General features: G+C 42.7%; 2 protein-coding genes across 2 annotated transcripts; both read left to right on the top strand.

Moving 5' to 3' along the window:
• The first annotated feature begins 9,255 nt into the window (after positions 1 to 9,255).
• Positions 9,256 to 9,606, top strand: LOC119140841 (transmembrane protein 272-like). Its single transcript, XM_037372477.1, is given in 1 exon segment — positions 9,256 to 9,606. A coding segment is annotated over 1 exon segment (327 nt). The 5' UTR covers positions 9,256 to 9,279.
• Positions 9,607 to 21,974: 12,368 nt separating this feature from the next.
• Positions 21,975 to 60,623, top strand: LOC119140837 (dehydrogenase/reductase SDR family member 12-like). Its single transcript, XM_037372472.1, is given in 8 exon segments — positions 21,975 to 22,036; positions 22,454 to 22,587; positions 54,755 to 54,816; positions 55,592 to 55,696; positions 56,250 to 56,301; positions 56,304 to 56,339; positions 57,695 to 57,829; positions 60,391 to 60,623. Coding segments are annotated over 8 exon segments (708 nt in total). The 5' UTR covers positions 21,975 to 21,980; the 3' UTR covers positions 60,519 to 60,623.
• The last annotated feature ends 7,977 nt before the right edge of the window (positions 60,624 to 68,600 follow it).

A 68,600-nucleotide genomic window follows, 5' to 3' on the forward strand; every position in this document is an offset into this window, starting at 1 on the left:
GTAATGTGTGAACAAGCTGCAGAGGTGTTAAGTGTGTGGTTAAATGGTATGTATGTGTCTGAAGGCAGGGGTTATCTTACCGCCTGGTCAAACATGAGCCTGGAAATCACCATGTTGCATTTAGGAGTTTTGTATAGCACTGTCAGGTTCTTATTGCTGTTTCTGGGGCCTCCACCGTGACTGCAGCCGAGGAACAGAGAAGGCAGCTGTGATCCGTGCACTGTGAAATGCCTCAAAAAACCCAGGGTCAGCCCTCTGAGAGCCATCTTTCTGCTGTCAGATAGGCCACCCCTGGAGGTGTGCAGGGCTTTCATGCAGTGACATTAATCACATTTGGTGCCTGATTATCAACATTTAAAGCTCTGGACCTTAGTCCGGACCTAAGGTTTATAGTGTGATTGCAGTCCTACCCCTGACACCCAGACCCATCTGTATCTCTAGTGTCTGCCTCAGTTTCCTTTCCATGTAGACCAGGGCACTGGGCAAGGATGCTGGTGTGCCCTGGGCTTCTAGTATGGCATTAGGATGCACATAGACCACGTGTGCTGGTAGCACAGGCCCTGTCCCTGCATTTCCAGCCCATTACACTAACACAATAATGTGTATGTGTACCATAGTAGGTGTCCTGACCACACAGAAGATCTGTACGATAAACCCACTGGAAGATGTCAGATGTTCACTAGTAGAAAGGTTCTTGTGATGGGAACTGAATCACAAATGTTTTCTAGAGGGGCAATGCAGAGAGCAGCCCATGGGCATATGCATGCAGAGGTATTGTAGTTACACCCTTGCCTGCAGTCCAGCAGCCAAATGTGTTTGCCCCTCTACAAGGTAGCTTCTGTTTGGAGTAGGCTATAAATGCTGTTCTGTGAGATTCTTGAGTCAGATGCTAAAAATAGCAGGTGATTATAAAGGCTCATTTCTGGCATTAAAATCTGGGGTCAGTCCATCCCATCTATTTATATGGAGCCATGACCATGCTGTGACTCTTGGGGACAGGTCTGACTCAACTGGTGTCTGCCCATGTGAGATCTGTGCCAGTGGCAGTGTGTGCTACCCATGGATGGGGTCCTACACATCCCCCAATGAGTGCACCAGGGCTGTGTACCTGTACTTGTCAGAGATGCTGACTTCCCTTGCATGGTGACACGTATTGCACCTAAGGCTGGGCTTCATACAGGGATGATAAGGTTTAATTAATTATGGGATTGGAAGCTGGTGGTTGTGTAGAGACTTGTGATCCTGAGTTGACCGTACTTAACATAGGCAAATGTAGGGCATTTCCAGCTAGTATAGAGCTGGGGGCAGATTCAGTGCAAGGGCTGAGGTCTTGAAATTACAATTAAGGTCACTTGGAAGACAACATGTAAGGTGGGTAGTAAATTCCTTGTATGTTCTGTGGGGCCAGTAAGGTGTGGGGACCTGAGACAAAGCACCAGGAGCTGCTCCCTGCCAGCCCCAAATTCACCTAGCCAAGGATTCACATGAAACCCATGGTCCTCTCCAGAGCTGGGGCTGCAGGAGAAAAGTGTCTTTACTCCCTCGGGATCAAGAGAGCCGTGCTCTGGAAAGCAGGGCTCTCCGGAGGACGCCTAAGGGAAAGCCATGGACCATGACTGCAGTGCAGGCTGCAGTCAGCTATCACCCTTGGAGTGGCAAGAGAAAACTCCACATGTTGAAAAATAGATTCAGTCCCATGAAAAAGCTAGATCTTGAATCAGTGTCTAGAAACTGGCCTTTTTAAATGGAAAATAAGGATATACCATAATTAATGGTCTAAACATGAGACTAAGGAGGTGGAACATACTTGCCTGTGATATACCGTAAGCTCCCAATTGATAAATGTCTGCTAACAGGATGGGTCAAAAGTAAAAAGCACCAGATTTTTATCTGTCACAGAGATATGTATACCAGGAGTGGTGAGAGACAGTGGTACGGATTAAGATGCCCAGTTGTCACCATGCTTTTTGAAAGCTATTATCTGTGGGTGTTTTAAGTGCTGCTGGCAGACTGGTGTCGTGGATGGGGTGAGGATCTGGAAGGAGGGAGCTGTATTTCCTGGATTTGCCACAAAATCCTTTTTCAGCCTTAACCTCTCAGCTCCAATTTGTGTCCTCTTCTTTAAAATGCCAGTAACATCCTCTGCACAGCTCTTGAGAGAACCACGGGGTAAATGCACTGATGGTGTGGCATGCTATAAGACCTCTGAACGGGACGTACCATATACCATATAAGTACCATAAGTGCAAAGTACCCTGCTGCTGCTTTTCAGCAGGCTGGTGCAGGGCTGATGGCTCCCTGCAGAGGGATCCTTGCAGGCTTTGTTATTTATGCCTTCATTAGGAAAGAAGATCAGTTTACACAAATCCCCTCTCCCCATCCTTGGGAAGGATGGGTGCTTCAAATAATATCTGCCCTGTTAATCAGTTCCACCTCTATCAGCTCTTGATTGCATCTGCTCTCAGGGAAGCACCACTCCCCAGCTGATCAGTGGGAAAGGTCAGGTCACACAATCGTTTCTTCATCTCTCAATTATTTCACAGTATTAATGGCTTTCTATCAGGCTGCTGCTTGGGCTGGCTTTTTAATTAAACACAGCTGCTGATTGCATAGATGCAAATCTGAGTGCCACTGAAAAGAATAAAATGTCGTGTGTCTCGGTATGATGTAAAGTCAATGTAGGTCACTTGAAAAATGAAGTGTGTATATGACAGGTATGAAGCAACCAGAGGATGTATAGCTTTCTCTTCAGTGGGGCTGCATGTGTTTGGGCTGCAGCTCGGAATCACGATGGAGTCTGCAGGGAGAGCTGCTTTTTTTTGTGTGAGTCAGTAGAGAGAATGCATGTTCACAAAAGAGGCACTCGCTGTGATTCCAGTGAGAATTCACTTTGGTTCACACTTCCCTCCCGCCTGCAGCGTGGCAGTCAAGCCACAGATGCACAGGGTGATCTTGAAGAAAGTGGAAGAAAACCTGTACATGAATTGGGAATTGACTGGCAGGGTGAGCAGCCAAGTGACGTGCGGAATTAGACTCTATAACTCGAAAGTTATAAAGTAGGTATGTTTATTGCGCGCAGATGCACGGGGGATCGCTCCTCCACAAGCGTGCATACCCGAAGTGACCAACCATCTCACATTTATACAATGAACAAATGAATATTCAATTAACGCCTATACATATTCGTTACCTAAACCCCGCTTCGTATGTTAATTAGCTTATCAGTCCGTTTCCTGGAATGTGGTGGTCTTGCAGGTTTGTGGGTGATTCATGTCCTTGTGACCATCCGATCTTCTCCAGCAAGGAGACTTAGCACTCCCTCCCTCTAGATAGCATTGGAATATCTCTCATCCTTTTCTCATTCTCTTTTAAATAGCCCCTTTGTTAGAGGAGGAGGGGCAGGCGTCTCTTCAAAACTGTAGTTGTGTCCTCAGAGCTGTGTGCCTATGTGACCAGACACCGCACCCATGACCAGTCACCACACCCACATTCCTTGAGCAGACATATACAATCACAATCGATGTCCATTGTCGCCATTTCACACTATTTCTCCATATTACTGTTACCTCTTGATTTTTTATTTTAATTTCTAATTGCAATTCAACAATTAAATCTCGTCCTAACAGATTAAATTCTGCTTCAGGGACGAGCAAGAGTTCACCCATTCCAAATTTATTTTCAGTTTTGAATACCACATTTTTGATTTTGCTTACTTTAAAGGGTTCTCCTTTTGCCCCAATTACTTGTACTTTTTCAGGGGAAACTTTACATCCCTCAGGTATTTGCTTAATAGTTGATTTTTCAGCCCCAGTGTCTACTAAAAAGGTGAACTCTTGTTTATGGGGACCTATTTTTAATTTTATCAAGGGCTCATGATGACTCCGGTCCCCTAAGATATAGAGCCCCTGACTCTCCTATTTGCCACAAACTGAGTTTTTAGGAGCGCTTGCCCTAAAGGGTCGTCTGGATTTACCCCAGAGTACAGCTGAAGGGCTTTCCTCAGTCGTTCCAGCCACTCAGTAGGGCTTTCATCTTTCTTTTGCATTTCATTAAATGCTTTATTGATATTCTGGCCACGGGGTACTGCTTCCCTAATCCCCTGAATTACTATAGTTCTCAGGTCCTGCATATGAGTTCTATGCACTGGATCCTGATTATCCCAATTAGGTCTTTGGAGTGGCCATTTAATATCTGCTTGGGGTCCCTGGGCATGCTGAGCATCCCACAGTCTCATTCCTGCTCGTCATCATATCACTTTCCTCGGTAGTAAATAATTGACCAAGGATAGATTACATCTCATCCCAAGTATAAAGGTTTGGTCCCAAAAAATTGATTTAATCTTTCTGCCACTCCGAGTGGGTCCTCAATTAAGTTTCCCATCTTGGTTCTTTTAAAATCTCGTAGGTCAGCCGAGTTTAGGGGTACGGAAATATATCCGATCACAGGTTGAGGTCCCCCCATGGGTATTTCCCTTAGGGGGTACATCTGAGCTGCCCCTTTCTGACTTCTAGTTATGCGTCTAGGAAGAGGGGGAGACCCTTGTTCCGACTCTGGTGGGGGAGTGGGCGCTCTGGGGACCTCTGCGGGAGCAGGAGGAGGAATGTAAGGAGGGGGGGTTAGAAGGGTTTCGTCCAACTCTTCCTGCTTTTTCTTTTGTTTAGTTTTCATTTCATTCAGTGGGTAAAGTCTAGCTCCCGGTCTTTCTAGCCACACTTCCGCATATCGACTCTCCTCCGGGTTAAGGGGTTTTTTATTATTAACCCAGAGGTTTAATTGCTGTCTTACCCAATCTTCTTCTGACCCATAGACTGGCCAAAAGACATTTTTAGAAATCTTCTTCCCTCCCCATATCTTAGTACAATATTCTATCATCTTCTGCTTATCTTTCCCTAGAGTTCCAGGGAAATATCTCCAATTGTCTAAGATATATGCCAGAGGGGTATTCTTAGGTACAGTGGGTACCCTTCCCATGGGAGTCGAAGGCTTGCTGCCCTTCGCCCCCATCTTCTGGAATATCCACAAACATACACTCACTCGTTATATTCCAGGAAACCCAATCCCGCCCGAACGGCAAACCCGCGAACAACTTCGCAATATACTTACGCGTCCTGCGTCTTCGTCCGGACTCCCGTGCACAGAATTTTTATGGGATTTTACCGGTTTCTCCTTTGCTCATTATTCTAGAATTTAGGTTCGTCGGTAAGGTTGGAGTAAGCTGTTGGTCGCGGGGCCGCGAAATGTCGCGGGGCGCCTCCCCGGAGGACCAAAGCCCACCGTTCCTTATCCGTGTCACGGCACCAGAATTGTTATAAATTGAGACCACAATAGATCATAATCCAATTAAAATTTTTATTAATTATAGCAAGTAGAATATGAGCAAAACCAGCGCTGGACGACAGGGGAGTCTGCGCTCTGCCAACTGCCGTCCTGAGCAGTTCAAACAGTCCCTTTTTATACCTTTTTTTTTACTTTCGTGTTCATGAAGTAGTGGAGGTGTTGACCCTTCATTCATATGCACAAGCGGCATCCTGGACACCTGGCGGTTATCTTATCTTTTGTTGCCTAATCTTTACATTGGGCTTAACATAAATCTTAATAAACAATACCGTATTCCATAGTTTCTTACATCCGTGTCACACCCTCATCACTATAAAGCTATAACTCTGCATTTACTCTAGGGTAAAGGATTGTCTTTTTCTGACAGTCCCTTTGCAGATGGTGTTAACTGTCTGCTAGAGGCTTGTCACAACAGACTGCAGAGCTACTTTAGGGCTTCTCAGCAGGATTAAGCAAAACTTTTTTTTTTGCTGTCCCAGTGATGTTCCTGTGAAAGGAAGGGAAAGGGACAGAGCTGAAGGAAAAACTTTGGAACTGGCACTGGTAGGGCATGAAGGGATAAGAACAGCAAGTGCTGCTGCTGGAGGAAACATCTGTACTGGTAGCAGTGGCTGTTCTGGATAGCTAACGGGGGCAGCAGCAAGCTGGTACCCAGCCTACCTTCCTGGTGCACAGCATTGGCAGAGCAGGCAGGGTAGACCTGATGGGTTGTGGCCTAATGTTTCAGTGCAGGCAGCCTGTCCCTTGAAAGGGAATCTGCCAGTCTCCCATTTGACAGCACTGCATATTGCAGCCAGGAGGTAGCTATGTTTCCCTTTCATTATGTTTCTAGCCCAAAAAAATTGATCTAGGATTGAAAGGTGGGAAAGAATATTCCTCTGCAGGTCTTTGCATCCCCTACACTCTTTCACAGTGGTAAACAAACCACAGTACATCACTGGGACATGGATCCTCCTCCTGAGGACCTTTGGTCAGTAAATAAGTAAATGGAGAATAAAAGAAAGTGCTTAATCTTGTTATGAGGAATTTGCTATGTTAAGAGTTCTACTGAGAAATGCTTAGCCATTCAATCATACCAGTGGACTTATCTGTATAATCAAAGGTTCATTTAATAATAGTTTAGAAAAGATTAGAGCAGAATCAAAAGGAAATTTTAATGCTAGTGAGTTGAAGCCTACATAAAAAATGTTGACTGTTTCTTAGCAATTTCTGGTTTAAAGTCAGTTTTTCTCACCCTAAATAAGATGGTAAGTGGGTCAGTTAATATTCATGCTGATGTCAAATAATGGCTTGAATTTGGCTTCAGTTGACAGCAGGACTGCCTATTCTACTGTTTGGCAATACATTTAGTCAGAATTTGATTGGCTTAACTCATGTGTCATCTCCCAGTGTAGTCAAATTCGACCTGTCTCAGCTCTGCCCTCTGTTGTGTTCATCAGACTTCACTGACCTTGAAGTTTTGGGTTTTTTTGCTTGACCTCTGAAAGTTAAAAAGTCAGAGAATGTGTATAGGATGAAGTTTGAATGAACACTGTCCAGTGATGGACATCATGTAATAGCAAGTCATTCTGGCCCACATCTGCATAGATCTGTAGGCTCCTCATCTGTTTCTTTATCACCTTCGGTCTTTTAAAAGGCAATGGTAACCTACAGACATTCACCAAAGCAACCGAACCATTCTACAACATCCAGAAAGGCCTGCTGAATTCATGTCATGCTCCTCCATAAATGTATATTCAGCAGTAATTAACAATGTGAGCAAGTGCCAGAATTTGTTTCAATCACAGCTTGGCAAGGCAGTATCCATAAGAATTAAATGCACTTTTCATGAACTGGTAAGATGTAGCTGAGATGCATAAATCACCTGGGAGGTTCCTCTGACTTCCTCAAAACCAGTGCTCACCATTCCCACTGCTAGGCTTGGTGAAGCTTGAGTACAGACAGCTGCCTATGTGTTAAGCCCACCCTAGCGAGCTGCACAGAGCTTCAGTCCAGCCACAGGTCCCTATGTGGAAAACTCAGACCCACTGGCCAGATATGTTTATCTCTCCTGTGTGTCATGAGCCTGCCTAAAATAAACGTTCACCTGAAAAGAAGATGCCCTGCTCATTTGAACAAGCCTACCAGTCTGAGTGCTCAGCTGGATGTGAGACATCCAGTGGAAACACCATTTTTTTTGGCCTATGTTGGTGCTGGGACTTTAATCTGTTTCTCACAAACTGGTACCAACACCTGGGCTAGAAAAATAGCTGGTTTTCTGAACAAGTATGTAATTGTTTACATATAATTGAATAGTTTTACAGGGAAGAACAAGAGAATCCTCTTCCCGAGATGTCCTGGATCCTCTTGCTAAGCCTTGCCTGTAGAAAATTTGGCACCCAGACTAATATCTGAACTAAGCCAAACATATACCCAAATGGCTTTTCCTTAGCTGGTGTTCTCACCATTAATCACTGACAAATGGAGAAGGAAGAGTGTAAAACAAGGGGTGCTATTCTACCTCATTTCAAAGAGAAGAATGAGCACAATATAACTTGGAGAGAACACAGCTGAGAACCCCTGCTTGGACAGTATGTCACTCCCCATAGCCACTCAAAAATCCACATTTTTTACCTCTCCATCTGAATTTTATTCCTGGTTGGCCAGGGCAGTTTCTTGCTCAGTTGGTTTCTGAGAGTCCCTTTCCTAAAGACACAGCTCACTGCAGGAAGGCTTACACAGGAACCTAAAAATGGGAATTGTGATAACAATAGCTAGTGTCTTGAGGACTGGGCCAAGTGTTTCAGGTGTAGCAAGAACACAGGTTTCACAATGTTTGGCTCAAATCCTTGTTGGACCCTTTATATATCTCACCTATAAATCTACCAAAATTAAGAAACTCATTTAGGGACAGAAATTTGAAAGCTTCTACACACCTACATACAACCTACTTACCTACCTGTAGAGGAATGAAGCTGGGTTAATTATCATTGATAATATCCAGCTGTGGGCTGGCTTCAGGGGTAGTGGGTTGGCTGATGTAGATAAGGTGCAGCTGTGGCTGGTTCTGTTAAGGAGTTGGGCAGCCAAGGAAAGGAGAGCAGCTGAGGAAGAAACAGAGAGAAGAGCAGGTTCTGGATGAGGGTAGACTAGGAGAAGGCAACAGAGGGACTGGCATGAAGAGTATGTTGGTATGAGAAGGTAAAAGACCTTGTTGCAGTTTGATAGTTTGGAGAGTGCTGTGATACCTACCTACCTACATATTTTGTATTGCCCAAAATAAACTAGAAAACTTCTAAGCGTTGCTGATGAATCCTACTGCATTTCCCTGTAGACCAGACCTTCCCAACCTCACAGTATCATGGTATTCCACCTATTTCTCTGCTTGTTCTGACTGAAGGCAGGAACGGAGCAATCTGAAAAAATTACATTTAATTGAAGAAAACTTGACAGAATCATTCTGAGTAGCTGAAGCAATTTATTTGGGGTTTAGGTCAAAGTCTAAATACTTCATAGTTTTATTTAAGCTGATTCACCTACATAGCCATGGAAAACAGGAGAGATAAATCCACCTGCTACACAGCAGGAACCACTCTACTTAAGTCATGTAGCAGTTCCTTTAATCTGTTCTTAAGTCTTCAGCGTGGGAGCTGCTGTTGTCTCCCTACACAATTTGTTCTCATGCCTTTCCATTCTTACCATTGGCAAGTTTTTTTTTTTTCCCCAATGTCTGGCCTAAATCTCACTGGTGTAGGGGAAAACTGCATTATTTTCCAGCAGGATCTGCCTCATTTGTGGGTCCTCAGCTTTCTCTCATGTGATTATTTTTTTTCCCACACCCATTTTAATTCGGCCCAAAGGCTGGCCATGGCCAGGTTTTCAGACTTTCCGCAGCCCATTACTTACTGCCTTTTTCTCCTCCAATGCCTCCAGGTGACTCTCCTGCTGTATGACTCAACCGGGATGAGGCAGTTGCTTTCCAAGTCTGTTGTGATTGATGATGATGACTAATATCCCTGGAGGCAGAATGCTCACAAGTACTACATCCATCTAACTCTCAGCCTTTTCCTCTTTCTCTGGTTCATTCTTGGGAACTACTGGTTTTTTTCTGTGTACCTGCCAAATTTCATCCCACCTTTCCATCAGCCTCAGGATTACTGTGACAAAACCCTGTACATTTTTGCCTTTGGTGTTCTCATTATTAGCCATACTGTTCTCTTTCTCCTCATCTTTTGTAGCTGCTGCATATATTGTTTTTCCAGGCAAAGATACTCTTTCAAGGAAGACTAAATGTCACATAAATAAAACCCCAGATGTTTGGGAAAGCATGTACAACAAAGAACAGGCAATAATTCATCCTTGTGTACATCTTTGTTGTACTATATATGTATGATAGTCAACTGCAAGAGAAAATTGTAAAATACAGTGCCATCTGGAAATTGCTAAGCTGAAATACAGCAAAGTCAATGTAAAATTGCTGCTATGGGTGCCAGGGTGCACTCTTGCTAACTTGTACATCCCCTTTTTTAACTCTTGGATATTCTATCTGAAGTAAGCTCTTGCAGATGGCAAACTCCTCTAAACCCAGGTCCCCTTATGTTGTTTCAGCATAGTATACCTTTGCCTATAAAAGTAGCCATGTTGTCTTCACTGGATCCGAAAATCTCCGTAGCCTTGCTGAGGTGTACTGTTGTCCCTGTGTTACAGGTGAGGGAGCTGAGACAAAGAGGTAAAGGGCTGTATTCAGACCACCTTGCATGGTGCATGGACTTTGACAGTAACTTAGACGCTCACTGGAGAGCTATTCAGGCCACTGTTGGACCAGCCTGTAAATAGCTATGATTGCAATGCAAGCGTGTATAAAAGGCAGCCTGAATACGGCCCCCAGGTACTTAGACTAGAAAGCATCTATATGTAACTTTGGTGCTAAACCAGATAGTCTGAATATATCCGTGTTTTTCTGATACATCCAAACTGAGCCAAGGCTGCTTTGCAAGTCATCAGCAGAATAAGGAACTGAGCTACAGAGTACTGAATTGGTGCTTTACCCAGGGCTCAGCATTCCTCGGTCTGGGGAGACCCTTCAACTTTTTGTAGAGTGGTAATTTCACAGCACCACAGCAACACAAAGATGGTTTTCAAACCATTGTGATCAAGTTCATAGAAAAATGATGTTGGTATTTTACATATGAATTTTAAATATAATATAGATTTAAAATATAAAACACGATAATAAGGCATGGGCAGGGATGTGAGAATTTCAGGTGGATGTGTTTGCTGTGGCAGTTCTCTGGTTGCGGTGTGAGTGTACGTTTGATTTGTTCACCTTGGTGCTGTACATATGAAAATTTATACTTGATGCACAGATGTAATGCAAACAGCTTTTGAGTCAACAGCAGTGTCAGCTTTAAAAGCACCAGCATGCACAGAGGCAATTGTTTTGTGACATGATGGAAGAAGCCTGTAACTGGTCCTGGTAGGCTGTTTTTCATGTGTTGATGAATGCAGTGTAAAAGTGCTCTTTCTGCTTTCACTTTTATGCGCTTCTGTTAATATGGTCAAAATGGAGGGGCTCCCCTTTATAAAAGCATGAGAGTGGCCCCAGACACAGGAAGAGGATGTGTGTTTTGGGTATTTTTTCTGTCAAAACCCACACAGCTGAAACCTCTGTTTTAGAGAAACCTAAAAGAATTATACAATGCCTGTGGAAGGGTGAGATCTGTAAAAGAACCTCAACAATATGCCACAGCTAAACAGGCTCTGCTCAACCATCCTTCCCGGGACTGAGGCTGAACACACTGTGACATCTGTGGAAACCACCTGTCTTCAACCACAAACATTTTTCTCAGGGGCTATTGTATTGTTAACTAAGGGTGCATTTGGTTCATAAGGACTTTAATTCAGGTCCTGGCTTTAAAAATTGTTTATTTCCAGTAAACTAATCTTAGAAAGAAGGTAGGATAAAGGGTGAAATAATCCGATAAGAGGGCCGCATTAGTGTAGCATTCTCCTGCTCGGCAGCAGCCACTCAGGAGAAGTCACAGTCAGGCTGTCCCTGCTCAGAAATCCATGGAATGGGAATTAGTAACACTGCTGGCTGACTTAGGCCATGCATCATTTTATGTAGGGAGATATGACCAGTGGAAATCTTTCCTTTTGTTTGTGGGCTTCAGATTGTGTCTGGGAGAAATCACAGGCTGTGTTTTGCCAAAAGCTGCTCCTCCCCGTGTTCTCCACTGCCTTTCTAAAGGTACTGTGCATTTCTGAAACGTAATTGCACTGCTTCCATCAGTGGAATGTTAGAATTCCTCCTTCCCACCCCAAATACTCCACTGGCTCAGCACTTGGGCTCCTGGATTTCAGTGTTCAGTTCTAAACTGATCTACGCGATCTTACCCTCAGTGGAAAGCGTCTTTCATTCATTAAGATGCCAAAGCATTTAAGAAACTGCCTATCAGCAGGCATAACTCCATCACTTACTTGAATGCAACAAAGCAGCTGTTTATCGTTACTCATGAACTTTACCCAAAAGCTTAGAACAGGCATAAAAAAGAAAATTATACTCAGCTGATAATGTAAAAGATATTTAACAAGAAAATAGATACACAGGACTCCAGTACAAACTTCCCTTTCTTATAAAACACTGCTAGAATAATTCTTGATCACAAAGAATTAAGGGCTCATACTCCTGATTAACTCTGAATTGATTCCCACGCCACTGCACATTCAGTAACCTTGCAGCAAGTGATGATGTATGCACTCCTATCTGAGCAAATAGGAGGTGATTCTAGTTCAGCCCGGAGGAGATGTAAGCAAAGTCACATTGCCTTGCATTTTGTGTGCCTCTGTGAACACAGTTACAGCAGCTCAGCAGATGTGCAATGATTTATCAAACTTCAGCCGCACAACAGTAAGCCTGAGGCCTATGTCTCATTCATGGGAGGCTAAGGCTAACTGCTTCTTTACAGTCTACCACGCAAGCTTAATTCTTTAGGTATAAGAACCCAGTGCCTTCATTGATATCGCAGGAAACTTCTGTCAAAACAAAGTGCTGGTGTTTAGTACCTTGTTGGCATAAACCCAGTATGATGGAGAAAGTATTAACAAAGCAAAAGGCATTTGTGAAATATTTTGAAGTTATACAAAGTAAACAAAAAAGCTTTGTTAGGAGAGGAAAATTCCAAATCAATAGTATTTACCTTTACTTATGTAAATAAGCTATGGCACATCTAAGTGTGAACATCAACACCTCCAAAACTGTTGGAGCCATCAGCTCTGTATCCAGAGAGACTTGATGTGCCTTCTGCACTTTCACTGCTACTGTGTCCTTCAGCAGGCAAAAATCATGCAGGTGTGGAGCAGGAACACCTGGTTTTGGGCATATCATTAAGTACAACTGAGTTACAGTGACTTACTAAGTTACCACTCTTCTCCTGACCCACCATCAGCAGTGTAATTTCTCTTGGGTTGCTCCAATGGCTAAATAAAGCACTCTGCTTAAATCCAGAGTAGCTTAATTGAAGGCACTTTATCTCACTTTGGGATAAGCTAGGAACATATGCATGGGCCACAGCACCTTAACTTGGCAAGCAGCAATGTTTTAAATTGCCACAAACTGATGGTGTCCCAGACATATATGCTCAGTCCCTAGAGAAGTAGGCACATTTACATTTCCTCAGAAACAGCTGTGGGGGAATTAAGTCATTACAGCCCAAAGGTCAAATGGCTGAAAATACAATCTACACCTTGGTATGAAAACATTTAATATTTTGCCAGTGGACCAAAATTACAAATTGAAATGTTCTTTTTTCTTTCTTTTTTTTTTTTTTCCCCCACGGTAATGTAAATGTGTTCTGGAAATGGAAAAAAATACACCCTTAAGCTAATTATTATGAACTCAGAAATATGTTGACTACAATGCAGGAAACCAGCTGTAACTGTTCCAGTTAAATCCTCTTGCCTTCTTGAGAAACAAAGGTCTATTTCTAGCTTTTAAAGCAAAAAAATATACATTATTTCAAGCCTGCTTACTTCTAGTTATGGGTACTACAAAAATCTAATAATATAAAGACACAAAGGCACTTTTGCATGCACACACAGACTCTAGACATATGTATATCATAAATGCAGTGGTAACAACCATGAAATAAATCACCTTATTACAGTTTATTGCCTACAGTATATTTCTCCTCCCATTACTCCACCTTCTTCAGCAATGGGCATAATACTCCAAAGCTCTAGGGAGCATCTTCCCACAGCTATTTTAAAAACTGCAGCCAGACAGGCAAATGCTTTGTTCCTTCATTCCAAATGCTGAACACAGACAGTTCCTACCTGCTGACCCAGAGAGGAAAGATGAACATCAGACATATCACATCTCTTCAGGAGCAGAAACAGGAACGTTGTGCTGTGGGATAAAAGAAGCAGATCTCTCACACAGCACTTGCTCTGAGCTTTATGAGGTCCCAGGACATTAGTTTTTAAAACTACAAGGTGACTGCAGAAAAAAATAGAGAAGCAGGAGCTATTCTAGGTTATGTCAAAAGCTGTTCTGAACGTGTCAGATCCTGAAATGTGAACAGCTGGTGTAAATGAGCCTAAATGCTTTGACAGGCACAGGGCTATGAAGATTAAACTGGTGATAACTTGTATACATTGTAAAACATTCTAAACCAGATCAGTTATTTTGAATCTTATCTCTGATTATTCATCTTCCCCAGATTCTAATTGATAGAGATCTTGCATCATGATGAAGACCTATGTATATTCTACATATGATATGGAAAGGATTGTTACATCAGGACTGCCATTTGAAATTGTTGCTTCTTGGCTTATGTTTCTTGAGGTTACTGTTCACTGCTGCAATACATGAAAGTTCCACAGGTGGTAGCCATACCAGGGAAAAGAAAATGTTTTGAAAGGGTATAATATTAGAGGGAAAATAAAAAAGGCTGACAAGTGCCATGTGATGGTGCATAGTACAAGAAAACTGCTAAAAGGAACAAGGTTATATTGCAAGAACAGGTTTTCAAAGAAATTGTATGAAGTTCTGAGAAATCACATATACATGTTTGTAACAGTAAATTTCTACCAGATGTCTCATCTGAATAAAAATGCAGGGAGCAAGATATTGACCAGTGTAAGTGCATGAGCCTATGTGACTGGAGTTTAAAGATTAAGGTACTTTACATTTAGCAGTCATGCTAATTATAATCAACCCTGCTGCAATTTCACTGAGATAAATAGTTATATCAGAGATTGATTTCACCCACAGATTTGAATCTAAGCCATACTGGCTCTTCTGCATGATCATTAGTACTCAAGCAAAGGGGGAATCTGTGATACCTTTCCCTCTGCTGCAGTACAGCAGCTCAAATGTGAGAGATGCTCAGAGATACAAACTGTGGGCCTGTAGGCCAACATACATGAAAGCTTTTTTTAACAAGGTCCTCTTGATGTCCATGTGAGTTACGTACCTGCATATCTTAAGGATTTGATTCTCAGACCTTTGCAAAAAACTTATTTAGCCTTTCAGTACCAATATGAAATGAGTACCCAGAGCGCAAATAGTGGGGAAAAAAAAAATCCACTGAGCACATTTGTTCACAAGTTGCTATAGACAACACCTTTTTATTATTGTTGCTTATTTTTGCTCTTTGTATTGCTATTCTACTGCTGCATGGATTTCACATTACTAGTTCATAAATTCTATTTCTTTTCAGAATCTATCAGAAAGAGTTGCTTCATTATTTTTAATGGACTTTTGAAAAAATCTGTCCAAAGACAGGTGGAATAAAACTTTTAATAAACAAGTCTGGTGGTTACTTGCAGGGGAGGGTTTGGCTCCATAGCTTTATATGGGTAAGTTTTACGCATCTCTGTGGGTTCTGTTACCACAGCATGTGGACTGCTCGCAGACACAAAACTTCAGTCCATTCCTTTGGCATTTGAAGACGACATACAGCAACCATATAAGCTGAGGTGTCTCTGTTGCCCTACTTGTAGATATTTCTTGGTAGATACATACTACTAGAAGTTATCTGCAATTTGGTAACAACTGTGCTAGAATAATCAATGCTAATAAGGTGTAAGATTTGCAGAAGAATAAGAAAAATAAGAGAAAAGAGTGGAGTATAGCAGAACTCACCTGAGTCAGCCAGCCCATGGGCATCCCTGTCCAACATCTGGTAGTAAGAACAGGGTAGAAGAACAATAAGAAGAGAAACAGCTAGCTGAAGAAAATATTAGTACTGCATTACCGTCACAGCCTAGCAACAAATGTGTCCATTCAAGTATGTTGCCTACTGTAAGGATATAAAGATATTTTTTCACTCACGGAAATCATAAAATTGACCTTTTATTGACTAAAAATTTTCAAAGATGAATGTCAACTATAAGGCTGCTAGTATTTTTAAAACAGTTGTATACTAAAGTATGCATAAATTATCTCCTATACATAGATTAATTAGGTTAGCAGCAGGTTTAGCTGCTGCTCCCAGTGAATTCTTTTCACTTTGGGAAGACACTTGGTGGTCCCTCTCCTTGCCAGGACATGCCTTCCCCTGGGAGGCTCCACAGGCTCACAGAGACCAGGGCCCTCAGCAGCTGATGGAGCAAACCTATACTTCTGCAAGGCAAAGTATGAGATGTCTTTTACTGGCCCCTGAGTAAAAAGGAGTGATTCAGCTGAGCTGATGACATACTGCCACATTTGTTTCTCAAGAACAAAAGGCTGTTTGGTCTTGGGAAAGCCTGACACTTCATTGGAAACAACACTGCTGATGACAGCAGCTGGCAAACTTAACGATGACTTGGGTATATGAGCACACAACAAAGAAAATACCCTACCATTCATAAAGACACCACACATGCCAGAACCTTAACCCATCCCTGCATTCAGGATGAGCAGCTTTTGCTTCTCTCACCCTGCTGCTAGCATAAGCACTACAGACATGTCCCTGAGACCTCAAGGCCTGGATGTTCCTCTTCAACCACTTGCCAAACTCTCCTCCTTTTGCCTGGATGAAGCAGAGTGCCAACTGCCTCCCCCCCAGGCTGCTGACAGCTCTTAATTGCTATTACAGTCACTGGGGCAGAGCTAGCGTCTAAAGCTGGAGCTTTCAAGTGTTCTGCACCCAGAGCTGAGGCCAGCATGGCAAATGCAGGGTTGGAAGTGGCTCCCACAGCAACAGTGGCTTGCACGTGGTTGCTACTTCCTTTGACAACCTGATCCCAATTATAGATGCCCAGCTTTTCTGCAAATCTGGCCCTAAAAGCCTGCTCCTGTTCCCATTGCAATCAGTGGCAATGTCTGATTGATTTAATGGGAGCAGGCACAGAGATTTTCTAATTAAGATTAGAAAATTGGTAACTGCAAAGAAAGCAGAGAATGCACAACAGCCTGCCAGATCTCTGATAGGAAGCAAGAAATGAGCCAGTTGTCTGTAAGACAGAGATTTTGGTCTTTCTCTCTCAAAAAAACCCCAACCAACAAAGAAATAACCAAACCCCAAAACAGATTGGCAAGATGGCCTTGAAGCTGCTCTTAAACATTTTATATAACCTGGTCTAGTGTAAGGTGTCCCTGGTCATGGCAGGGGGATTGGAACCATGATTTCTAAGGTCCCTTCCAACCCAACCCATTCCATGTAATAGACAATTGTTTTTCAGCTCTTGAGTACTCTGTCTTCCCTTGGAAAGAAAACATGAAACATGCTGAATCACACAGGCCTTAACAGAAATTGGTATTTTTAACTTTTCTTTTATGTGGGGAGGCAATTAAAACTTTGTTTAAAACTACTTGCTTTTTGACAGGTACAAAGATGGATTGAGTTTAAGGTGTGTTTTTCACTTTAGTCCAGCTGGGGGCCAGAGAGGCATTTTTTACTAGCTCTTATGTTTTAAGAAAATACTGAGATTCTCAATTTATTACTGTATGAGAAATCCTAGTATCTGGAGGCTCAGTCACAACATTTCAGAATTTTTGTTTGCTTTGAGGGTTATGTGCATTCATGGAGGGCCTGCATAACAGACTCATAGGCTATTTCTACACTGGTAAATGCATCTACCTGAATGCAGGATCACCAGTGCCAAGCCAAGCTGTGCAGTGCTAAACCTGGTGCTGTCTCATTTATAGCACTTGGGAACTAATTACCCCTTGAGCAAACTATCCCCCTGATGGTGTTTGAGCTTGTTTTGGATAGAAATATCTGTTTAATACCTAAAAAGAGCCTGGGCATCAACAATTGTTTGCCTAGTATGGACAATAAAATGATCAGGACCTGGGAATATGCTATGAGTTATTTGATCGTGTAGATATACCTGCTGTGTTGTGGTGGTTCTCAAGGGGAACAGTTACCTTGGGTATGTTTCATCAGGGTTAAACAGTGGGTTGTGTTTAGCCAGGGTGAAGCCATTTATTCTGTGCTCAAATGAGGGAAATGTCAGGAGCTCAACAGACTTGTGGTTCTCTTGATTGCCCCCTTTCCAGTGGGGGAGCAGGCTACACACACACACACATATATATATATACACATATCAGTTGCTGGCTGTGATAAAGATCTAAGATGCTGGCAGCCATTCCATTGATATGGAGAAATAATGTGAAATGGGGATAATGGACATGGATTGTGATTGTATGTGTCTGCTTAAGGAATGTGGGTATGGTGACTAGTCATGGGTGCGGTGACAACTACAGTTTTGAGGAGACGCCTGCCCCTCTTCCTCTAACAAAGGGGAGATGGGGAGACGCCTGCCCCTCTTCCTCTAACAAAGGGGAGACGGGGAGATGCCTGCCCCTCTTCCTCTAACAAAGGGGCTATTTAAAAGAGAATAAGAAAAGATGAGAGACATTCAAATGCTATCTAGAGGGAGGGAGTGCTAAGTCTCCTTGCTGGAAAAGATTGGGTGGTCACAATCACCTGAAGAAGATGGGATGGTCACAAGAACATGAATCACCTACAAACCTGCAAGACCACCACATTCCAGGAAACGGACTGATAAGCTAATTAACATACAAAGCGGGGTTTAGGTAACGAATATGTATAGGCGTTAATTGAATATTCATTTGTTCATTGTATAAATGTGAGATGGTTCATCATTTCGGGTATGCACGATTGTGGAGGAGCGATCCCCCGTGCATCTGCGCGCAATAAACATACCTACTTTATAACTTTCGAGTTATAGAGTCTAATTCCGCATGTCACCATGAGGAGAATTCCTTGTCTAAAAAATTCCTCATATTCAGAGCAGTGTCCTACTGGAGTCTAATGCTAAGCTAGTAGCACCCATGAAAGAAATCTAAAGCTGTAACTCCAAATTTCCAAGTTCCAGAATGGATTCTAAATCAGCTAACAAGGTATATCAATCTAGAATTCAGTACAAAAGGCAAAATGCAGCCAAAAGTCTTGATGTGGGCATAAATTTTGCCTGTACAATTATTATTTTTTTTTTTTGGCAAGGCAGGCCCTTCATTAGCACCAGCCAACTCTGGGCAAAACTACGTCTTACCTTTCTTCTGCGCACAACCCATAGTGCCTCATCAATGAAATGGCTGGGTTAGCCAGAGACCATTCATCCATTCATAGGGTCTCTGCAGTCTCCTGCCTCTGGAACAACAATACAAAAGTGAAATATCACAGGGGGTAAAATGAGGTAGCAGAAACATCTAGGTGTTAGGACAGCATGCAATGGCTTGCTTCTGATGTGAAGTTGTTCAGACAGAGTGATGTGCCAAATCCTTTCCGGGTGCAAGCTTAGGCACTCACTATGGAAAAAGCAAGTGTGTCTAAGCAGAAGAGTGTGCTCAGGGTTTGTTGCGCTCTGGCAAAGGCATCGTGTCTCAGCAGTTAGGAAATCTGCTGAAAATGGCATTTGCTAGAAGGATATGGCTAACATCACAGTAGTGGTGATGCAGTATTTATATAATATCCTCAGAGAATTTTGTGTGTGTACCAGGGTGACACTGGTTCCCAACCCTACATTCAAATGTTCTCCTAACAATCTTATCCTCTCTAATATTTTTAAGAGTAATATGCTGTAATTGCCCATTACTGCTTAAACCCCCAAATATTATGAGCTGTTCACATCATCTGGCTGATGTAACATATTTTTGTGTTTGACTCATGGACAGCTTCTGCTGTGCATACTCACTTTGGTTAGTACCTCAGAGCTACACCACACAGCATCTTGTTGTTTACAGTCCAAATGGTTTAGCCTACAATGAATTCTGCATATGTGCATACACCCCATTTCCTTTCAGAGGTCAGCAGACCCACAAACCCCCCAGTCTGTGAGAACATAGACTGAAACTACAAACAAAACACATCAGAGCCATCATCCAGTTTTGTCTGTGCTAAGCCATAGTCTCAGTGCTTAAGAAATAAACAGAGTAAACACAGAAGTGACAAGGGAATAAAGCACAACCTGGCTTATTGCATTTATTCACAGGAACTTCCACAGGGTGGTGTTTTGGGTTTTTTTTTGTTTGGGGTTTGCTTATGTTTTTCAGACTGAAACCATATTTCCTCTAAAGAATGCAGCTAATTCTGTGGCATAAGCAACCGTGGAACATTACTGTTCTCCTGACAGCACGCTGAGATGCACCAAGGGTTACAAAGCCTAAGGTGAGACATTCTCTAACTAGCATAAAAACATGGGACAACACTTCAGTTTTCTGCCTTGATATTCATAACAGCAGGCATGCCCACATAATTCTCTGGTTTTCCTCTGCTGTGTATTCTCTCTGAGCCAGGGTCTGAGAATAACCAGACAGATTTGTACAGGGTGTGGGGGATAGGGAGAAGCTTAAGGGCACGGAGGGCAAGGGATTGAAAGTAGGAAGAGAGGACATTATCTCAGCCTGTAAGCAGGACTTGCACAAGCCTAACATCCACTCAGTTCACAGTAAGTGTGATTATCTAACATCATTATAGCAGTCTAGGCTGTACAGTTTTGGTTCCTAATTGCATGTTGTAGGTGATGATCACAAAACTATTTCCATATAGCTCACAATTATATACTTAGAGGCATCATAGTATGCATCTGTAGTTCAGGCTGCCATTCATCTGCCATTATAGGAAATAATATTCTGCCACTCACACTCTTGCCAAGCTGTTCCTTTCTGGGCCAGAAGTCTCAATTTCAAGCATCAGAATCAGGATGAATTGTTTAGGAACACTTCAGTCAAAATGTCCCAGCCATTTCCAAGAACAAAGTCAGTTAAAACTGACTGAGGTTTTGAATAAATACTTTCAACTGTTTTAACATGAACAAGCATTTTGAGATTTCATGCACTGGTATGACATTTAGCTGGATGGTCTCTGAATGGAAGAAAACATCACTGTCTCTTTTTTTCCCTCTGAAAACTCTTATTTCACCCACGATACCTAGTACAAACAGATAGTGCTGGGTTCAAAAGTTTTAAATTCACTGTGGGAAGTACCTTTTGTGCAAGCCTAATACACAAGGTGCTGAAAAAATTGAACGCTTTAGTACAAGGCCTTTGCCAGAGCAAAGAGATTTAGAAAGAGAAGCATCAGGCTATCATACAGGGTCAAAAAAAGAAAGAATATTCCCATTCCTCCACGATCTCTCCTATTGAAACCCGGTAACTTAAGCTCTTGAAAACTTAAGAGGGGTTCCCCAAAGTAGCTTCTCTGAGTGTGGCCCTGCACACCACATAAAATACGTGAATTTCTCTAATTCACACACGGAATTTTGTGAGTGCATAGTCCTTTAATGTATTTAAAGACATAACTACAATGACAATTTCCTTATGGCTAACATGGGTCATCCAGATGTGCAATTCCAAGTGATTCTCTTAGGCTTCATAGCTCCAATGCACATACCAGAGGAACTGAAAACACATTTTAAGTTTCACTACCCCTACTGCAATGGCCGCTTGTGTACAGGCATCCCATAACCCATCAGCAGGAGCCGGGAATTTCACAGGCTTCTTTCTTACATAAACTGCTACTTGGTGTGGCACAACACAGCTGTTGCTGTTTCTGCAGGAGCATCCCTGGGACAGCTTTCCAGAGCAGGGGATGCAGGCCCAGGTCCTGCAGAGCGCTCCCCATTCCCAAAATGACACCCCATTTCCAGCCTCGGCTCGGCTAGCACTGTCGCTGTGGCTGGCACTGGCGCCTGTGGCCGGCAGGTGCCCAGGGAAACTCTCCTCCCCTCTGCCACCGCCGCCACCGGGCGCCGCGGCCGGAGACTGCGGCACCCGCCGAAGCACCCCAGGGCTGGCTGGAGGCACCCAGGCCGGCGGCTGGAAGCGGCCCCCTTCCCTCACCGCCTGACGAGGGAGGGGGGGAACGGAAAGAATAAGAAAAAAACAACCCGCAAACTGCTGCGGGGGAGGAAGAGAGGCACAACTCCCCGCCACAGACATGCACTACCCGCCCTAGCCCTCGCACCCTCAGGCGGGCGGGCAGCCCGTAACGGCGGCGGCCACCGCGGGCAGGGTCGCCCCGGGCCGTTACCTAACGGCAGGCAGGTAGACGGGCAGGCAGGTAGGCGGGCGGGCGGGCCAGGCCACCCCGGGCCGTTACCTAACGGCGGACGGGCAGAGCAGGGCAGGGCTGGGCCGGGCCGGGCCGGGCCGGGCGCCTTATGTAAGGGCAGGGGCGGGGCAGCGTTGCTGTGGCGGCAGCGGCGCCATGTCCTGGTGCCGCAGTGCCGTGTGGTTCGTGAAGGGGCTGCGGGAATACACGAGGTACAGGCGGCGGGGCGGGCGCTGTGGACAGGCTGGGGCCGTTTCTGGGCGTTCGGTTTCTGTGTATTTTTAATGGCAGCCTCCCCCGCTCCGCCTGAGCGGACCGATGTCAGCGTCTTCCCTGTGGGAGCTGCCCGCGCAGGCACCTGCCCCGGGGCTACAGCCGGGCCGGCTCCCGCCTCTCAGGGCTTGGCCCGTGTGGCCTGTGGCGAGCAAAGGCCTTCAGCTGTCGCTATGTCACTCGCTGCAGTGTCACTGGTGCTATACCTGGCCTCTCCCTCGAGCACGGGGGATAACGGGGAGGAGGGGGTGTTTAGCCCACGCGGAGCTGTGAGGGAAGAACGCTTCTCAACTGCCCCCTGTGTTTTTTGGAAGTACTCTCTTCTAGTTTCTCACAGGTGTCTCTGATTTATTCAGGACCAGCTATGAGTCTGCTTCCAAGCACTTCAATCCAGCTGATGTGGAGGTGGACGTGGCTGGGAGATCCTTTCTGGTCACTGGTGCCAACAGTGGCATTGGCAAGGCCACAGCCAAAGAGATAGCAAGGAGAGGTGAGCCGGGCAGGCGTGAGGAGCCATGAGGGGTCCATACGGAGAAGATGGAAGGGATCAGGTCTGCCCTTCCAGCACAAGCGCAAAGATGCAGCTCCCGGGGATGAGTGGTCAGGCGTGTTATTTTTCAAGTTTAAGTATGATCAGTGCTGTGAAAACTGGAGTAATGAAACCACATTAGTGGAGACAATCTGCAAAGTGTTTCTCAAGTGCAGGTTTACTGAAACTATCTGGCCCTTGTGGTGGTGCTGGTGGATAGAGGTCTACTTATGGCTGATGTGGTACAAGTAGCAGCCTGGCTAAATTTGAACAGTTTTGAAGAAGTTACGATTGTATCATATGATGAAAGAAAACAATTGGCTTTGCTAAGCTGAGATGGACGGGTATAAAAGAAGCTACACTTGATCCAAGTGATAATAACCTGGAGCTTGTGCCCTTTAACTGGTTAAAAGCAACCATTTTTTTTCTGTTGCTTTCTGTAAGCAAGGAGATGGTATGAACTGGAACTAGCTGCTGGTGAAGGATAAACCTAATCACTTTCAGAGTTGGCACAATAATACTTCTTGTGATAGGAGTTTTGGCATGTAGGATGGAAGGGAGGAGCTTGCAGCTCTTTGCTCTCTTTGCCTGCCTAGGTTTCATAACTATCTTATGAGGTAAAGTGGTGACTCAGTTAAACTGATTCAAAATTATTAGCATGAAAGAGCCTTTGAGTTAAAGATCCCCATCAGTGCTAGTAGCCAGTATAAGATTGATTTCAGGTTCCCACCACTGCCATTATGTATAATAGCCTTATCTAAGTATTGCTTTGTCTGGAGACTATTTTGCTCATAAACAGATATGACTGCCAGGTTTTGAAAGCTGTCAAGATGACTGGATCTGCATAGGATTTGGTCACCATGTCTGGTATTTGGAGCCCAAAGAACAACCTTGGGTTCAGACTGCTTGGCTAAACCTTGTGTTTGTGTTGCTGTGTATATGAAGTTAAAATGACCTAAAAGAGTCATCCTGATCCTGTCCTTGAACTTGTCGCTCTGAAACACAATGTCAGTTGTTGGGGCCCTAGTTTCTAGTTGAGTCTCTTCAAGTACACTATGACAAGAAATAAGGAATTCAGACTTGGCAAAAGAATAACAAAGCTATGTTGGCTTTACCTTTAAGTACTTCATATTTTTGTAAATAATGATGATAACTTCTTTAGCCTGACTTCAGCTTTTCTCTGAATTGGTGTCTTATGGGTATTACAGATTTGGGCTTTCCCATATGTCTTCTGAACTGCATTTCCAGTTTGACACAGTCTTCTCCCAGCCACTCTGACAATTCCCACGTGTTGTTTAAGTTCAAATAACACCAATCTTTACTACGGAAAATATATTCAAATCCCTTTCCTAGCCTATAGGTCACACCAAAATTTCCCCCTCTCCTTAACATCAAGAAAAATGTTCATATTCAAAGCCCTTAGAACCCAAATATTTCCACTGAAGATTTTTCAGTGTAGACTATGAGAATGTTCCTGATCAGCTTGAAGGCCAGCTGCTTCTTCCATGTGTCTAATTTGTACACATTACTTGTGCTGTACCCTGTGTCTTGGGAAGAGCTCCTTAAACATCTGCAAGTGTACATCCTTAACTGCCTTAAGATCTGTAACTAAAGCCCTCCTTTGCAGTGAAGCCTGCAGTCACTGTGAGAATGGCCAAAGAAGCAAGCATTGGATGCTGCCCCTTCTGATTGCCTTTTGTCTTGCTTATGAAATCTGTTCTCCCTGGGTCAAAGACTTTCATTCTGATCTGGAAATACTCAGTGGCTGGCTGTGCATGGTTCCTTCCATGTATAGTATATGTGTAACACAAAATGAAGACAAAACTGTATTAAATGTTGGCTAGTGTAATTTGTATGATTATCCCAGATTCAGGAGTTTCCCCCTGCTGCCTGCAGTTATGCACTTCGTAAAAGTAACTCAGTCAACTCTGGCAGTGCAGTGGAGGAGTCAGACCCTGTTAGAAAATTTCAAAAGAACCTTGAAACTTGTTGGCTGCATTAGCTGCATGCCAAATATACTTGCAATGGTGGTCCTCAGTGGAAAAACCTCTCTTGTAGACAGAAAATTTCATTATCAGACCCCACTCTGGGCTGTGCAGTGTGACTGCTCTATTCCGAAGGTAGACTTAGTGTCTTGCATTTGGGTTCCAGGTGTTAGAAGAGTGACCCAGCACCATTGTTTCTATTATCAATCCTTTGGGATTATATTGCTTGAGCCTTCTAGTGATGCACTGCTAGCAACCCCTAAAACACCCTTAAAAATGGGTATAAGTAGAGTGCGGGTATTCCTGTGACCGAGAGTAACACATTGCTTGTGATGATCAGAGAATACAAAGCATAAAAATTAAAAAGAATTATGCCTACCTGTACGTTGGTCCCCTTCTTGAAGGGTGTCTTTAAGGTAGCTAAGTTATAAGGTCATGATAAGTATCCAGGCCTTTGAGAGGAGCCTTGCCCGGCATGTTCCTTTCATAGAAAAGATGGCTGGAAGGGACCTCTAGAGGTCATCTTGTCCAGCATCTCACCGGAAGCAAGACTGTTGCCAACACTAGATCAAACCAGCCATTGCTTTGCCTTGCTGGATCTTGAAACCTGCAAGGATGGAAATTCTGCATCTTTTTTTCTTGATACCTGACCTGAACCTCCTAAGCTGCAATTTTTGGCCATTTCCTGAAAACTGGTATGCAATCACAAGAGGTTTTTTGTTTCATTTGGATTGTATCGGAAACTAACCCCAAACAAGAACTGCAAATTGCACATTGCTTCCCGGCCTTCCTTCTTTGTTGATGCCTTCCCCCAAACATAGTAATTATAAAATGCGTTTCTTGTCGAAATCCACCAGGTGGCACGGTTCATCTGGTTTGCCGAAATAAGGAACGGGCAGAGGTTGCCATAGGAGAAATAGTGACAGAAACCGGCAATCACGTGAGGTTTTTTTCAGTCTTTTGTTTACTCTTAGGAAGATTAATATTAAAGACCTCAGAGGCCTTGAGATACTTAGTCTGTTTTGTCATTTTGCTGTTGTGTTTTCAATAGTAGTTTCATACGGACATGGAAACGTCTAGTAGCTTATCACCCACTTGGTTTGAAGTGATTTAATTTCACTAGGTGATGTTTTCTATGATTAATAACATCACCAGCAGCACGCTGTTTTACTTAATGTTTGTTGCTGATATGTTTTGTGATGTCCTACTTACTATTCCTAACTATGTGGCCGAGGCTTTGAAAAGTTAATGCACTGCAACACTCTTACAACAACATTTATGAGTCTCAGAGTCTCAGCACTGGAGTTGAAGGTTTTATGTGTTTGAATAACACACTCTTGATTTGCTAAGGTTGGCTGCTCTGTGAAGTTCTGTGTGTGGTCCTAGTTCCATGCTTTACATACTTTCCCATCTTTTTTTTTTTTTTTTTTTAATTTCTCTTCCCTTCTGTTACATATTCTTTTTGCTTCTGCATATATCACTGTACAGTATCCCCCTGTAGCTGTCACTTTTGCTTTTACTAATTGTTCAGGAGGGTATGCTTATGGAGAAGTGCAGTCATTGTCTTTCTATCTTTGTGTTTTGGCTAGGATAGAGTTAATTTTTTTCATAGCAGCTCCTATAGTGGTATGTTTTGGATTTGTGACCAAAACCTGTGTTTTAGTTGCTGAACAGTGCTCGCACAGCATCAATACCTTTTCTGGTTCTCATGCTGCCCCACCAGCGAGTAGCTGGGGATGCACAAAAAGTTGGGAAGGGACATACTGGGACAACTGACCCCAACTGCCCAAAGGGATATCCTATACCATATGATGTCATGCTCAGCAATAAAAGCTGGAGGAAGGGGGGGACATTCGCTGTTACGCTGTTTGACTTTCCAAATCACTGTTGCATGTCATGAAGGCCTGCTTTCCTGGGGATTGCTAAACACTTGCCTGACAATGAAGTCAGGCAAACAAAACTAAGGATTTTTCTTTTTTATTTTGCTTTGTTTGCACACACAGCTGTACTTCACTTATTAGCCTGTCTTTATTTAACCCACAAATTTTGACAGTTTTATCCTTTCAATTCTCTCCCCCCATCTCATTGGGAGGGAAGTGAGCGAGCAGTTGTATGGGGCTTAGCTGCCTACTGAGGTTAACTCACAACGCTTGGATGGAGACCTATCTTAATTTTAAATAGTGACTTGGCTCTTGAACACAGTGGTTTGATTCCAGTAATAGTTTTTAACGTGAATCAAAATTTCTGAAGACTTAATGGTTAGAGATACCATATTGACTAAATTTCTGCTCTTTGGTTTCAGCTCCCTAGTGTGACATAACCAGCATTACACTTCAGTTCTTTAATGGAGGTGAGTTAGATCAGTCCTTATGTAGAAAATAATACTTTCTAGCTGTCTGTAACTGTGTAATCCCATGGCTATAGTAAGATTATCTGTGTTACTGTCTTTTCTAACTGCAGTCAGACAGCCTGGGAAGAAGGGTAAGTTTGATGACCTCTGAAGGTCCCTTCATGTTCTATTTTTTGTCATTTGGTGAAACTTGAGGCAAATAATGTTCTTCCTCTAAAAGCAGCACAATTACTGCATTCCCACTCTTGGTATGCTGCAAATCTGTAGTTTCTCTAGTCCTGGAAGAGTTTGGGAGCACTGCAGAACTTGTGTGAGACCCTGGGGACAGGGTACTTGTACAAAAAGCAGCGTTTGGTGAAGTGTTAGACAAGTTGAAAAGAGACCCTGTGGGACATGTGACTGTATTGGGAAGAGTCATTTTAATAAGGAGTCCACTAGAACATCCCTCTTTATAAGTACTCGTTCAGAAGCAATCCAGGGAGATAATAAAGTACCATATCTGCAACTTGACAAGCTCTATCCAGGCTTAACTTGCTCTTCCTTGAGCTGTTAACTTGATCATCTGGACAGAGATCCTGTTGTAGCATATACCAAAGATTTTTTCCATCTTCCACAGCAACACCAGCTGGAGTTTGGTGCTGAAATGGAGTTGTTATTTGGCAGGCAGGTGCACCTAGACCTAGGAACCGGGAAGTTGCCCTAATCTGTTAAAGTAGACCTAATCACAGAGATTAGGTCTCACTTTGAAAATGGCTTTGCTACCTTAAGGATTTTCATAGGGAACAGGCCTGTGCATCCTTTTTCTGAGCCAATGTGACAGTCTTCAGCAGACAATTATTGATTTAGGTGTTTTTCAGTCTCTGAAATCATTTGTAATATTGAACATCTGTCCCAAAAAGTTCAGTTCTTCTGTACTACTACATAGTGGTAGTAGCTTTAAAAGTAGAAAGCTTTTAGAGAGGTATCCAGTTAGAAACAGTAGAGCAATGTTAGGTTTTTGGTCAGAAATTAACATTACCATGAGAAAATTCTGACATAACTCAACTTAAGAAGCTGAAATCCAACAGTTAGAGAGGAAGAGTCATGCGTTTCTTATCTTCAGGGAAGCAGAATTATAGGCAGGGAATAATGTCTTATAATTTTCTCAGCTTCTTTGCTCATCTTATTTGCTTGTATGATGAGTATTTAAAGAAACAACTTGGAAAGAGTGGAGGCCCTTTAATGATTATTTGTTGTTTTGCATGAGAACACTTCCTCTGCATAATTATTTTAAAATTGCCTTTTCCTGGGTTACTTCATAAGACTGTCTGTGGTATGTGTTTGAGACTAAGTGCTATCTAGGAGAAGAGTAGGAGTTGACATGCCTTTTGTATGCCTATGATAAATGCCACTGTGCTTGTACTAGGTAGGTAGAACACAAATCTGCAAAAAGCAAGAGAATTGCTTGTAACAAACAGTAAAAGGTTTGTGATGTTTTGGAGAGAGGCGATATTTCTAGCTTTAGTAGTTTAGAAAATTATAAATTTGCTCTATGTCAAGCTTTTCCTTTTTTTGTTCTATTGCATCCACGTTCCTGGTCATAAGTATGTCAAAACATTGCAAGACTGTTGTGACATGGGGTGGCTAACAAGGACTTGGCAGTTAATGCAGCAGTTAGCACGGAAGGGGTTGCAGAAGGCACCCAACACTGAGACAGCTGGAGTGGGTGCAGTGATGCACCTGGAAGCGTGCTCTCCTGCCCTGGTTGGAGCAGCTGTGCCTGGCACATGGGAGGCTGGCCCAGACAGAGCTCCAGAGGAATGATGTGGTAGATATTGGGCTGCAGGGAGTCACTGGTACTTCTCCCTGAGCCTGGGGTGGAGCATGACGGTGGCCTTATCGGTTGGGTTCTGCTGTTGAGGTGCTGGGCTTCTGGGTGAAGCAATGGCAGGAGATGAGCAGGCTGCATAACCATAGGGAACAGAAACAGGATATTGACAAGGTCTTTGCAGAGAGTAGAAGAGCACAAACCCCAACATTGCACAGAAGAAGGGACAGCTAGAAACTGTGCTTGAATAAGCAGTGGATAGAGACTCCCAAGATGGGGAGGAATGGAAGCTTGTGACTGCTGGCAACACAAGGCAGGCTTGTTATCTGCCAGCTAATGTGCATTTATAGGTATAGTGTCATGGTAACAGATAAGGAAGAACAAGCTCTGTCAGGGGAAGTGTGGAGACAGATGAGCCTGAACTGTTGTCAGCACTGGAAGTGGTGGATGATAATGGCTGGAGGCTCCCTCCCTGGGGGGGTTGGAGGCACCCATCTGCAGTCTTGGCTCGATGTCTGGAGAGGTTTGTCACTTGCTAGGGACTCACATCCATGGTGTTGTGGAGAGTCGTCTGAGGCTCATTTGGACCTCTGGCCAGTATCTCTTGTTGCCCAACCACATGGGCACCCATGACATTGTGAGGGGTGACCCTGAGTTAATCAAGAGTGCCTTATAGAGGATGAAGGGCATGGGGGCCCAAGTAATGCTCTCCTAAATCCTTCCAGTGAAAGCAAAGGGCTTGTGCAGAAGCACAGACACCCTGAAGGTGCAGCTGGTGTCACTTTTGTTTTGGCCTTTATGACCTCTTTGACCTTCTCTGAGAAATGAGCATTGCTGAGCAGGAATGACAAAGTGGAGCAAGAGTATCTTTGCCAACAGGTCTGCTAAGCTAGTGAGGAGGGCTTTAAAGTGGTTTCACTGGGGGATAGTGACCAAGCCTTCTGAGCAAGCTCCCAAATTCATCTTGCTGGTCTCCTTTGTGGCACAGCAAATACTCCTTTTCAAGGGGAAGTGTTGTAAACTGTTTCACTGCAAATTTATTTTTTTTCCTCCCACCATTTCACCAGTGGGAGTCAAAATTTCAGGCCGTGTAGAGAATATACATTCTGATGGCAGAAAAAAGTAATATATAAGAGTCTGGCCCCTGTCACACAGTCATAGACGCAGGTAGTACAGCTGTATGTCCAGCACTGCCTTCTAGGTGTACTCATAGCTCCCTGCAGACTCGTAGCTCATCTGATCTGAGGTGCGTGTGAGAGAACGGCTGCGGCTTGAGTTTCGGTCATGTCAGTACAGAAGCACGCGTTTATATACACTTTCAGAAGCTGCGCGTTTTAAACAGATTGGTTCTTGAAGCTAAGCCTTGCATACTAGGCAATCCCCGATTGGTGGTTAACTACCAGCAATTAACAGCAAGGTGTTACCTTTCCTTGGCGCCATCCCTCTCCCACTCCCCTGTGCTCTGTAAACATGCCTCATCATGTTAATTGTTGTCTAGACAAGCTCGAGCACATTCCCCTCAGCTAACTGATTGCCACGCGTGGTCCTAGTTTCCAGCCCGCTCCTGCATCTCCCCCTTCCTGTTGCACAAAAAGAACCTTTGAAATCGAACGAGTAAAAACAAGGTATAAGTAATAGAACAAATAAAAAAAGCAACTAAGACATATTATCAGTGTCAAAATAACCCACTGTCTCTGTTCCGTACAATTTTACAATTTCCCCTTTTTGTTTTTGAACAGCTAGTACCAGGTTTGCCATGTTCTGCAGGGCCCTTGCAAACATGACAGCAACCAAGGTAACAGCAAACAAACAATACTGCCAATTGAGTGAATGGATGCCAAAAAGGCTGACATTTTCTCAGATTTTGATAACATGTTGCTGCAATGGGGCGCCTAAAATCCACGCAGCACATACCATCAAAATCCTCAGAGCCATGTCCTTGAACCAATAACAAAAGCCGTGGCAATTTTGACTCACATTCTTAACTGCCTACCAAACAAGGTGATTTAACTCTTTAATGCTTTCCCTGCTGTTACTCTGGATAAGAGAAGAACCGCTGCGACACGTTCCCATCATAGCCTCCTACTACATTAGCATCTACAGAAAGACAATTATCGACATTCAAAGTGTAAACAATATCAGCTTCTTTTGGATTAACATTATACATAGGTGGAAGGGCACACCAAACAAGAACTGGTTCAGTCAAAAAGTTCGAAACATAGCATGCCTTCTCTGAACATACCTCTGGGGTCATTCCCTTCATTCCCTCTCTTTTTTTATGCAAAGAGAAACACTTTTACCATAACAGAGAAGCCCCTATTTACATCTCTGAGCCCGGACACAAACCGCAGCTGTATGCTCCACCAGGCTCAGGGCAGAAATCGTTCATGTAGTTACATAGCTATATATCTCTACAAGCATGCAGACACCTATTAAACACTAGATAACCATGTTTATCTTTCCTAGTCTCCTTCACAATACCTAGCTGTTCTCTCATCTCTTGTTAGGTCAAATATTCTCCAGCTTCCTCTCCTACATCTCTCTTCAGACATTCTCTATCCTCCTCTTTTTTGCTTGTTAATTGCGACAAGGCAAAGGTTGTGTGTAGCTGGGTGACCATGACCTGATTTATGTGACAATCAACTAAACACTGAATACAGGAAAAAAAAGGTATGGGAGACATAAGGCAAACATCACTAAGGTGGTTAAAGATAATTATAATAAATCCTGTAATACTTTTGAGTCATGCCCCAAAGTTTCCCAGCCGTGAGAAGAGACCAAAGGCATCCCGCCCCTGGCTCTGTTGCAGATCTTTGTTTTAAGGCTTTTGAGTTTTGTATACTTTTGTAAATTAATTCACAGTGGTCACTCAGATTCACGTAACACATCCTATCAAAGCCTTCACACTTGTGTCCCTGTGCTAATAATAAAAATCAATAGCAACTCGGTTCTGTAGCAACATATGATGGACAGAATCAACATCTGTTAATAAGCCAGAAAAAAAAATAGTATTTGTAGTATTACTTTGTTTAGCAAGCTAGCAGCCTAATTTACTAAGCAAGTTAAGAGCGTGTACTATTCTTACAGAAGAGATTAGAGAAGCAAAAATCTGTTATGCTGCATTCCAGAACTCAGCCTGAGAATTACAGTCTGCTGTGAGTTCTGCGTTACAATCATTTGACACATGTTGGGGTTGCAATTGTGAAAGTTGCCCGTTTACAATTTTCATTGGCATTATCACAGCTAGTTGTTTTAAAAGCAACCCTTGAGCTTCCTGATGTTCGACTTGTTGCAAAATATTCTGAAGCCAATCAATAAAGTTAGTATAAGACTCTCTAGGACCCTGCAAGACTGTGGCAAGACTCCCGCATCCTGACTGCTTTAATAGCCATCTCATTCATTTGCAAACAGTTGTCCCTGGCATACCCTGCCTGAGTCACAGAATCGGCACAGTTAATTGCTCCAGCCAACTGCTCATAGTTAACAGCAATTCCCCGATTAAGGTTTTCAGTCAAGGCCACTACACATAGCTCACAGAAATCAGATAACCACATCATAGACTGTATCAGTTAGTACCATACAAAGCAGTAACTTCCAGTCATGCAGTGTGAGTGTATAAGGCTCTGCCATCACTTCAAGAAGGGACATAGCAAATGTATTATGAATCCTCCCTTCCCGCACTGCTTTGCTTAACCCTTTAACAGCCTCGTATTGCACAGGCTGCCACTCTGCAGGTTGATTTGTCTGACAAAATACTGAACATGCCCTAGCGACTCCCAAAACCCATCACTGAAGTGTTTCCCACTTGCATTCCTGCCACCAATCCCTCAGACTCCCTTTCACCCTCCCCCAAAAATACAATCAATGCATCAGGAGAGACGAGGGGGTGGGGAAAAGGTCTAGCTCCTTTTCCAGATCTATAGGACCTGGATCAAAAGGTTTATCAGTGTCAATAAAATCATTGTCTGAGTTGTCCTGTTCCCGTGCTTGGTCCTGTGTTGTGAGGGTCGCTGCAATCAGTGACAGAAGCTTTGGGGGCAGAGGAGGTGTGGACGGAATCACCATCGCTGAAGGTGTCTTGAGAAGAGTTGCGCTGTCGGTGGAATTTACAGCTTCCTCTGGTTTAGCACCGATAGTAGAATTAGTCCACACTTGGCAAAGAGTAGTCAGAATTTGCCACCAAGGTGCTAAATGCATTCCCGACACGGAGCTCCCCTCTGCGGCAGCATCATACAATTGGCTGCTGTATGTACACACTTTCATTCTTTCAAAGTCTCTAAAGTTTCTTGGCTGCTCACCTGTCTCGATGAATACAGGTGTTATCCTCGGGGTTTAGGTTGTCCGCCTGGTCCAGACAGCAAGACGATCGTTCAGCCAAGCCGTCTCCTCCGGAACGCAGCCCTCTTCCACGAGCTGTCTTTTTTATCGACCAGTTCCGTCCCTAATCTTCCAAGGCTTCGGGACACCACCATAGGGGTCACCATTTGAGGAGACTGAGGCACGGACTCCCAGATCTGACTAGAAGACCCTTCATGAGTTCATATATGTCTCTTTCTGGGGACGAAACCTGATTCCCCATTACAGATTTCCCACAGCTCACCTCTCAACTCCGGAGGGATTTCAGGCCGGCTCCTGCTTCCTTTCAGCAGATCATTCAAAGTTCTGTGGGATTCGCTGCATGTCGCTCAGATAGGCGATTCGAGAGCCCTTCACGTCAGATCCTTAAACGCATCACATCGGGGTCACCAATTTGCTGCGAATGGAGAGAGGGGACGCAGCTTGATGCAAGCAAATGTCAATTTATTGTACAGAAGCACGAGTTTATATACGCTTTCAGAAGCTGCGCGTTTTAAACAGATTGGTTCTTGAAGCTAAGCCTTGCATACTAGGCAATCCCCGACTGGTGGTTAACTACCAGCAATTAACAGCAAGGTGTTACCTTTCCTTGGCGCCATCCCTCTCCCACTCCCCTGTGCTCTGCAAACATGCCCCATCATGTTAATTGTTGTCTAGACAAGCTCGAGCACATTCCCCTCAGCTAACTGATTGCCATGCATGGTCCTAGTTTCCAGCCCGCTCCTGCAAGTAATTCAAAGTAGCCTGCTGTTTTCCACAGGCACTCAGACCTGTGCAAGAAATGGGCCATAGTCCAGGAGAACTGTTCAGACAGAAACATCGTGCTCCCAGTTGCTGTGTGTCCTAGAGGGCTCTCAGTTCCTCCTCCGTCGTGGATACAGCTGCTGAAGAACAGGCACTAGGAAACGTGGTGGCCTCAAGGCTGAGCATCTCTGTTTACAGAGTATCTGCTTGAGGCAAGGACACACTTTTTGCAGAATCCCCCTGGAGTAGTGGCAGTTCTTGTTTTGTGGGGAAAAAAGGTCTTTGTTTCTGGTAGAATCCTGAAGGTCCTTTCAGAGGAGGGGCATGATCATCAAGATACTCAATGCTTAATGCTTTCATTGCAAGGCACATCACTGTTGATCATCACCTTTTCCTCCATGCACCTTTGTGTTCACTTTTGGTCTTTTTAAACAATTTAGAAAACCAAAACCAAAGCAAAACTCAAAAAACCCTGTATGGTTTAAACACAGTGATAATTAAGAATTAATCACATTTTATATGCTTTACCATTTTTAACTAAGCTCTGTGGGAGGAAGTCTCTCCTTTAACAGGCAAAAATTATTTTTGTGTCAAGGAAGCATACTAGAATGCTGAAGTCTTGATTTTTGATTCACAGGTCCAAAGCCAGATTTTAGTGACTAAATATTCTTTATTGGCAGCGCCGGGTGTACGGGGGATCCTTCCACCAATCGTACACACCCGGAGGGGCAGATTACCTTATATTTATATAATGAAACAATGAATATTCAATTAACGCCTATACATATTCATCACCTGAACCCGCCTACCCTTGCTTCATATGCTAATTAGCTCATCAGTCTTTTATGCTTGCGCAGATTCCTCAAAAATTGTGGGCCGGGGTCTTTAGAATGTGGGCAGTGGTCTATGGGAGGAAGGCCGTAGGTCTTCCTCATGGTGTACTTTTCACCTTAGGTCTCAAAAGTGATGAGTTGGCAGACTTGTAGAAATCTTTCCCAGTGTTTTTTGCAGTACCCCTCATTATTCTACTCAAGGGCATCCTGCTGTCCCGTTATCTCCTTGGTAGGGCAGCTTGCTTTGCAAACAGGGAGGACAGCTCGCCTTGCAGAGATTTGCAACTTCCTTGCCAAAACAGTCTATATAATCTTTCAGACATTTTAACCCTTTTGTCGCTATACAATTACAGGCTCATTTATGCATTACAATGAATACTGGTTTATGAATACAAACTTGACCATATTATTTAAAGCTTATTTACATCATTCCCCCCTTTTCTCGATACAAGCAAATTCCTTTGCTATTTTATCTTTCAAAAGTACAATATAATAAGCATTTGAACAGAATACACACAAGTACTATTAAAACAATCAACAACACTATGGCAGCTAACACCTGTTTTAACCATTGTACTTTAGGTAACCAGGAAGTTAAAGTTGTCCAAAGATTTTCAAAACCCCAGGACACGTCATCCTCACTTATTTCATGTAATACCTTGGTTTGTTTCCATATTTCCTCTAAGTCAGTGGAAACTCTTCCACTTTGGTCCACGTATACGCAACAACTAGTGTTTATAACTGTACACACTCCCCCTCGATCAGCTAACAGCAAATCCAAGGTCATTCTATTTTGTAATACCACTTGTGAGAGGCTGGATATTTCCTCTTGTTGGGCTTTCAATGCATCAATTGTTCTGTTTTCTAATTTCTCTATTATCGCAGATATATTGATAATGTTTTTTTCCAATTCACTCACTCCTAACCAGGGAACAAACCACTGAGCAAAACTATGAAATGCAGTAGGCCTCTCTATTATAGGATTTGTGTTTTCTCGTCTAATCCTCTTAATATGATTTCTTAAGTATCCTTGTGAGAATGAATCATGTACTGTCATATTAGGAACTACTGCCCCCAAGGTGCAGGTTCCCTTCCAATTCTTAGGTAAGACCTTTCGAGCTGTATCATTGCACAGCCAGTACCATCCTTTTCCTTCAGGCGCTGGCCAAGCAGTAGAGCTAACAGACAGTGAAGTACCGATGTCTAAAGTGTTATTACAAAAGGACTGGCTTCCTACATACATTACGGGATTACAATCCACAATTCCCATTCCTTTAGGTGGATTACACCTTTGTACACAAGTATAATACGATTCATGTACCGCAGGACTACTTATTTCTAACTTCAAAATTTCATTGTCCTTGACATTCCAGGAGGTATTTTCCCATAAATTTGTTAACGATACGTTCCTGGGTAAAGGAATTCCTATGAGGGATATTCCCTTGTTCCCATGTTCTGGCATATGAGTACATATCCAGCAATTTGTTTTATTCAAAACCTGGGAAATTCCTTGTATCAGGGACAAATGAGTATTTTGATCCCATGACGTTAAACACAGACCGGGTAACCAACTTACTACAATCACAATTTGGAGAACCGCATTTTGGTGGATCCTATTGGAGTAATGATCCATGGTTTTTCAGGAGCTTTCTTCACTCTTGAATAGTGGATCCAAGCTGCTTGTTCTTTAATCTTGATAGCAGTATGCGTGGTCAACAACACCTGGTATGGTCCATCCCATTTCTCTTCCAGAGGTTGCCCTGCGAAGATTTTTATATATACATAGTCCCCAGGTTTAAAGATGTGTACTGGTTGATCTAGTCCTCTAGCCCTAGTTCCTAAAATCAATTTGTGCACTTTATTTAACTGTTTCTGAAGTGCAATCATATACATATACAAATATTCTGATCCTAGTTGTGTCAAATCTTCTCCTTTAAATGAAGATTGATATGGCCTCCCATACAAAATCTCAAAAGGGCTTAAATTTTCTTTTGTCCGTGGTTTCACCCTAATTCTGAGTAGTGCCAAAGGAAGAGATTGAGGCCATGATAAATTGGCTTCTTGTCCAATTTTAGCTATTTGTTGTTTAATTAAATGGTTCATTTTTTCTACTTGCCCGCTTGCCTGTGGCCTGTAGGGAGTGTGCAATTGCCAATCTATTCTCAAAATTTTACTTATCTGTTGTACTATTTGGGCACAAAAATGAGAACCCCTATCAGAAGACATTGTGGCCAGGATTCCAAAGCGTAGTATTATTTCATTGAGCAAAGCCACTTCCCTTGCTTTATTTGTTCGGCAGGGAAAGGCTTCTGGCCATCCCGAGAATGTGTCAGTTAACACCAACAAATAGCGATACCCCCCTTTTCTAGGGAGTTCTGAAAAGTCAATTTGCCACTGTTGCCCTGGATAATTCCCTTTACCAATTATTCCGAATTTTACTTTATTCTTGGTATTGGGGTTATTGTGTAGACAAATACTACATTGCTGAGTTACTTGTTTTATAGTGGTATATAAATTCCGTCCCACTAATATCCGATTCAAGCTTTTATATAATGTGTCAGCACCCCAATGTGTTTTATTGTGTTCTGTAAGAACTGTGGGCCATATTAAATTGGAGGGTAATACTATGCGGTTATCTTTCAAATATACCCATTCATTTGGTTTCTTTTTACCTTTCAGATCTTCAATCAATTTTAAGTCTTCTTTCGTATAATTTGGCTTTTGGTTTACGTCTATAGCTTGGATTTTACTGTCTGGTATTAAAGACAATACCTTTACGTCGGTTAATTCAGCTACCCGCTTAGCCTCTTGATCTGCCAATCGATTTCCTATCTCAAAATCAGCATTCCCTTTCTGGTGTCCCCGACAATGCATAATAGCTACTTTTTCCGGTTGTTTCACAGCTTCTAGTAATTGTAAGATTTCTTCAGCATGCTTTATTTGTTTTCCTTGAGCGGTCAGCAGTCCTCGTTCTTTCCAGATTGCTCCATGAGCATGTACCACACCGAATGCATACTTAGAGTCTGTCCAAATATTTATTTTCTTTCCTGCTGCCAATTCCAATGCCCGTGTAAGAGCAATTATCTCTGCTTTCTGGGCAGACGTCCCAGGGGGTAATGGTTTGGACTCGATTACCTGTTTAGTGGTTGTAACGGCATACCCTGCCTTACGTTGCCCTTTTTCACAAGCTGCTTCCATCAGTATACCAGGATTCGTCAGCATCTTCTAAAGGTTCCTCCTTAAGATCAGGTTGGCTCGAATACACAGTTTCCATCGTTTCTATACAATCATGTATCACTGGTTCATCCAGAGTTCCGCTGAGGAAGGAAGCTGGGTTTACAGCATTAGTGACAACAATTTCCACATCATCTTGTTCCACTAATATTGCCTGATATTTTAAAAATCTCTGCGGTGAGAGCAAATGGTTTCCTTTTTGTTCCAAAACTGCTGAGACTGTATGGGAGACTAACACTGTCATTCTCTGTCCCATCGTAAACTTTCGAGCTTCCTGTATATTAATAACAACCGCGGCAACAGCCCGAAGACATCCGGGCCATCCTCTGCTTACTTCATCCAACTGTTTAGAGAAGTAAGCTACTGCTCGTTTATAGGGACCCAGTTTTTGTGCTAGTACTCCCAAAGCTATCCCTTGTCTCTCATGAGAGAATAACCAAAAGGGTTTAGAGAGATCCGGCAATCCCAAGGCCGGAGCCTGCATCAGTTCTTGTTTAAGTTGTTTAAAAGCCTTTTGCGCTTCTCCAGTCCAGACTAACTTGGACTGATCGTTCTTTACCAATTCATACAGAGGTTTCACCACCAGTCCATAGTTATAAATCCAAAGACGGCACCAACCTGTCATTCCCAGAAAAGTTCGTAGTTCCTTTACCGTTTGGGGTTCTGGAGTTCGACAAATAACCTCCTTACGTTCGGTTCCCAGTTCTCGTTGTCCTCCTGAGATTTCAAATCCCAGATAAGTCACACGTTGCTGAACCAGTTGGGCTTTCTGTTGGGAAACTCGATACCCATTTAAACCCAGAAAATTAAGGAGACTTATAGTCCATCGAATGCAACTCTTTTTAGTCTCAGTAGCTATTAAGAGATCGTCTACATATTGTAACAAAATCCCCTCGGTGTCTGGAGGCGTCCAAGTTTCGAGTTCCTTGGCTAATTGATTTCCAAAAATAGTGGGGCTATTTTTAAACCCTTGAGGTAATACTGTCCACGTAAGCTGCGTCTTTCTGCCTGAGTCAGGGTTTTCCCATTCAAAGGCAAATAACTTTTGACTTTCCATGGCTAAGGCTAAGCAGAAAAAGGCATCTTTTTGTTGCAGATTGGATGAAAGAGAACGGCCACAGTTCCATAGAAGGACTGTGTGATACAGCTTTTGACATAAGTCTGGAGTGAACCAAGCTAGGCCACAGCGAGAAATTACCAGACTTGCTAGAAATGGAAAATTACCAGGCTTGCTAAAAATGGAAAATTACCAGGCTTGCTAATAAGGGAAGAGAGATAAGGTCATGCTGACCTTGTGCCTAATGTTGTAAATAACTTTGAGGAATTCGCGTAGACAAGAGAGGAAAAAAAAATATATGTAGTTAGCTATCCGCAGAAACCGCAAATAGGAGGACGTATGAAAGTGTAATCCTTTAGAGCTTAGCCAATCAGCAGATGATTTGTAGGCATAATTAACTGGAACTGTATATAAGACATAATCGCGCCGTAATAAATCGAAGCTTGCTTTATCACTCATATTGAGTCGGCTGCTTGCTTCCCCTCGCTCATCAAAGTGGCGCCCGAACAGGGACCCCCAATCCCTGTTCTTCACCGGACAGCGAGGACGGAGAAGCACTGGTAGCAGCGACCAGAGAGCAGAAGATCGGCTGATGCTGGCATCGTACCCGATCCGTGCTTGAGCCCAGGATAATTAAAGAAGGGGTTCGCCATCCGTGAGCTGCTACCCAAGGGAAAAGGCTGCAACAAAGAGGACTTTAACGAGTGCACAATGGAAAAAGAGGTAGCGCTAGCACTTTTACAATGCTTTTTAGAAAAGCGGGGACTAGGCCCTTTAAAAGATCTGGCCGGGTTAATTGCATTAGGTAGAGCAAAAGGATATTTTGCAGATCCTGAGCATATGTTTGAAGTAGAAGAATGGCGTAATTATGGGGATTGTTTATGGGATTCAGTAATTGATGATGATAAAGCTGCTAAGAAATTAATGAAACCTTGGAGAGAAGTTATTAATTGTTTTAAAAGATATAAAGTTGAAAAACAAATGGCAGCAGCTGCTTCCAGCCGACTCGAATGGTCTGACCCGGCTGCTGGGCGTCTTACGGCAGGAGGTGATTATTTTACCCCCCCGCCTCGGGAATCCCTGTTCCTGTTGTCCACCGACCCTCAGACCATCCTCCTCCCCCTCCACCTCTGGAGGAAAAAGCTTGTCCCTCGGCACCACCTCAAGTGGAGGTGCAGGGAGAATCACAAGAAAGCGAAACTGAGGAGGAGACAAGTGACAAAAATGAGAGGGCAGACGATGGGAAGTTAAAGTCTGATTCAGCTAATAGAACTTTTAAACCGCCTTGCCTTCACCCGCAGCCACGACTAATTCGAGTCGGTTGGGACAAAATAGTCCAAGAAGCGATGGAACAAAAAGACTTTGATGTCGTAGCTCAAATTAATCATCAAGCCTATCCAGTAATTTACACTGTTGATAATGCAGGAGTAATGACAGGAGAACATCATACTTTAGACTGGAAAATATTAAATCAGTTACGGAGTACAGTTAATGAGTCAGGTTTACATGGCGAACCTGCAAGACAAATGTTAAACTATATTTGGAGTAGCGGAATGCTTTGTCCAGAAGACATTAAAAATATAATGCGACTCATTTTGAAACAATCGCAACAGTTGTTATGGCAAGCCCATTGGCAGAAACTTTGTGAACTGTCTGTACATATGCCTCGCGCACCGAATGATCGTTTAGCGGGTTTAACAGTAGAACAATTGATGGGAACCGGGCCCTTTGCTTCTGTAGAAATGCAGATGCAATCTGGCCCAGATGTCTTATTAGAGTCTATGAGGCTAGCACGAGAAGCCTTACAAAAAGTCAAAACTACACCGGCTACACCCTCATATATGTCAGTCAAACAAGGAAGGGATGAATCTTTTGCCTCTTTTGTAGATAGGGTTACAGATGCTATTAATCGTGCAGATATGGCTGACTTTATGAAAGGACCTTTGTTAAGACAATGTGTGCTGGAAAATTGTAACTCTTATACAAAAGGCATTTTAGTTACTCTTCCTCTGGATGCCTCTATTGAAACCATGTTAGAGCGAATGAGCAGAGTTCCTGTAGGAGCCCAAGCTCTGTTAGTTGAAGCGCTTAGGGAGGTAGGGGACAATTTAGTTAAGGCTCAGCAGCAAGCATTTGCAGCCCTCACTCCACTGAAACCTCCGGATGAACATCGAGACAGAATACACCATCGAAGGGACTATACATGTTTTCGTTGTGGACATTCGGGTTATACGCGCCGGCAGCGTCAAGAACGCCAAGTATGGTGCCGAAACTGTCAAATGAATAATCATAATACCGCAGCTTGCCGGCGTTCGGGAAACGGGAAGCGGAGCGCCAGGAGTCGCGGCGCGCCGACCCCAATAGCGGCTCCAGCAACCTGCATGCCGATGACTGTCCGCAACCAGCTCCCCAACCAACAACCAACACCTCCCGCCTTCAACCAGCCACAAATTTACGACCAGCAACCCGAGGGAGCCTCGGATTGGATCTGGCAACAGCAATAGATATTACTCTACTTGATAATCGTCCACAGAAAGTTGCCACAGGAATCAAAGGACCTATAATGATAAACGGACAACTTCATGGAGCTTTGCTGCTGGGTCGTTCTTCCAGTGGCCTCAAGGGACTCTTTGTTTTACCAGGACTTATTGATTGTGACTATAAAGGAGAAATTTTTATAGTTGTTCAAACAAGTTTTCCGCCTATATATATTCCTAAAGGTAGTCGCATTGCTCAATTAATACCACTCCAACACTTAACTCACCAAATGTCTGCAATCTCCAATCACGATCGCGGGACAGATGGTTTTGGGTCCACAGGAGGCTTAGCGATGTTGACTGTACCTATGAATCAACGACCACTCGCCCAAATTATTCTTGTACATGGGACTGATAAAAAACACATGACTGCACTTTTGGACACTGGTGCCGATATCACAATCATCGCGCGTGGTCAGTGGCCTTCTTATTGGCCACTGCAACACGTCCCTGGAGGAGTTGAAGGAGTAGGGGGAATAGCGCCTGTTCAGCGCAGTCAACAAAGAATACAAATCATCATTGATGGAAAAACAGCGATACTACATGTTACTGTTATGCCCTTACCGAGTGGAGTGAATGCACTCATCGGAAGAGATGTGTTGAATCAATTAGGAGTACTACTTACTACAAATTCACCTTTTTAGGAACGGTCACTGTCAATTGGACTTTCCCGATTCCTTTGAAATGGCTAACGGAAGAGCCTGTTTGGATCAGACAGTGGCCGTTGAAAAAGGAAAGTCTGCAACAAGCACATTTGCTAGTTCAAGACCAGTTAACACAAGGTCATCTTAAACCGTCAACCAGTCCTTGGAATACACCGATATTTGTAATCCAGAAAAAATCAGGAAAATATCGGCTTTTACATGATCTACGAGCGGTGAATCAACAAATGCAAGCAATGGGAGCCTTACAACCGGGTCTTCCTAATCCTGCTATGTTGCCCACCGAATGGCATTTATTAATAATTGACTTAAAAGACTGCTTTTTTACAATTCAGCTACACCCCAATGACACTCAACGATTTGCATTTACATTGCCATCGGTTAACAGAGAGGGACCTGACCAGCGATTTGAATGGACTGTGTTACCACAAGGCATGAAAAATAGCCCTACCCTGTGTCAGCTATTTGTTGATGCTGCTCTCCAACCTATTCGAAAAGCATGGCCTCATGTTATTATTTACCATTATATGGATGATATTCTATTTGCTCAAAAACAGCCTTTCAGTGAACAACAGGAGACCTTTTCACAACGACAGTTAGAGATGCAAAATCTCGTCATAGCAACTGAAAAGGTCCAGCGTTCACCCGCATGGAAATATCTTGGCTGGAATATTACTCAGTCACAAGTGAGTCCACAAAAATTAACCATTTGTAAAGATCTGCATACCCTCAATGATGCTCAAAAGTTATTAGGTGACCTCCAATGGCTACGCCCAGTAGCAGGCATCACCAATGATGAACTAGACGTGTTACGACCTTTATTAAAAGGAACAGATCCATCTAATCCTATTATTGTTTCTAAGGATCAACAAGTTATGATTCAACAACTCAGTGAGCGGGTTGTAGAGCGTGCAGTAGATCGAATTGACCCTAATCTTCCTGTAGACCTCACTGTGTTAAACGGTCCCTCACACTTTATTGGTGCACTTATACAGTGCAAAAAGAAAAAGGGGGAGACTGTGAGAGTATTAGAGTGGATCTTTACCAAAATGCAACCAAAGACTACCATCCAAGAAAAAACGCAAAATTTGGCAGAAATCATTCGAAAAGGAAGAACGCGAATTTTACAAATTACCGGAATGGAGCCAAATGTCGTGTATCTACCAATACGCAGAGAAGACTTGGAGTGGTGGTTGCAGAATTCATCAGCTTTACAGTTAAGTTTATTAAGTGAAGCTCTGGAGATTAAAGTTGAGCCTTTAAAAGCACCTATATTAAAATGGATTAGTAATTATGACTGGTTAAAGCGTCCGAAACGAAGTGAGCGACCCTTAGCGGATGCTATCACAGTTTATACGGATGCAGGGAAACGCTCAAGAAAAGCAGCAGCAACATGGCACGAGAACAATCAATGGCACCACCAAATCCTTCCTGCGAAAGCAGGAGATTCGTTACAAACTTTAGAGCTAGCTGCTGTTGTATGGGTATGTACCCAATGGATACATGCGAGGTTAAACATTGTAACGGACTCGATGTATGTTGCAGGAATCGTAAGCCGAATTGAAGATGCTCGCCTTAAAGAAGTGCAAAGTCAATGGCTGTTTGAACTCCTTAGGCAACTGTTGTCAGCAATACAGCAGCGCACGCAACCCTACTGCGTTATACATATTAGAAGTCATAAATGGTCTGAAGGTTTGGGGGAAGGGAATGCGCGCGCTGACCAGCTCGTGTCTGTAGCAGCTCCACTAAGCGAGTTTGTTAAAGCACGAGAATCACACAACACATTTCACCAAAACGCGCGGGGACTGCATCGACAATTTGACATTACAATGGAAGAAGCTAGAGGAATTGTACGAGCTTGTCCTATGTGCAGTCATCATGGACCGGGACTAGGTATCGGAGTGAACCCCAGAGGACTTAAAGCCAGAGAGTTGTGGCAAATGGATGTCACTCACGTTGCTGAATTTGGCAGATTAAAATATGTACACGTTACAATTGATACATATAGTAAATTTGTATGGGCTACAGCACAAACAGGGGAACGAGCACTCCATGTAATATGGCATTTAACAAGTTGTTTTGCTGTCATGGGAGTGCCACAGACAATAAAGACTGATAATGGCCCTGCTTATGTCGGTGAAAAAATGAGACATTTTTGTCAAGCATGGGGAGTGCGACATATTACAGGTATTTCTCACTCTCCCACGGGACAAGCAATCATTGAAAGAACACATCAGACATTAAAGCAATATTTACAAAAGTTTGAGAAGATTACAGATGTACAAGAGAGACTTGTTAAAGTTCTTTTTGTGTTGAATCATCTATGTATATTTGCAGAACAGCAAGAATCACCCGCATGGTTACATGGGTATCTTAAAACATGTAAAGATGATGTTCCAATGTTTGTTATGTATAGGGATCCTTCAACTGGTTTGTGGAAAGGGCCAGCAGAAGTAAAGTATGCTGGAAGAGGTTATATGTGTGTACTTACCCCCACAGGGCCGCAGTGGATCCCAGCAAAATGGACCAAAGCAGCAGTGACTGATGCTCCAGTAACCAATGTCAACTCGTGATTGATTTATTAATATTGTTTTAGCTATATTTTAAGCATAATGTTGAGAATTGTTGTGTTAATTAATTTTGTTGTCGTAGTTATAGCTTTTGTGCCTAAATCATTGTTTGATTTGCGAGAAAATGTATGGGTAACTTTAAGTAGAGCTATTAACACAACCACGTTTTGTGCAAGTTTGTCAACCCCTAGCGTACCCTTTTTAACTTGTTTAGTAGGTGTGCCGTTAAATGACTCAGATTGGATCGCCCTTAACCAGTCTCTTAACCAGATGCCAAAAGTTACCATATTGGCTCGAGGTAATAATATGAGCAGCTTTTTTGAAAAATTTGATAACTGGGATGACAAACTCCCTATTGGTCCTAGCCCTCAAGAAATCGAACTAGTCGATTCACTAAATGCCTCTTATTGTGTATATTTGAATTCTTCCCGGTACCCTTGTGCTGGTGAAGCCTCTAACATGCCTTGTAGTACAACTGCTATCACTCCCGTATATCCAATTAAGAATCAGTTTAATTGGAGTGTTTGGTGTAACCATACCAGTCGAAATCTATCTAATCCTGCACCTGGAGTATTATATCCTAGGAAATTACCCCCTGGTTTGTTTTTTATTTGTGGTAATAGAGCATGGAATGGAATACCCTCAATGCCTGTAGGTGGTCCATGTACCATCGGTCGTCTGAGTTTAGCCTTACCACATTTTCATCCTAACAAATCAAATCCAGTGAGATGGAGAAGAGACACTTCCCAGATCCTTGGTAACCTGTGATGATAACGTTCAACTTTGGAACAAATGGGAGGTATTTTTTGCTTCGTTATTTATCCCAGGTGCCGCCGCTGCTCGGGCCCACAAAAATTTAGAAAAGCTGTCTTGTTGGGTGATTAAACAAGCCAACCTCACCAGCAGAGTTTTATCAGACCTAGCTGATAGTTTAACTTTTGTTCAACATGCTGTTTTGCAAAACCGCATGGCCATTGACTTTTTACTATTAGCACATGGACATGGCTGTGAAGATTTTGAAGGCATGTGTTGTATGGACCTTGAAGATAATTCAAGCTCCATACATAAAGAAATCAAACAATTGATGGAACATTCTCAAAAAATTCAACAAGATGTTGGATTTTTTGGCCTTGAAGGCTTAACAAATTGGCTTGGGATAGGAGGCTGGTTAAAAAGACTGTTGCAAAGTGTGTTGCTTATAGTAATAATTGTTATCATTGGATTTATATGTTTAAGCTGTGCTCTCTCTTGTATTCGAAAATTATTTGAGCGTGTAACTGGACCAGTTTTCCTTGTCCAAAAAGAAAAAGGGGGAATTGTTGCAGAATGGATGAAAGAGAACGGCCACGGTTCCATAGAAGGACTGTGTGATACAGCTTTTGACATAAGTCTGGAGTGAACCAAGCTAGGCCACAGCGAGAAATTACCAGACTTGCTAGAAATGGAAAATTACCAGGCTTGCTAAAAATGGAAAATTACCAGGCTTGCTAATAAGGGAAGAGAGATAAGGTCATGCTGACCTTGTGCCTAATGTTGTAAATAACTTTGAGGAATTCGCGTAGACAAGAGAGGAAAAAAAAATATATGTAGTTAGCTATCCGCAGAAACCACAAATAGGAGGACGTATGAAAGTGTAATCCTTTAGAGCTTAGCCAATCAGCAGATGATTTGTAGGCATAATTAACTGGAACTGTATATAAGACATAATCGCGCCGTAATAAATCGAAGCTTGCTTTATCACTCATATTGAGTCGGCTGCTTGCTTCCCCTCGCTCGTCATCTTTTAAATCCAGTACAGTAAACCAAACTTGACTATTCTTTAATTTAGTCAACAGAGTATATGGGTTCGCCACTACTGGATGTATATCCTCAGTGATTTTATTTATGGCCCTTAAATCCTGAACCAGCCTATAGCTTTTTCCATCTGCCTTCTTGATTGGTAATATAGGCGTATTGTATTCCGATTCACATTTGACCAGTAGCCCATACTGTAAAAATTTATCAATTATTTCTTTAATTCCTCTCCTATCTTCTATCTTTAAAGGATACTGTTTAATCTTAACAGGTTTTCCCCTGATTTTAATTTTATGGTTATTGGAGTCACATTCTTGGCCTTTCCAGGGACTTCAGTAGCCCAGACTCCTGGATATACTTGATCTGCGATCTCCGAAGGTATCTCACCTTTAGGGTCAGTCTGTATTAATGCTAAACTCAATACATTTATTAGCTGTTCCTCTCCTATCCTTAACTCCATTTTCCCTTTTTCGAAGACTATTTCTGCTTCTAGTTGCTCTAATAAATCTCAGCCTAATAAAGATTTTGGTGATCCCGGTAAATATAAGAACCTATGTATTCCCATCTGTTTTCCCAATTTATACTCTAACGGCTTTAAGAAAAAGGCTTTTTGTTGTTGGCCAGTGGCTCCCACTACAGTCACAAAGTCTTTATCCTCTGGTATTAATTTCTGGTTTAGCACTGAATAAGAGGCGCCTGTATCTATTAAAAATTCCATTTTCTGTCCTGATTTCCCTAGCTCTATTTTAACCAGAGGATCTGCTAGGGTAGATTCTCCTGGTCGACTTCATTGATCCGATGAAACGTTTGCTATCATGTTTTGAGCTCTCCCTTGCTGCGGGCATTTCGGGCGAGCGGGAGTCAGATTCAAATACTCACAGAGTTCAAGATCTGATCCGTTTATTGTACAAACCAGGTAGACTTTTATAAGGCATTCTATAAGCGTGCAATAATGTGATTGGCTATTTTACAAGCGCATAATAATATGATTGGTTAACAATTGTTTACTGGGAAGATTTCTGTTTCTGCTTGTTCTGGCATGTAGGCTCCTTTCTGCGGTTTCCCAGCTCCTCTTATCACGTCCCGTTGGCCTTGGTTTTGTGCCAACATCTGCAATTTGTTCCTTTTTCTTCATTCCACTGTTCTGGTCGCAACCTCGTCTTATTTCTTCAGTATTTTTCCACTTGCTTCAGAGTTCAGTATAATCATTCAATACAGCAAGAGCCCCAACACCTCCCCCTTTCTTTTTAAATACAGCATTAATACTGCGTTCCACACAGCTCTGAAAACATTGTAAAAGGCAAGGCACTAAAAGTAACAAAAGAATAACAAACAACAATATAGACAGACCTTGTTTCAATAAATCCCTCAACCACCCTCAGTTCTTGTTGAGGTAAATAAATTGATACATTTAAACGGTAAATCAACTGTTGCAAAAAATACGTATTTTTAACAAGTGTAGTATTCCACCAGGTACAGTTATCTCCAAGGCCATGATTCATGTCATTATGCTGCCGATCTAACCAACCCCAATATGATTGATTTATAGCCGTATAGTTTACTCCCAAAGGCTCAAAAGCTAGTTCAAAGCAGAAACGCATTTCTTGTAGGTGACATCTGAAGCACTTTTTTTTTTCTTTTTTCTTTTTTTTTCTTTTTTTTTCTTTCTTTTTTTTTCTTTTTTTTCATTTTTTTTTCTTTCTTTTTTTTCTTTCTTTTTTTTTCTTTTTTTTTTCTTTCTTTTTTTTTCTTTTTTCATTTTTTTTTTTTGGGGGGGGGTTTGTAATCAAGTCCGTATTTTTCCTTGAGAAGCTTAAGCTGTTCCTCTTGTTTCAGGAGAGTTTCCAACTCTGATTTGTCGAATAGGTCCGTATTTCCCAAAAATATCATACATTTCCTCCGCTGTGATTTCATACGGCAGGTTCCGAATATAAAGGACCCGATTGACCTCTGGGGGCAGCCAGATGTTAGCTCGCTTGGCCGCTTGCATTGCCATGGCGCCGATCGGAGGGGGGGGGGTGGAGGGGGGGTGCCGCCTTGGAGAGAAACCGCGGCCGGGACGGGGCCTGCCGGGCCGCACGCCGCCGCTCGCCGCTTGTTCCTTTTCAGGACACCAGGGTGGTAATTCATCATCTAATCCCCACGCTATTCGTTCAGCAGTGGTCAGTACTGGATAAGCTTTGGATGTATAATCCGGGGGATTTTCACACGGAGGTTGTCCCTCTGGCTCTTCCTCCGACTGAGCAGTAGGATCGCCGGGAGACCGCACTGCAGCCTTAGCAGCTGCAGCGACTTGAGCCTCGCCATGTAACTGCGCGACCATACCCCGTACAGCTCGATACGTGCGAGCCAAAGTCTTTACCCCCTTAGTCCCAACTTGCACAGATTCCCATAAGTCCTCTCCTACTTTCTTCCATGTTTCATTATTATATATATCTTGCGTAGAAGCAAGGTAACCACGGCGGCGACTCCAACATAGCAGATCAACTACTGCCTGCCGTGAGACTGGCGTTTCAGTTTTTTCTGCCAGTTTCATCAAACTGTCTACGATTGCTTTTTCCACCACTGATGCAGTGATTCCCATCCTGCTTAAATTTCCTGACTCACCGGTCAGCCGTGCACGTTCCGCCTTTCTTCGGGCGCCCAGCTCTCTCTCCGCTGGCAGCAGGATCCTTGCCGGCTCCGCAGCTCGTAACACGATCCTTAATGAATCCTCCTGACCTTTTAACCGATCCTGTCGACCCTCATCGGATCACGTCGGGGGTCACCAGATGCTGCGGGCATTTCGGGCGAGCGGGAGTCAGATTCAAATACTCACAGAGTTCAAGATCTGATCCGTTTATTGTACAAACCAGGTAGACTTTTATAAGGCATTCTATAAGCGTGCAATAATGTGATTGGCTATTTTACAAGCGTATAATAATATGATTGGTTAACAATTGTTTACTGGGAAGATTTCTGTTTCTGCTTGTTCTGGCATGTAGGCTCCTTTCTGCGGTTTCCCAGCTCCTCTTATCACGTCTCGTTGGCCTTGGTTTTGTGCCAACATCTGCAATTTGCTCCTTTTTCTTCATCCCACTGTTCTGGTCGCAACCTCGTCTTATTTCTTCAGTATTTTTCCACTTGCTTCAGAGTTCAGTATAATCATTCAATACAGCAAGAGCCCCAACACTCCCTCATTTTGGACACTCCCCTTTCCAATGGCCTACCTCTTTACAATAGGCACACTGATCTGATCTTAGAGGTGGTTGCTGGGTCCTTATTCGTTTCCCATCTCCCCTATTTTTAACTCGAAAAGTTGGTCCTTGGTTATTCAAGGCGGCTACCGTTGCTGCCGCAATGGTCTGTCCCAGTTTCTGTCTTTCCTCCCCTTCCCGGTTTCTAAACACTCTCCACGCTTCTTCTACTAATTTTTCTAAGTCCCTCATGTCTGCCCCTTGTAATTTTTGGAGTTTTTTCCTTATGTCTTCTGTTGATTGTCCCAGAAATAATGAAACCAATTGTAATTTACCCTCTTCTGAGGAAGGATCTATCGTTGTATATTTTTGCATAGCTGTTCTTAAACGATCTAAGAATTCTGAGGGTGTCTCAGATGGTCCTTGTTTTATAATATATAGCCTGGACTAGTTCACGGACTTAGGAATGGCATTTTCTAAAGCGATTCTTATCCATTCTTGATATCTTTTTAATAATCTATAATCATTATCATCATTATAATCCCAGTCAGGATCTGCCCTTGGAACATGGACTTCCACAGTTCCAGGTAAAACTGAGGCTATTTGAACTTGTACATGCGTTCGTGAAGTTTTAATTATCAGTTGTTTCTCAGTTTCAGATAAAGCTGCTAACATTATTTCTATATCTTTCCAGTCCGGATCCAAATTTTTCACAATTAATTCGAACCTACTGGCTATCCTCTCCGGATCATCTCTATAACCTTTTACTGCCTCTTTCCATGAATCTAATTCACTAGTGGAAAAAGGAATCTTGATTCTAACAGGCCCATTAGTTCCCACAGCCTGTCGCAAGGGAGCCTGTATTACTGGTCCTGATTTGCTCCCTAATCCTGCTTTGCTCCGCGTACGAGCAGTAATTGGAGTGAACCCTTTAGGGTTCACATTGTCTCTGGGTTCCTCACCCTCGGATCCCTCAGCTTTCCCATTTTCCACGATCGGTAAAGGTGGAACGTAATCTTCCACCCTTTCTTCTGACTCACTTAATTTTAAACATCTCTGACCAATACTACATGCTGAACAACATCTCTTCAGTTTTCCTATCCCATCCTTCCTCATATCCTTTTCCATTGCTAATATTAAGGGATCTTGTGGTGCTAGGTTAATTCCACACTCCTTTTGCCACTCTGGGTGATTCCTCAGAGTGAAAAACATATCAGCATACATTACTTCATCCCATTTTCCTTCTCTCCGTAGGAACAACATTAACTGCAGCAAAGTATTATAATTTATAGTTCCATTACAAGGCCACTTTTCCCCACCTTCCAGCTTATAAAGTGGCCACCATTGATTGCAGTACTTTATCAATGTTTTCTTATTCACATTTCCACCAGCAGACCCTCCAATATCCTTCCAATGATTCAAGACACATCCTAACGGGCTTTTCTTTAAAATCCCACCACTCTGCTTTCCTCCCATTTTTCCCAGCTTACACTCACAGAACACACTTATCACTTACAGAATTAATACTTACAAAATGCAGCACGCAGGTATCTTTCTATAGCAACACCAAGAACTTACTATTATTATCAAAAATATAACCGAAATCACAGTAACAATTATCAAAGTCAAATTCCACATTCCATAAATCCGGTAACCAAAATAAGCAACACTGCAGCAAATAAGCTTTATAAGCAAACTTGCCAGATTCCAGATGGCAATTAAATGCTGATAAAACCCAAACAGAACCAGAAGTATACTTGGGGTGCTAGCTACAGAAGTATACCTGAGTTTTCCAGACCAGACGTATACTTGAGACGCGAGTCACAAAGTATACCCGTACGCCACCCTGCGGGAGTCAATCCTCTCGTCTTACGGGCAGCTCCAGAGAACAGATAACCGGTAATACCAGAATAAAGCAATAAAGAATATTGTCACTTACTATAATGGGATTCTTGTCTGCCCCTGCAGTGATCCGGTGAGTTGGGGAGTCCCTCCGGGAAAATCCCGGGGGTACCCAAGGGAGTCCACTCTACTCAAGGGCATCCTGCTGTCCCGTTATCTCCTTGGTAGAGCAGCTGGCTTTGCAAACAGGGAGGACAGCTCGCCTTGCAGAGATTTGCAACTTCCTTGCCAAAACAGTCTATATGATCTTTCAGACATTTTAACCCTTTTGTCGCTATACAATTACAGGCTCATTTATGCATTACAATGAATACTGGTTTATGAATACAAACTTGACCATATTATTTACAGCTTATTTACATCATTTTGGAAAGGCAGATGTCCAGTACACTGATATTAATTATCAGTTATTAGCAAAAGGATATACAATTTGGATGTTGTCTTGGTTTCCCTGAGTCAGGGAAGAGGGAAATATAGTTTCTTCTACCATATCAGCCTTGGTTTTCCTTGCTTTTTTTTTTTTTTTTAACTAAAAATACTAAAATTTTCCTTTTTTGCTTTTTTTTACTGGTAATGCAATTCATGTTTTTATAAGGACTGTGGCAGGCAACACATTAATCTGCAGCTTCTTCTTTTACTTAGAAATTAATTTCTATATTACTGCGTGCTGCAATACAGCTGTGCTTGGCAAAATACATGCCATGAGGTACGTGGCTGTGCCAGGCCTCTACACTGCTGCACTTAGCATTCTTCCTGTTTGTTTAAATGTAACTAGCAAACTGTGTGCCAGCTTTTGCATGAATAAAAATGTGGAGTTTTCAATTGATGATGATGTATTTCAACCAGAAATATACCTTATTAATAAGGTATACTTATTCTACTATTATTAGACTAAATTTCTTGTCCAGGCTGTTCTGCCTGACAGACCAGCCCATGCAAACAAGGACATATAATATCTAAGTATATTTGTTAAAGTACTAAGGAGTTTGTGTTTGAACACTTCAAATGGGGACAATAGTTGGTGAAGTATTTAGTAGCTGGAGAAATTAAATGCTTCAGTTTTAATGCCTGATGCATCACATCTGTGTGTGTTTTGAGATACTAGTGCTTAGCATAGGAAGCTGAGATCAAAACTGGTCTTTTTGTGCTCTGTCTCAAAGCAAATTTGCAAGTGGTTTTGTGGGGCAAAAAGATGGAGTGCTCTGGCTCTGTGGGATTTACTGAATTCTTAATGAACTTGAGAAAGAGGGGAGATGCTGGCTTTGCAGTTTGTGGTTTTAAATAAGCACATAAACTTCTGACAAGCTGTAGTTGCTATAAGCAGGATTTTTGGCACTGAGCATTTCTCTCATCCAGCTGGAAAACAAAACAAAAGTCAGTTGTTAGTGAGGCAATGTTAATGCATTCATCTTTGCATCCCTTTAGAACTAACAAATCAACATGAAGCCCTTTAAAAGCGTAAATTAATCTGCAGGACAGTAAAATGAAGCATCGCCATAGCTGGTGCATCGCAGCTCTGCCTTTAGGAGATGCAGCTTATTTAACCAAAACATGATGTTACTTTGCATTTGAAGGGTCAATGACAAATCAAAATTTAATCCAGGCTCTCAGCTTGTACTGAAGTGATTTTTTTTTATTTTTTTATTTCATCGCAGCAGTCTCCCATGACAATCAGCAGTAGTTCTTGTCCTAATGATGTCATCGTTCAGTCTCCCCGCCTCTACCAGGGGAGATTATTATTCACTGGCAACTGCCTTTGCTTGCATTTTCTGCTGAAGACAGGCTGTGTTTACTCATCTGCTGTGCATTTGCTTTGTTTGATTTGCCAGGGTTTTACATATATTGTGTGCATATGGATGTTCCTCTGATTATATAGAGAAAATGAAGACTGCTGTGGCTGATGGGGGAACTGAATGGTTTGTTCACCAAGCATGTAACACGTTTCATTTTGGTAGCATATTTATAAACATGCTGTATTTTAACTGGGTGATCTCGTTGCCTCTGTGGAAGTGAGGTTATAAAGACACATGCTGAAGTCCTCATGTCTAGTGAAAAACATGGCCTCAGTAGCTCATGGAAAAAGTTTATCACTGACATAGAACTGCTGAACTAGAGCCATTTGTGAAGAGATAAGAGAGAAGTATTACACTTGATGCAGAAACACTAGACTAAATGGGGCTAGATTCACTTTGAAGCAATTTTTAAAATACGGTTTAAAGGGAAAAAAATTAAACATTTCTGAAGAGACAAAACCAAACCAAAATCGCTGTTGTTGCACTTGGGTGGGTGAAACATCACGAGGTGTGTCTGAATCAAATATACTAGCGTTGAACAATGTTTTGAATAACAAACTTTGCTGGTCATGGTAACAGCTGTAATGGAATATATTTATGTGGTGTGTGCGAATCTACGCTAAATGAACACGATCAAAGTGAGGAAGGACACAGTTAAGTTTCTGCAAATAATCTTAGCTCAGCCTTGGGCATGCAACATTAATATTTTTCCCCCTAAGGATTCCTTATCTTCTGTAATAGTCATGCTGGGGATTTAAGAGACAGTTTTTGTGTGCAACACAAATCAAAAGTGTCAGCGTACTCTAAGTGATTTCACAGTGTGAAGGCAAAAATGGGCAAGCCTCAAGTGCATATGCAAGGCTCTAAGAAACACAAGCGTGAAGCGCAGTTTTCTTCTCTTGTTCGTGACCCAGCATAGATACATGTATATTTACCACATGTGGAGGGGAAATGCATTCCCTGTTTCTTCATTGGCATCACCCCCACCCCCCACCCCCCCCCCCAAGGAAATTCTTATCTGATCTATTTTGCCTTCAGAGTCACGGCTGAATGTAGTGAGCAGTTTGCTTATGGGTACAATAAACATAAAAGTCTATAAAATAACTGATGTGCCTTTTGGTAAGTATGCAGCAACGAGGGCCACTACAGGTTGAGTTGGCATATTGCAGGTAAAACAGCGGGGGTGGTGGTAAAGAAAGGTATCTTCATTAAATTCAGATCTATTTTCAGAAATAGACTTTGGGTTTTGGGTTGTGATGGGAAGGGCTGGGAGAGAAGAAAGCTTTTTTAAAAAGAAAAGTTGATGTTGGTGCTTCTCTGTCTTTTAGGAACATACATTCTGACAACTGCCCTGCTGCCCCTCCTGGAAAAAGAAGCTGATGCCAGAGTGGTGAGTCTGCTATGCTGTTGAAAAGTGGTGTTTTACTGTTCTTACTTTCTGGTTTGTGACAGCATTTCTTTGACTGTGCTAGCAATACAGGATTAGTTATAATGCTGTAAGCATCTTGAGAAACCTCTGTGATTTTGCTAACAACCTCCTTCTCCAAGGTAAAACTCCTGCCCACAACCCTCCACCCCTCATTGCAAATCAGAGTACAAAACACTTCCTTTGGAAACTTCCCCTTTTACTTTCCCTGGGGCAAGGCATCTCCTGCAGTGTAGTGCAAAATGCCTGTAATAGGAGTACAGGCTTAAAAGAACCTCACAGGTCTTGGCATAAAGTAGGACAGTGGATACTTCTTTTTTAAATGAAATTTTCGAAGTTTTTGTACAATCTCTTGTTTCCTAATTATATAATTCGATAATAAAAATATATAATAATTTTAACAATTTGATAAATGATAAACATATAAACTACAAATAGTGCTATCCTGCTATTTTCTTTCTCCTGATTACTTTTCAAAAGGAAGGAGCACAAAGTTCCCTGGAGGAGTCAACACCACTTTGAATGAAAATCACTTTCTAAAAAATAGTTTTTCTTCCACCTCATTTCCAGGTATGTTCCACACACGAGCGCAAGCATAGTGCTAAGAGTGTGCAGAAGAATCCTGCTCCCTAGGGACTTCCAAATATGGCCTGAAGATAACATTACATGCATGAGCAAAATTGTGGGGAGTTCCTGGTTTTGCTTTTCATTCATTTGCTTTTCATTCATTTGATTACAGATAACTGTCTCTTCTGGGGGCATGCTAGTTCAAAAATTAAACTTATCTGACTTGCAGTCAGAAAACGGGACATTTGATGGAACTATGGTGTATGCACAAAACAAGGTATGGTCCATGGTTTTGAAAACAAAGCCCAGCACTTGTTTGCTAGGCAGCTTATACCATCTGCTTTGCAAAAAGCCTGACATTCACTGTTGCTTTCCCATTGCATCCAATTCGTGCAGAGATGCACCAGCAATAATATTCAGGAGTATGATGGCATGCACCTGTGAGTGCATACCATCTTGCACAGAGAACATGGCTAGACTTGAATTTGATTTGATATAAGTCTCAAGGGGGAAAACTGTCTTGTGCTGACAAACACTTCCTGCCTTCTTAGTTCTTACCGACACTCTGCAGCAAGTAGACGTGGTCAGTAAAAGCAGTGTAACCACTTTAAAAGTAAGCTTGTGGCCAGGATATGGATTGCAATGACCGTGGTGGTCTCTGAAAAAATTATCCAATAAATTCAATCAGGATGAGCAAGGGTATATTTTCTGCTCTATACAAACATCCTGGTATTTACAGCACATTGGGTGTAGCTTATCTCCCTGGGAACTAACTTGGTGGGCAGGCTATTGAACTTGATACTAGTCTGGCTCTTTTTGCTCTGTCCTAGAGACAGCAAGTTGTCTTGACAGAACAATGGGCAAAAGCTCACAGAAACATCCATTCTCTGTTATGCATCCTGGCTGGGCAGACACTCCAGGTAACATCCGCTTGACGCTATAATTCTTTTTAGTTTCTGGATTAGTCTAAAAGCAAAGAGAAAAGAAATTTTCTGGTAGATTTCTCCAAGAGGTGCAGTGATGTCTTGGCTCCCGACTGGTGTCTGAAGTAGTTTTGTACCCCCTTGGTAGCTCTGTTCTGTACAGTGTCTGCTATCTGTCTATATCCAGAGAATAATAATGGGTAACGAATGGTTCCAGCCCCGCACAAATGCACAGCAGAGCCATAGTGCTTTAAGCTAACCTCTAAGTTACATTTGTAGTGGGACTGTTAAACACACAGAGCTTCTGCTTTTGTAAGTACCAACGTGCAGACATTGGGAATTTGCAAGGGCATAGAGGAAAATGGAGTATGCACCACTGTGCAAGCCCTGTTCCTCTCCTTTTCCTCTGAACATTTACTGCCATCAAGAAGCAGTGTTTGGCCAGACAGTCCTCTGTCTGAGCTGCAGCTGTTCTTCAGTGACTGTGTCTCAGCAGGAAGGCCAGCATCAGTTATCCAGTATGCGGGGTGCATTCTGCAATGTGTTTACCAGCCCCTAACACCCGAGCTTTGGATGCAGACCAGCAGTCTGATCTCTAGGTCTTTTCTAGGGATGCAGTTCCCCAGATTTGCTTCTGATGGCAGAAATATTTTCCCTGTCTACTTTATACTTGAAACTGCCCTTTCCAACTAAATAACCTAGTATTTATATTTCTTTGAAATATATTTATTTTTGCAGATCAGATCCTCTGTGAATTTCAAACCTAATGAACCATAAAGGTATTCCACCTTAAAGTTCAAGGACTCTCCAACCTCCAAAAATAAACAGCTCAGGGGATGGGCTTTCAATCATCACCTGTTGGACAAAATAAAAAGAAACCAGAGTTTAAACATTAATTATGTAGTTGGTTTAGGTACTGTTCACCATACAGGTTTTAAATACAATGCTGCAACTGGTTTCCTAAAACTGTTGAGGAAATATGGGCTAAAAATCCTGTTAGAATACTCGTTTTTTTTGGTATTTCTGTTTCTCCCTTGTCTTACATCTTTGCAGTTTAGAATGGAATAGGCTCAGAAACCTCTCACTGATCTTATTCTCAGCTCCTACTAGTTTTATCCCTGTAATTTGACCCAAACAAACAACTGGTGGATCATCTGGCAGTTTAGCCCTATTCCACCACAAGTCATTGTAGTCCTAGCTATGGGGAAATACTTTTTTTCTTTCATAAACTCCTGAGATGCCTTCTCTTTCTCCTACGTTCACAATTTCAATTTTAAGCTGCTTTAAAAAAAAAAATAAAAAAAATCAAAGTCTTGCATGGCATACCACCATTCTGGTGTTATTTCTTCTAGCTGTGAGATCATCAATGCCAGATTTCTACCAGAAGATGAAAAATACCCTGCGCACAGAGGCCCAGGGAGCTGATACTGTTGTATGGTTGGCAGTATTTGAAGCAACAAAGTTACTGAGTGGCTTATTCTTCCAAGGTAAGTTGGCATTGTTTTACATTGCGAAGCAGTGGAGATCCCTAAGCTGCCTGAACTGTAGGATCCCCATCTGGCTTGGAAGGTGATGAAAGGTCAACCAGGCAACCATTGTTCAAAGGATAAAGCATTTCTTCAAATCGTTCCAAGACTAAAGGTTTAAGTGAGCATTGTGCAGCCAGAGAACAGTTGTGTTATGTTCCTGGTTTTGTCCTCTAAAGTAGCTGATGGAGACTTAAAGCATTTCTTTAGGGAGGGTTGGGATTTTTTAAATGAAAATGGCTGTACACAGGTCTGTGCCAAGGTAAAGTGAATCACAGCAAACAGCATCTTTTATGATGCTGGGAAACTAGCATCCTTCTCACAGAGCACTGGGGGTTGGCTTTGCTCTTCTTCCTACTGTTTCATGCTAGTTAAAACTGCCAGTTCCCCCTTTCTCCGGTCCTGGGCAGGGACTTGAGCACAGTGGCATTTCTGGCACTCTAAGCTTAGGGAATGGAAAAAATAGGGCAGAGCCTTTCTTTTCTCCCAGGCAGATGACAGACATCTTAGTAGAAGCAGCTGTAGGCATAGATGTCTTAATGGTCATGCAGGTCAGTCCAGAAGGAGAAAAGAAAGCGCGGGTTAATTGCTTACAGAAGCCCAGTACTTTTGTTGGATGTGGCACTCAAATCCTGATCACTGAATTCTAGGCGGAGCATGCAGGAAGCTCAGACCCTGGTTCCAGAGTTGGTTTGACTTTGTCCCATCTGCCCCCTCCCAGGTAGTCACAGTGTTGTTTGACAGATATTTAACCAGACCTCTTTCATGTCATCATGCGGTGCATGCAGAAAACCCACATCCCAGCTAGTCAGTCTTCTTTGTAGAACCAGGCTTTGCCTTTTTCAAACTCCTATCACCTTCTTCTGGTCCTAATGCTCCTGCTCAGTTGCTGTCTCTCTAGGTCATAATTCCACCAGGCTCTTGCTTTTGGTCTTTGTCTACCCCCAGCTTCAGTAAACAGGGAACGTGCCTTGGCTCTTCAGCTATAGCTATTGACTCTTGAGAGCTTTGGCCTTGGCATGACCTGCTCTTGAGGCTGCAAGAGAAGTCCTGTGCCTATGTCCTGTGCTTCTCAAAGAGTGAGGAAGTCAGTTATTTCTCTCTCCTACTGCCCTTTGGAAGCCACAGCTTACTATGGGCTGCCTTCAGGCTCAGTAAAGGACTTTGTGAGCAGGAGCACTTTACCACAGAGTCTGCTCTTCTGGTCCTTGACGCCATTTCCTGAATCAGTCACACCTTCCCTCCATTTCCTCCATTCTTTATTCTGTTCCCTTTAAGTGCAAACCAAAGCCAGCAATTTTTTTTCCTGAGGAAGAAAAAAAGGAAGTGAGAACATGACTCGTACAACCAGAATTCTCTGCATCTGCCAAAATAAATAAAAAATGTTTGACAGAGTTCTGCTTTCCAAAGACTAGAAGCATCTTCTCTGTGATTCTGAACTTGGCTTTCACACATAGCTCCCAAACTTTAGCACGAGCTACTGGAAGCAGGTAGGAAGCAGTTTATATTCTGTGTGACAGAGAAGGGAACATTCCTCTGAGTGTTTCCCTCTCCTCAGTTTTCCATGAGCAGAGGTTTCATGGCTTGTGCAGCCAGTTACAACATTTACTCTTAAGAGAGCAAACAGCTTTGCTCCCCTGGGAAGCCCGATCTGTTTTCAGAGAAATCTGCTGCCCAATATTGCAACCGCTTGTTCTTTTAGTCTCAGCTGGCTACTGCAGAAGTTGGGCTTATTTAATAGACTAACAGTGCTGCACGAGTGCTCTGACTGTTGTTTCATAGACATCTGAGAGCACTGTTCTAATGTTCCCGGGCTCTAGATACCAGGTTTTCAGAGAAAAATCCCTTTGAGTGGATGGTGATACAGCTATATTTACACAGACTGAGGAGTATGAGATTTGGAAAACCAAGCAAAGCATCAAATGGAGCAAATTTGGTCACACATCTTTCTATTGGATACATGTTACTTCAGGCAATGAGCAATTAGCTGAAGTTCTTTAGCATTTAGAATTTAGCTGTTATTTTTAAGGATGAAAGTAAGTATTTTAAGATTGAAAATAATCCAGACTACAAGTCCCAGCTGGAGAATTTGTGTAGCACAGAAAACTTTACCTAGGAGGCAAGGAAAAAACTTGCTGCCAAAGCATCCTCTGCCTGCAACAGCAATCTCAACTTCTTGGCCTTTGTCTACAGGAGTTGGACTAGTGACAGAGCATGTGTAACACCGCAACCAGTCCTTCCTTCATCTATACTGCCCTTAGCTGCAAATGAGGTCTTGCTCCCCAGTCTAAGTCATGTTTGTCTAAAGGACAATCATTTTAGTTCCAGGAGACAAATGAAATTAGTTTCATTTCTGGTTTAGAAGATATACTTAACTAACATGTTTACAGATACCTAGAAGGTACATTTCATGGCTTGCAGACCATCAGGTATGTTTTGGCCCTATAAGGCCTTGCAGAAAAATCTCCAGAAGAGGTAGTAATGTCACCATAAGGATTTCTTGTTGTTGTTTTGTCTTCCAGACAGGCAACCAGTCGCTACGCACTTACCCCTGGCAAGCACCCACAGTCCACCTGAGGATGAGGAGAAGCTAATGGAGGTGCTGGAAGAGCTCTCCCAGAAGTTTAAATCTACTTCTTCAGGAACTTAGTGTCACTGCTGATACAGTAAAGCTCACACAGTAACAGTACTGTAGCGCAGAGGGGAAGCAGGATGTCATAGGCCTAAAATAAATTAGGTTCAGGTTTTCACATCATGGGGGGAGAGCGGGTGTCTGTGCCATTTTTTTCTTCTGCTGTGGAGATTCTCTCCCATTGTGAATATGCATATGCTGTGTCAAGACACAGTAAGGTTGTGTTCTTTGATTTGGAAGAAAAAATTGGAAGGCATTAAAATAAACTCTAAGGCTTTCTGAAGTTACCCGTAATCATTTAAAACACCACAGAGAAATAGAGGAGTGTACCCTTCAGTAGCCCTTGTGAAGGACTTCACGAAAGTAGTAGTAGATGTTTTAAACCAATGTTTAACCACTCTGTTCACAGGTTGGTGGCTTCCTTCACTGTGTGGGGGTGACTGGGCTCTAACTTGTAACTGGGAAGGCAGGAACTCTTGTATTGGCCTGCTTAATTTTAAATGGAAGGACTCCTCACGGCCTTCAGTTTATAAATCAATGCTGGTATGCAGAAGTGATCTGCTTCCTCATGTTTAAACAGAAAGAATTTAGGAACGCTGCCAAATGCTTTCCACATTATGAAGCCAGGCTGAATATTATCCCATTTATGTCAAGACCCCATGAAGTAGGATGTTTCAACATATCCCACACCCAGGCAGGCTTGGATCCAGTGGAGAAATGGCTCCATGATTCCAGGCATGAAACGAATAGTAACATACTAAGCTGTATTGTGCTGACCACTTCTGTGAAAGGCCAAGGGAATTGCTTTATCATTCTGAATGGATTTAAGAGGAAGAAGGGAACAGTGTGGGGCACAGGTTCTAGAGGAGTCCACCTCCTGACAGGAGGGCTGTATTTTGTTTGGAGCTGTTCTTTCCAGACACAGAAGATGGGATTTGTCTTACCTGACCTGTGGACATTTGAATTACTCATTGGGATTCTTATTAAATCAGTAGAGAGGAAAACTGGCTTTTTCACAGTAATTTACTGGATCTAGTTTAAGAAACAACACCTACATTCGTGCATCTTTCTACTGATGGTGAAGACAGTCAGCTCAGACCAAGACATTCAGGCGGGATTTATTTTGTGTTACATATTTCATGTTTACTGCAAAGCCAAGGCTATCAACAAAATAGTGATAACACGTTTTCTCCTGAACTGAGTGTGTTTGCTAGCAAACTGCATACAGAACCCACCAAGCTGCACTGTTGTTTTACACAAGGCTGCAGACCTTAGACACAACGTAACACAGGCATTCTTGAGCCCTCTGCAGTGACTGGTAGCTAAAGGCCCTGCTGATGGGCAGAAGAGAACTGTTACGTCTGCTTTACATATTTTAGTTTCCCCAAAGTTATCCTGCTGGCTGGCAGCATTTACTCATTATACAAAGACATACTATTAAGCATCAGTTTAGAAAAAAACTTTTTTTTCCAGCCTATTATCAGTCTCCTTGGAAATAGCGGCTTTACTGTCAGAGAGGCCCTGAATAAGTTTTCCCATGATAAGCAGTGCTGAGACAAGTCGGCTGTCACAGCTCTTCCTGAGAGGCTGGATCAGCATTCCAATGATTGCTTCATTTTAGAAACTTAACTCCTCACGCTGCAGTAAAAGAAAACAACAGCAAGGCTTGGACAGATGTTTATTTCCTAGAAGTCCGGTGTTAACATTTCGTATGGTTCAAACTGTTAAATACAGTTGCTGAAAACAAGATGTGGCTGGAAGCATATATAGTAACTACACTTCTCAATCCAGTAGCCCCAAGGACTAATAAAACATTTGCATTATTATTTAAGTCAAGTTGCTTCTCAGCTCTGCAGTATAGAAGAGAAGTTTAATGACTGGTATTTTAAATAGTTCATAAAAATACCAATAGTGCACACATTATATATATAAAACATTTTAGTCACATTCTATATTGATGTATTGAATAGGCTATTAGTCTTTTTAGTCACAGCTTAAAAACAGAGTCAAAGGTATGAAAACTGCTTTAATCAAAGTTGGTCACAGTGTAAAAGAGCCAGATACTATGGTTTAAGAGCACTGTGATTTAAAAATAATTAAAACACAGAACAGCAACTAGAAACAAAACCCAGAACCTCCCACACTTTGGTATTGCGGTCCCAATGATGCTTTATTTCAGCAAGAAATTTATTTCCCACAAGAGCAAACGCAGCATGTAGCTGTAAAGCCAGTGAGGTGCTTTGTGTTAATGCAGTTAGAATGACTTGTACCTGCATGTAAGCACGATCTTTTAGTGCCATCCTATGAAATTTTAGGGGCAAGAGAACAATGGCAGTCTAGTGACAGATGACCAGAAATAGAAGGTGGCACAAGTTCTTGCTCAGCAGTGCATACTGAGGACTTCAGTACACATCTGGTGTCTAGGAGCCAAGCAACAAGCACAGCAGCTGTTCTTGCTGCCCCTTCACTTTCCATACTCAGCCCAACACTTGTGTCAGCTTTCAGGCTATATGACTCTGACCTCAGTCGTTTAATTATTCCCATTCTGAAGGCTTTTGCATTTTTCTTCATTTTTTGAAGTCACCTAGTTGGAAGGTTTTTGCTCTGGGGAGTTTGCACAAAGAAAGAGGAATGTAGCGTCACAGACCACATATAAAGTCATGTCCCCACGGTCCTGAGGGAAAGACACGGCCCAGCAACAGCTGCAGTGGGCACTGGCTGCAGTGATGCAGGGGCTGCTGAAACGTTTCTCAGTCTTGGGTGAAAATGTTAGGAGGTCAGTGTAACTAGAAAGCAGGCAATTTTGTCAACTGCATTTCCTCTTCTCCCAAGTTCCATTTCTGGGCTGTGTTTACTCTTCTGTAAAAAAAACAAAATAAAACAACTTGTGATTGATTAAAGGTATATACAATTGTCTGTTGCCTGCCTCTGAATAGCAGGGCATTCCCACATATACCTCATTATTTTGAAAGTAAACTGTAAATACCAACTGTTTGCTTTGTACCAACACACTCCCCAGCTTCTGTGCTGTCCTGACTCTCCCCCCACTTACACTGTTCCACTCACTGGGAACAAGTTGCAGGCAGGCCCCGTTCCTGTTCAACAAGACTCAGGGGGCTGTTTGAACATGCCCTGCCTGGCCTCAAAGAGGGGAGTTTTGCTATAGACTTCAGCGTAGACAGCCTTAAGTCAGTGCTGAAAAATGCAATGTAAACAATTTATTTGTGTGAGACACAGACTTCAGCCAGGACATCTCAATTTTCAATTCAATTACTAATTGTATTTTTGGAATGCCAGAGCATTTTTAAAGCCACAGCAGTAGCAGCAGTACTAGCTTTCATTAACCAACGTTTAACTCAAGTGAGCAGAGTGAAACATGTATTCAGTACTTTCAATACTTAAAAGGGGCTTATGAGAAAGAGGGGGACAAACTTTTTAGGGCTTGTAGCAATAGGACAAGGGGTAAGGGTTTAAAATTAAAAGAGGGTAGATTTAGACTAGATATTAGTGAAGAATTTCTTCCTGTGAGGGTGGTGAGGCACTGGACAGGTTGCCCAGAGAAGCTGTGGATGCCCCATCCCTGGCAGTGTTCAAGGCCAGGCTGGATGGGGCTTGGAGCAACCTGGGCTAGGTGGAAGGGTCCCTGCACTGTGCAGGGGGGGTGGAACTAGATGGTCTTTAAGATCCCTTCCAACCCAAACTGTTCTATGATTTCATTCTGTTCTTTCAGAGAACAACCTGGTAGTCATGACTCCAGTGGAAAAGGGTAGCTATAAACCAGTTCAATCTTTCAATCCCTTTGCCCATGCCCTTCTACTCCCTGTGTGTATTGCTGTCTCACACACCCTGGAAAAATAAAGCACCCCTTCTCATGACACCAGATCCTACTGATCTAAAATTAGTGCTGGTCAGCATCCACCCACTGTCTTTTAAAGAAGCTGTTATCACTTGGATGGCAGCAGGAAGCTTCAGATCTCTGAGCTGAGCCAGGAGAATATTCCCTGTTTGCCCACCCTAAGGCTTACGTCTTTGTTTTGCTGAGAGGTAATTCTGGGTGCATTTGGGCAGACCCGAGTGACTGATGACAGGAGATAATTTTGAAATGCAATAAGTTGACTTGAAAACTCTGATTCCTGCAGTCATCCTAACAGCACTGATCTAGGCAATGAGAGAAAGAAAGGCATTGAGAGGCTGGGAGTCTGATGGGCAGCAAGCGTAACAAAAACCCTTTGGGGAGTAAAGCAACCAAATCAAAGAACTTCAATTTGTGAAGTAGGTCAGTATTTATGTTCCTCTCTCTAGAGGGAGCCATCAGATAAACGGTAGGAAAAAAAGATGTATTCCTGTGAAGGAAACTTGTTCTCTCTCAAGACAAAAGCTAATGCACAGCCTTACAAAGAGACACAGTGTCAGCCTGGCCAAAGGTCTTCAGCAGGCCGGGTTTTCAGCCTGCTGCCATGAGAAACAACTCAAACCTTTGCCATGCCAGCAGTGCCAGTGTTATTCATGGATAAAGCATTGTCAGAACCAAGGCAGAATGGTAAAACTACACTGGTGCAAACTTCACGGGGGGGAGCTCCCAGGAAGCGGTGGTTTCCTTGATGGCTAAAAATCATCTTCCTGAGCTCCCTTTATTTTCCAGCTGAGACTCTGAAATCCACAGGGAGCCTTGGGGCAACGCAGAAAATTGTGCAATTCCTTGACTGCCCAAACACCTGGCTTCCTTTGGCTGCTCTCCCACTGCCAGGCAGTCAGAGCAGGAATTCATTGTGGCAAAAGAAGAATGCTGCTTGCCCATGTAACAGTCAGTTTTATGACAACTCACAGAACAGGTAGGTGAATGGGTCGTCCAGTCAAACTCAATAACTGAAATTCCCCTTTACAAATCACACACATCGAGAAGGAAAAAGTAATAGCCAGAAGCTGATAGAAATTAATTTAGTGGGGTTAAATTAGCACAATTCACTCAGTTACGGTTGGAGACACTTATTTACATAATGGAACAGAACTGGAAAGCATTACAATATAATTAGCAGAAAAGATGGTCAAATTGCTGAGTACTATTCCTAGAAAACACAGACCTGAACAAAAGCCAGTAAGATCTTTCCATGTAAAATCCCTCTATTCTAAGTACAATGAAGCCTGCAAGATATTGGTTGGTATGGTCAACTTAACTCACCAAGTAGAGTGTCAGAAGCAATGTTCAGCCTTTGGAAAACCAAACCACCCCTGAAACTAGTGGTAATGACAAAGATGAGTCAAGCAAGTTCATGTATTCATTTTTTTCTGAAACTTTCTTGATTACTTGATGATGGCAGCCCTACAGAATTTTCTTGGGAGAGGACGAAGTAGAGGTGTTAATGATGGGTATTTTTCACGTCTAAAGGACACCCTGACCTGATATAAAATGTTTGTATTTGGTTAGTATCTGCAAAGGTGCTGAATTCAGTGAACAGGGATGAAAAAATTGTGTAAGAAGCCTGGAAAGTACAAAGGTGATAAATCCTTTCTAAATTCAGATTATTTAATGTCTAGGGAACAAGTAACCAGAGAGAGGCAAAACCTCTGTCTTCATAAGGCTTGACACCTTATCTGCACCATCTCAATAGTGATGTATCTCTTCCCCACCATTTTAATGTCAAAGTACTTAAGAATTTAATGCATTTCTCACAGCACTACTTGAGATAGATAAATGCTATTGGACAATTAAACCGAAGAACAAGAAATTGAAGCCAGACCTTCATGGACTCCATCTACCACCCCATCACTAGAACAACTTGACATTCCTCATGACTTCTGGATCTGCTGTCAGCTTACAGTGCTGGGACAGGGAAGGTTTGGCTTTGTACAGTTCTGATGGACATTCATTTCTAAACTACTGGCTTTTTTTGTATGCTGGTAACATTCTCTTTCAGCATCTCTTCTTTGCAAAGACTATACACTTGTTTTCATTTTGTTTGGAGTTCAATGTCCCCATGTGGCACCAGTTTCAATGCTCTGAACTCAACCTCTTTCTGTTCTTAGCAGCACAACATTGTCCTGCAGCAAACAAAGTTTCAGAGATAACCAAAAACTGGTCACAAGGGAAAATCCCCCAAACTAGGAGAATGCAATGAAAAGCCACGTGTGACCACAGAGAATTAATTTCAAGCAAATTCCAGAGCTTCAGGTTCTGTCAGACTAGGGACCACTTCTTTCTTCTGAGGAGCAAAGATTTCCTGCCGAATTTCATATGCAATTTTGAAGAGAAAAAAATCTGTTTCTTCCTCAATATACACAAGAGGTCAACACTGAAGGGACTTTGCACATGAATCCATCTTGAAAAAAGGATCGTTTGTTGCTACTGTTGCATACTATTGTCACATACAGAAACAAAGTCTAGTGAATCCTAATTGAAAATATCCCCTATAAAACCACACATGGCAGACCTGTTTCCTATATGCTACAAAACAGAATTTTGGTTGTTGTTGCCCAAATCCTATTAGGAACAGCAAGGACAGACACATGTAGCATTTGCTAATTTGTTAGTAGCCCTAGTATTTTAGATTTAATAAGATATTTCCCCTCCCCCCCCCCCCTTTTCTAACCCATGTGGTAGTGATATGGAGAAATATGTGAAATGGGGACAATGGACACCGACTGTGATTGTATATGTCTACTCAAGGAATGTGGGTATGGTGACTGGTCATGGGTGCGGTGTCTGGTCACATAGGCACACAGCTTTGAGGAGACACCTACAGTTTTGAGGAGATGCCTGCCCTTCTTCCTCTAACAAAGGGGCTATTTTAAAAAGAATGAGAAAGGATGAGAGATATTCCAATGCTATCTAGAGGGAGGGAGTGCTAAGTCTCCTTGCTGGAGAAGATCGGATGGTCACAAGGACATGAATCACCTACAAACCTGCAAGACCACCACATTCCAGGCAAAGGACTGATAAGCTAATTAACATACGAAGCGGGGTTTAGGTAACGAATATGTATAGGCGTTAATTGAATATTCATTTGTTTTATTGTATAAATGTGAGATGGTTCGTCACTTCGGGCATGCACGCTTGTGGAGGAGCGATCCCCGTGCATCTGCGCGCAATAAACATACCTACTTTATAACTTTCGAGTTATAGAGTCAATTCCGCAGTCAGTTTGGCGAGCCAGGCAGGAGGATTTCTGCTCGGCTGAGGGACCAGCTGCGGAGCGGACGCTCCTAGGCGCGCCCCGGAGATTTCCTCGGAGGAGCCTCCTCTTCTCAGCTGTTCACCCGGGAGCAGGAGAAACCCCTGGATCCACGGATAAAACGGTATGTTTAGTAACGGGGCGGCTGGTGAGACGCACGGAGACGTCCGGCGCGCAGCGTAGTCCCCAGGAGGAAAGGTACCTTGGGAGGGGGTTTGCTGACCAAGGGGTGGCCGCTAGCGATCTTGAGGGCACGAGCAAACCCGAGGTTACTGCCATTCCTAAAAGCCCGGAGGCCTCGTGACGGAAAGCGGGGGGCGGGACGGAATAAGGCGGAATCTCACAGGAACAAGAGGGACCTCACAGCAAAAGTAAAAGGGAAACTTTTGCGTCGGAAAAAAGAAAAAGAAAAAGAGGAAGCTAAAAACTTCCTTTAGGTTGTCTTAAGAATTGGGGAATTCCTAGAATGTAACAACTGAAATAGCGCTCTGTGTCTTGTTTGTTCTATGTGTTGTCTTGTTACATGTTCAAAACTTGGAGTTATGAAATGTATGTTGAAAAATAATATTCTGGTAATTCGTGGCAAATAGCGGAAAACTTAACACTCTGCTTAAGACCAGGAAAAATTGTTTTTTTGTTTGTTGTTTTTTTTTGGCAATTGTTCATTGAAATGCATACTTTGTGAACTGTTAGTGTTCCTAAAGTTGTACATAAGTGCACGGTACCGTATAACATACTGCTTGTGTGACTGCGGGCTGCCCGGAGAGTGTGAATGGTGTGATTGAGATGCGCATTTTGATTTTCCGTGTATAGCTTAATTATTTTGACTGAGTGTGAGTGCAAGAGTGCTTGAGACACGCGTTTGAGTGCAAAACGAGTAAGGAGCTCTATCCGCGTTTCCGACCTTGGGTGGCTAAGGCGGCCGGAGAAA

Source organism: Falco rusticolus, chromosome W (genome assembly GCF_015220075.1).
Source record: "Falco rusticolus isolate bFalRus1 chromosome W, bFalRus1.pri, whole genome shotgun sequence".
In the NCBI taxonomy this organism is placed as follows: Eukaryota; Metazoa; Chordata; class Aves; order Falconiformes; family Falconidae; genus Falco; species Falco rusticolus.